Source organism: Macaca mulatta, chromosome 1 (assembly GCF_049350105.2).
Source record: "Macaca mulatta isolate MMU2019108-1 chromosome 1, T2T-MMU8v2.0, whole genome shotgun sequence".
Classification (NCBI taxonomy): Eukaryota; Metazoa; Chordata; class Mammalia; order Primates; family Cercopithecidae; genus Macaca; species Macaca mulatta.
In genome coordinates, this window is record NC_133406.1 from 113,389,467 (window position 1) to 113,456,854 (window position 67,388).

General features: G+C 48.5%; 5 protein-coding genes and 3 long non-coding RNA genes across 31 annotated transcripts in view; 5 read left to right on the plus strand and 3 right to left on the minus strand.

Annotated features, from left to right (window-relative positions):
* Window positions 1-342: 342 nt before the first annotated feature.
* Window positions 343-12,256, minus strand: CHTOP (chromatin target of PRMT1). Of its 11 annotated transcripts, none has more exons than XM_077994378.1 (7): window positions 11,979-12,256; window positions 9,656-9,737; window positions 7,858-8,011; window positions 7,169-7,252; window positions 4,194-4,380; window positions 3,251-3,388; window positions 343-1,579 (listed from the first exon to the last, which is right to left on the minus strand). In XM_077994378.1, the coding sequence occupies exons 2-7, from the start codon at window positions 9,718-9,720 to the stop codon at window positions 1,374-1,376; spliced, it is 834 nt and encodes a 277-aa protein (XP_077850504.1). In that variant the 5' UTR covers window positions 9,721-9,737; window positions 11,979-12,256; the 3' UTR covers window positions 343-1,373.
* A 902-nt stretch (window positions 12,257-13,158) lies between these two features.
* LOC144331144 (uncharacterized) lies at window positions 13,159-14,940 on the plus strand. Its single transcript, XR_013398085.1, has 2 exons — window positions 13,159-13,544; window positions 14,354-14,940. It is a non-coding gene; the product is annotated as an uncharacterized LOC144331144 (long non-coding RNA).
* Window positions 14,599-18,860, minus strand: S100A1 (S100 calcium binding protein A1). The gene is made up of 3 exons (XM_015109628.3): window positions 18,802-18,860; window positions 16,631-16,784; window positions 14,599-14,940 (listed from the first exon to the last, which is right to left on the minus strand). The coding sequence occupies exons 2-3, from the start codon at window positions 16,769-16,771 to the stop codon at window positions 14,797-14,799; spliced, it is 285 nt and encodes a 94-aa protein (XP_014965114.1). The 5' UTR covers window positions 16,772-16,784; window positions 18,802-18,860; the 3' UTR covers window positions 14,599-14,796.
* Window positions 18,861-19,762: 902 nt separating this feature from the next.
* S100A13 (S100 calcium binding protein A13) lies at window positions 19,763-28,820 on the plus strand. Of its 5 annotated transcripts, none has more exons than XM_015153069.3 (3): window positions 19,763-19,813; window positions 20,769-20,982; window positions 28,580-28,820. In XM_015153069.3, the coding sequence occupies exons 2-3, from the start codon at window positions 20,830-20,832 to the stop codon at window positions 28,721-28,723; spliced, it is 297 nt and encodes a 98-aa protein (XP_015008555.1). In that variant the 5' UTR covers window positions 19,763-19,813; window positions 20,769-20,829; the 3' UTR covers window positions 28,724-28,820. The 5 variants fall into 5 exon arrangements, with proteins under 5 accessions (XP_015008555.1, XP_077802645.1, XP_077802635.1 ...); XM_077946519.1 differs by having other exon boundaries at window positions 19,791-20,349; XM_077946509.1 differs by having other exon boundaries at window positions 19,791-20,016.
* On the minus strand, window positions 21,295-23,898 carry LOC144331134 (uncharacterized). The gene is made up of 2 exons (XR_013398074.1): window positions 23,834-23,898; window positions 21,295-22,218 (listed from the first exon to the last, which is right to left on the minus strand). It is a non-coding gene; the product is annotated as an uncharacterized LOC144331134 (long non-coding RNA).
* A 1,743-nt stretch (window positions 28,821-30,563) lies between the features above and the next one.
* S100A14 (S100 calcium binding protein A14) lies at window positions 30,564-32,799 on the plus strand. 6 transcript variants are annotated; one of them, XM_077946420.1, is made up of 5 exons: window positions 30,613-30,755; window positions 31,252-31,312; window positions 31,667-31,778; window positions 32,225-32,371; window positions 32,588-32,799. In XM_077946420.1, the coding sequence occupies exons 3-5, from the start codon at window positions 31,749-31,751 to the stop codon at window positions 32,723-32,725; spliced, it is 315 nt and encodes a 104-aa protein (XP_077802546.1). In that variant the 5' UTR covers window positions 30,613-30,755; window positions 31,252-31,312; window positions 31,667-31,748; the 3' UTR covers window positions 32,726-32,799. The 6 variants fall into 6 exon arrangements, with proteins under 6 accessions (XP_028684611.1, XP_015008533.1, XP_077802546.1 ...); XM_077946426.1 differs by having other exon boundaries at window positions 30,693-30,792; XM_028828778.2 differs by lacking the exon at window positions 31,252-31,312 and having other exon boundaries at window positions 30,564-30,792.
* Window positions 32,800-34,594: 1,795 nt separating this feature from the next.
* On the plus strand, window positions 34,595-40,644 carry S100A16 (S100 calcium binding protein A16). 5 transcript variants are annotated; one of them, XM_028828790.2, is made up of 3 exons: window positions 34,595-35,561; window positions 39,378-39,556; window positions 39,862-40,644. In XM_028828790.2, the coding sequence occupies exons 2-3, from the start codon at window positions 39,404-39,406 to the stop codon at window positions 40,018-40,020; spliced, it is 312 nt and encodes a 103-aa protein (XP_028684623.1). In that variant the 5' UTR covers window positions 34,595-35,561; window positions 39,378-39,403; the 3' UTR covers window positions 40,021-40,644. The 5 variants fall into 5 exon arrangements, with proteins under 5 accessions (XP_028684623.1, XP_015008504.1, XP_015008513.1 ...); XM_015153018.3 differs by having other exon boundaries at window positions 34,595-34,645; XM_015153027.3 differs by lacking the exon at window positions 34,595-35,561 and adding an exon at window positions 38,203-38,681.
* A 22,395-nt stretch (window positions 40,645-63,039) lies between these two features.
* Window positions 63,040-67,388, plus strand: part of LOC114670748 (uncharacterized) — an 8,606-nt gene continuing 4,257 nt past the window's right edge. The window contains exon 1 of the long non-coding RNA XR_013398081.1: window positions 63,040-63,383. This is a non-coding gene — a long non-coding RNA (uncharacterized LOC114670748). The remainder of the gene's footprint in view (window positions 63,384-67,388) is intronic.

Sequence of the window (67,388 nt, forward strand, 5' to 3'; positions counted from 1 at the left end):
CTTGTAATCCCTGCACTTTGGGAGGCTGAAGCGGGCGGATCACCAGGTCAAGAGATCAAGACCATCCTGGCCAACATGGTGAAACTCCGTCTCTATTAAAAATACAAAAATTAACTGGGTGTGGTGGCACGTCTGTAGTCACAGCCACTTGGGAGGCTGAGGCAGGAGAATCGCTTGAACCAGGGAGTTGGAGGTTGCGGTGAGCCAAGATCGCGCCACTGCACTCCAGCCTGGTGACAAGAGCGAGACTCTGTCACAAAAAAAGAAAAAGAAAAAGTAAAAAAAGACATCATTAAAGTAGCCATGGCATTCTGAGGCACCCCAAATAAAGAGAGTCCTGGGTGGATCTGAGCAAACGATTTGTTATAATGAACCAGAAATACAAGATTCCACTGCAACTGGAACAGTTGATAGAATATGGTTGAACTTAATTGAACCTTCAAGGGAAATAAAGGTGAAACAAAGCTAATGAGTGGGAAAGTCCAAAATTAGTTTGGGATAAACATGAGGATGTAATTGCATTTTAGCATGGGTATCTTCTGACCTCTTCCAGCAGTTCGTCTGCCATCATTCTTCCTTCTGACACACCTACCAAATCAAATGGCTTCTTCCTCTATATTGCAGTATAAACCAACCCTATAGTATCCCTCTGGCCATGATACACACCCTGGAGAAAAGTTTGTAAATCTCATACAAGGGTAGAAAGTGCGATTCAACCCAGCACGCTGGTTATGGTATATGTGGTGTCAATGTACATGACAGCAACTTCAATCAAATCAGAGCTGCTACCACAGGTAAGCAACCTCTTATGCTGCCCTGTAGTGATGTCAATGTTCTCAGTTTACTAAATTATCAATGTGGAAGAATGCATTTTTGAGCTCCAGACTTTCTAAATATTTTAAATAGGCTATCAAAGAGGATGTAACAGAACCCTATCTCAGAAACCTAAGCATCAGGGAGGAACACTGACCGGTTTTTCTGGCATCTTTCTGTGGTGGCAACAGAGATGAACAAAATAAATGTTAGCATGTCATAGCATATGACAAGTGAGGGGAGACAGAGGTAGGAAGAGGATGTTCTAGCCACAAGGCTAATGCATTTGTGTTCAAAGAGAAGTCTGGGCAAAGGAGGGGAACCCCCCCACCGCCAAAAAAAAAAACAAAAACAAAAAACCAAATCAAAGGACAAAAGGGTTTCATACAACACAGTATCAAAAAGTAACACACTAAATGCACAAGCTGGTGGCAAGTAAGTCCACAACCTATTGTGATAGGTCCATCCAGCATCAATCAGATTTCTTCTCATCTGTTATCTCAAGGTTATTTACAGATGTGTTGACTAACAAGAGTCTCTCATGGGAGGGTGGGCAGGCTTCAATCATTGGTTTCGGGATCTGTCTGCGCCATGTAGGCATCCAACTCAGCATCCAGGTGTCCTTTTGTTTTCGACATGTATGCATCCAATTGGTTGTCCAGTTGCTCCTTGGTCAATACAGGGCGAGTTAGGGCGCCTCTCCCTCGTCCACGGCCTCGGCCTCGGCCTCCAAAGCCCCCTCTTCCCCGACCTATCATACCCCGACCTAGCCCAAAGGGGGGGAAAAAAAAAAAAAAGACAGTTACAAGTAAGTTTAATAGGTGCTGTAGTAAATGCCCCTTAGAGCAGTGGGACCTAGCTGAGAAAAGCTGAAGGGCAGGGCAAAGAGGAGAAATCTGGAAAAACAGGAAACACACTGGGTAGAAAGCAACACATGGAAAGCACACATAATGAATCCTCTATCACATGATCATCTCTAAATGCTATTTTAACCATTTTTATTCTATCAATAAAGGAAATTAACTGATAACTATAATTTTAAAAAACCTTAATCGATCCTAAGATAAAATTACCTAATATTTGAGATTCACTAAGTTCGTAATTAAAATACGTGATAGATAACCCCATTTAGTAAGATAGAGAGGTGGTAACAAGGGCACAGAGAATGAGGGGTGTGAAGATAAGACAGTTTTCAAATTAAGTTTACTGGAGATCCTTCTGGAAAGTCATCTCATCTTTCCTTAAGCTTATCAAGTCTAATGAGCTAACTGACCTCATATGTCAGGAGACTGAGGAGTTTTTCTGACATAGGAACAATGTAGGGGAGATTTGAAAAAATATTTTGAGTTGTCCTAGCTATTTCTACCTCTAATTCTAGTTACCTTATGACAACTGACAATTGTGGTTATCTGAGTAGTCTGAATTCAGTTAACAAAACAAACTCAGCTTTTTGAAAAGTTATTTTAGTCTCTGCCACCCTCGTGATGTCTCTCTATCAGAATCCAAGTCAAGATAATTTGGAAACATGTTATTTCATCCTGAAACCCAAACTAGCTCGCACTTCACTCAGTAAGCCAAGTATCATATAATGGGAGAGAAGAAAACAAGCCCCTGGTTATCAAATTTTCTAAGTTATTCCTTGGCAACTTCAAGGTCAGAAGTTATGGAAGACCCAAGACACCTTTTAAGAGAACCAAAGCAAATATACACAGGGGCTACAATAGTGTTTTTTTCCTGAACAGGTGTTGTTGGAAGTTTTCCACTAAGCTCTGAACCAGAAGGCTCCCATGAGATTTAGTATTAACAGCAGCAACACCATTCAACTCTTTGCCAATCTGGGTCATGAGGTCACAAGACAGACTTCAATAAATTTCAAAGGCAAGATTATCAACAAGAGCCAGTTAGTTAACTGATGATAGTTCCATCTTGCTCTCTACCTTGAGCAAAAAAAGTCATCTCCACAGGCAAAAATGTGACACTGAATTTATCTGGTTTCAGAGCCAATGCCCAGCTCCAAGTCTCACCACCCTCTTAACTGCTTCATCTTTGTACCTCTCTCTCTTCTATATTCTCATGTGACTCAAACCAGGATCTGGAGCTACATGGTGGTGTGTGGTGGGGCAGGGGCAGAGAAAGGTAAAACCTAAACTGACCATTTTGAGGGGTATTTTCAACTGTACAATTTAAATTTGCAAGAGCCTGGAGGAAGATGGTGTATAATCTGGCTCTATAATATGCACTTGATTGATTCTTGGAAAAATCATGAGACTTTTGCACTACCAGCATGGCAATTTGAAAAATAAGCCAGTTTCAAATAACAAAACAAGACAAACAAAGAAGCCTGCCTATGACTTGAAGCTGTGCAGAAAGGTGGCTCTGAGTTTTTAAGGGAGGAAAGTAAAGGGGAGCTACTCTCTGAAGTTGGTAGCTGACTAACCTCTACCACCGATTCCGCCACGACCCATAGCTCCACGCCCTAGGCCCCCTCTCCCAGGACCTCCACGACCTCGAACACCACCTCTTCTTAAGCCCATTCGGGGAGCTACGGCTCGTCCACCTCGGAGCAGGTTTTGACCTTGGAGAGGAGGCATACAATGTATATGCAGGTAAATCCAAGAGACACAAAGTAGATTCTAACCAAAGGAAGGCGGTGAGGGTTAAATGAGGGTAATTGAGTTAGTTTTTCGGTTGGTTGGGGCAAGCTGCATACTGCAAATAGATTAAGCTACTCTTTATTCAATTAATTCAACAAGTCTGACCACAAATCCATTTTTGGAAGAAGTTGGGAGTTAATTCAATCAGTAAGTGCATACATTTAATAAATATCTACTGAATAATCAGATAGATGCCTAGTATTATGGTAAATTTAAAAATAAATGCTATGGTTCCTGATCTCAACAGATTATTCTAGGGAACAAGAACTATACAGGGAACAGAACAAGAGTGCCCCAAATGAACATACATAGGTAAGTGCTGTGGGTCAACTTGTCCTCTTTTTCCAGCTGTATCAGTGTTTTACTAGCACCAGGAACAAAGAGTTAAGATACAGGTCAAAAGACCTATAAATTTCTTACGTTTGACTTACTTCTAGAACTTGAATGTGCTTTGATTCAAGCAGCAGCAGGGTGTTTTAAAATGGAATGGAGATGACATGAATTACCTGTTGTTACGCAGGTCATAGCCTCTCACCATTGCACATTATCAGAAAAGGAATGGTATTGATAAAAGACATGCAACACTATTAAAAATATGTGATTTCACAAGTTATTATATTAATACAAATTCAGGCTTAAAGATGTTAAACGAACGTGTCCATAAGCAGCCCAAGAGAAAAGGGAAGGGAGTAGGGCCCGACAATTATCAGGGTACACAGCACTGACCTCGGAGCGACATCCCGCCCCTAAGTAGGGTTCTGGTAGCACGTCCCCCACGTAGTCCTCCTCTGGGCAAGCCTCTCTGGATTATGGGTAGGCCTCGTCCTCCGATGGCTCCCCTGGCCAGGGCCCCTATGGGTCGGCCTAACCGTGCCTGGATGTTACTCTTACCCAGGCGCTGCTTTAAGCTCTTCTGGAAGAAAAGGTGTTAGGGGATTGAGATCAAAAAAGCAATCCAACAGGATTTGGCAACTCAAAGTGCAGAGAAAAAGAAGCAAGTGAGATGCTGGTGTGAAGGGAGATAAACCTGCTGTGGGTGTCATAAGGATCCCAAACCAGAAGCAAGCCTTTGCCTCAGAACATGTTATACAAGCAGCAGAATTTTGATCCAGAGCAGAAACTCCAAGAAGCTCAAGGGTGGTCCCATGAAATGGGCATCTCCACAAATTACCTCACTAGTTTGGCTACGTATGTCATACACTGCCAGTTGAAATTTAAGTTTCAGTAAGAACATTCTATAGTTCAATCCTGGATTGTACTGCTTTTCAACTACAGGTTGACGATTATATGACTTGATTCATACCTGCCCATGGACTACCACTGTCTTCAAAGGCTTACTCAAACACCACAGGAAGTTCATCATACTCTGGGCAAAACTTAAATTACAAGTTCACTTGAGTTCTTGTCACTTAACAACAACATTGATTTCTCAAAGAGGCCCGTGTGCTCCATTTTTCCTCTGGGAATCTATTTCCAGACGGTCCACTTTTTACCTTAAGATGTAAATAAACACAAGAAAGTCAAATCTCCTTTCATTTCTTAAAAATCCCTAATTCCATGCCTGCACTTGCAAACAGCTCCTTTAAAACAATATGATGACCTTAAATTCAATAAACATGTAACTCCAATATATCTCCACAGCCAGCCAGCCAAACATATGTTAGAATTATTCGGGTGATTACAAAACTCAGGGCCATATACGAGGACAAGGACACACTACAGAGATAGAGTATTTTTAAGAATCTGTTCTCAGAAAACCATTAAGACTACATCTGAATTAAATTCCTTCAATGGAAAAAGGGACAGCAATAGCCCTGAACACAACCAAGGTCCTAGCAAGCCTAATCGTCCATAAAGTCATCAGTCAATATGAAAGAAAGTTCGTTCTATGGTCCCTTCAGGCTCCACCCAGAAGTGACTACCAATGTGTGTGTGTTTTCTAATCATACCTCTCAAAAAACATGCTGTGAAGCATTATTGTTAACTTTCTAGCACAAGATCATAAATCGCTTCTAATCAGTGGGAAAGGCTCCAAACATTATGCATCTAGCATAAGTAGGTGTAACCAACCATAACAGCCTGTCCTATTACTCCCCTGATTAACACACAATTATGAGGTCAGACTGCATTCCACAAGTCTCTTGCATTCAGTTATCCTGCATATAGTAATTTCCCAAGCTTTGTGCTTTAAAGGGAGAACTGTACAGTGCTCGGAAGTTCTTTATCCATTCCAATCCTTAACTGCCACCAATACTGGCCTTTAATATTAACAGGAAACTTAAGGATGTCAACTCTACCACTTAGTTTTCACTCTAGAGCTGTGCTGCGTAAGGCAGCCTCTAGCTACATGTGGCTATTTAAATTATTATTATTTTTATTTTGAGACAGAGTCTCGCTCTGTCGCCCAGGCTGGAGTGCAATGACACGATCTTGGCTCATTGCAACCTTCGTCTCCCAGGTTCAAGCAATTCTCCTGCCTCAGCCTCCTGAGTAACTGGGATTATAGGCGCTGTCACCACGCTGGGCTTATTTTTGGTAGAGATGGGGTTCTGTCATGTTGGCTAGGCTGGTCTTGATCTCCTGACCTCAGGTGATCCACCTGCCTAGGCCTCCCAAAGTGCTGGGATTACAGGTGTGAGACACCAGACCCAGCCTAAATTAAAAGTAAATTTTATTTATTTTCTTGAGACAGAGTCTCACTGTCGCCCAAGCTGGAATGCAGTGGTGCTATCTCCACTCACCGCAACCTCCACTTCCTGAGTTCAAGATATTCTCCAGCCTCAGCCTCTCGAGTAGCTGGGATTACAGGTGTGCGTCACCATGCCCGGCTAATTTTTTTTTTAGTAGAGATGGGGTTTTGCTGTGTTGGCCAGGCTGGTCTCGAACTCCCGACCTCAAGTGATCCGCCTGCCTTGGCCTCCCAGAGTGCTGGGATTACAGGCCTGGCCTAAAATTAAATTAAAAAAAAATTAAGCTCCTTAATTGCACCAGTCACATTTAAAGTTTTCAATAGCTACTGTACCAGATAGCAAACACAGAACATTTCCATCGTTATAGAAAGTTCTGGCTGGGCACGGTGGCTCATGCCTGTAATCCAAATACTTTGGGAGGCTGAGGCAGGCAGATCACTTAAGGTCAGGAGTTCAAGACCATTCTGGCCTTGAACCAACATGGCAAAACCCCGTCTCTACTAAAAATACAAAAATTAGTCAGGCATGGTGGCGGGTGCCTGTAATTCCAGCTACTTGGGAGGCTGAGACAGGAGAATTGCCTGAACCCAGGAGGTGGAGGCTGCAGGTGAGCTGAGATTGCGCCACTGCACTACAGCCTGGGTGACAGAGTGAGACTCCATCTCAAAAAAACAAAACCACATAAAAAAATTCTAGTGAATATTACTACTCTGGATCGGGACTACTTCCTGCAGAGCCTATACTTAAAGCTTCCTGTTGAAAGGTCTTTTGGAATGATCTGTCAGAGACTCATCTTCAGCAATTTCCATTTACTCTTGGAAAATGGTGGTGCCTTTTGCTGCTTTCCTGAGTCAGGGAGGAATCCAGTCACTCCAAGGCTTAAGACAGCCGAAGCAGAAAGTCTTGTTTATTTTTGGTCAGTGAGCCCAGTGGTTCAGGGTGGGGGTGTAAGGGTGTTATATTTAACTGCTGAATTTATGCACAGCCATGCAATGCTACCAAAGCCCTTACAGTTGCATGGCACCGCCCTCCAGACGCCCAGCCACAGCTTGGACATATCCTTCCACAGCCACTGTCCGGACTTGCATATAAATTCTATGAATAATAAAGAGTAGGTTTTATTCAGGTCTGAATAGGATTATCTCTCACTGTAAGTTTGAAAGAGAACCCCTAACTCAAATTACTCAGTACTCTTGCTCCACTTTACTGGTAAAACTTTAGGTGCTGTGGAAATGAAGGTCACTCTACTCTGTATATTTTAGCATTGAAAATCTTTGACTAAGGCCATGCAAACTCCCTGCACTAGGGGAACAAGAATAAAATTATTTCCCTGGTGGGTAAATCATTTAACAGAGAGTAAAGGATGCTGTGAGATTATCTAAAGCTGAAATAAAGTTTCTTTGTGGAATAAGCCATTAATTTATGTTAAGGGTTAAAGATCTGAAAACAAAAGATTAATACTCATTGGTAACAGAAACAGGCCACATAGATGGCAAACTCCCTAAAAGAGAAAGACAATAAAAAGTTACTTATTGGTACCTGCCAAAATTGGAATTCTCTGAACTTCTCTTTCTTCCAGAGAAGTTTCAGTTTTTTGCCCTGAGCCACTTTGCAATCATCCATCACGTTCTGACAGCCTCAGTGGACTCCCTGACAGAGATCACCAGCTGCTTCTGGAGCATTAAGACCCATTCTCTCACCTGCTTAAGTTTTAATGCTGCCTGGACAGAGGGTCTATTCTCCATCTGCTGGGCCAGTCTTCTGTTTCTGGCACTGGCTAGCTGCTGTTGTTGCTGCATCGAAGCCCGAATATTCACTGGCGTCGGCTGTTTGTTCTTCAGCATATTAGTAAAGCTTCAAGGTCGAACAAAATGGATGTTTAAATAAAAGCTTTATTACAAACATTTATTGGCATTTTCATGGCTTGCTAGACCAGGAGCTCCAGATCCCACGAACTTTTAAGTAAAGTGGTACACTTAGATCAAGGCTGATGTGGGTTAAAGACTCCTCTGTTTCCACAAACTTGCAAGAATCAGAAACTCAGAAATGCAGCTAAGTGCAGCACATTCAACCAAAAGTGATAACAAGGGCTCAGGTGACAGCTTTTACAGAGGTGGAAGGTATGAAAAACACGCAATAAGCAGATATGACAAGAGACAGAAGATATAGTTTCAAAGACAAACAAAGAAAGCCTAAACTTGGGGGATCCAAGGTGCATTCTAAGGCCAAATATGAGGAAGGACTAGAGCACCTTCAAAGCTCACAGCAATTAACATACTCTCATAAATTACAGGAGTGTATCACATTTTAAAATATGTCACTTAGTAACATGCAAACATAAATATTATTATGTAAACATAAATAATTAGCCTATAGCCAAAGAGATAAGGAGAGAAGCACACATGCCTCAGAAGAGGCAAAAATAGACATTAAGTAAATTCCAGTGGTCTAAAGTCAACTTAATGAAATCACTGATCAAAGGCAATCTTTTTTTTTTTTTGAAACAGAGTCTCACTCTGTTCTCTGTTGCCCCGGCTGGAGTGCAGTGGCACGATCTTGGCTCACTGCAACCTCCGCCTCATGGGTTCAAGTGATTCTCCTGTCTCAGCCTCCCGAGCAGCTGGGATTACAGGCATGCGCCACCACGCCCAGCTAATTTTTCTATTTTTAGTAGAGACAGGGTTTCACTATGTTGGCCAGGCTGGTCTTGAACTACTGACCTTGTGATCCACCCTTGGCCTCCCAAAGTGCTGGGATTACAGGTATGAGCCACTGCGCCCAGCCAAAGGGACTCTTAATGAACAAAGTTGTCAAAAATAGAAACTGCCTTTAAATACTTTTACTTTTCTTAGTCTCAAATCATCACTTTTTCTGACTCCAAGTAGTTACTTTTGAAAGTTAGATTAGTTCGATCATTTATGAGCCCGTGAAGAGACTCATTATTTCTGTCAAGGAAGTGTAATGGAATGGAAGAGAAGAACACTTAACTGTAAAAGAATCCAAAACAAAACCAAACTAAAAGCAGAATGGAAAGAAAGTGAAATGGAGCAAAGCAAGTGCCTCTTACAAGGCCCAAGAACGACATTCAAGGACCTTTGGACATATTCATGGCTTGCTACCTGCCTCTTACAGGCCAGACACAACACTGCTGGCCTTGGACTGGGCAGCAAGCCTACTGTAGCCAGGGTACCATGCTACCGTGCTGCACGACCCCTGTATCAATGTAAAAAAATGTGAAAAGGGAGGGTGTTAGGAGTCTTTTAAAATACATCCCACCAAATAAATATTTCAGACAGCTTAACATAAAAGTCTACTGATAAGGGGTTTTGAAACAACCGCCCAATTTGTTTTGTGTACCACATGAGATGCAACTAAGAACAGAGGTCTGTAGCCTTCTGTTGGTATTTAGCTTAAAACTGGCTTTGTGCACTGGACCCCAGGGCCAAGTTAAGTAATGTTTTCTTAGGAAGGAGCTGAAGTTGCTGTTGGCTGCCTCACCGCTCATTTAGAGACATCTTGGTGGTGCTTTTTAGCACAACTTTCGGCGCTGACTGTGCAGCCATCTTCAAATCCCGAGAATCTACAAAGGACAATACGTAAAATGAGCAAATCACAATAGTGACCACATCATTTCTATAAGTGGCAAGGCCCAAGTCAACAATAAATAAAAAGGCCTTATCACTGATGACTTAAGAGCACATGAGGGCACATTTCAAGTGCTTAAATTTCTTTTTCTTTTTTTTTTTTTTTTTTGAGAGAGGGTCTTACTCTGTCACTCAGGCTGGAATGCAGTGGCATGATCTTGGCTGCAGTGGCTCACGGCAGCTGTAATCTCCTGGCCTCAAAGGATGTTCCCACCTTGGCCTCCCAGTGCTGGGATCACAGACATGAGGTGTCATGCCCAGCAAAAGTGCAAAAGTGCTTAAATTTCTATGGCAGTTACCTCACATTACTGTAACTTCAAGGTGGCTGGGCGTGGTGGTTCACCACCTGTAATCCTAACACTTTGGGAGGGTGAGGGCACAGGATGGTTTGAAGCCAGGAGTTAGAGATCAGCTTGGGTAACAAAGTGAGACCGAGTCTCTACTAAGAAAATAAATAAATAAATAAATAGCAGTGCATGGTGGCCAGCACCTGTGGTCCTAGCTACTCAGGGGGAGCTGATGTGGGAGAAGTGCTACAGCCCAGGGGTTGGAGGCTGCAAAGAGCTGTGATGACGCCACTGCACTCCAGCCTGAGAGAGACCCCATCTCTTTAAAACAACCAACCAACCCCAAACAAACTCCAAGGCCCAGAAAATACCCAGGAAATTCTCAAAAACGGCAGAACCCAATTTAGCAATCAAAGTATGGAGTCTGGCCTTTTTTTTTTTTTTTTTTTTTTTTTGAGACGGAATCTCACTCTCTCGCCCAAGCTGGAGTGCAGTGGTGCGATCTCGGTTCACTGCAACCTCTGCCTCCTGGTGCAACCGATTCTCCTGCTTCAGCCTCCTGAGTAGCTGGGACTACAGGCATGTGCCACCACGCCAGGCGAATTGTTTTTGTATTTTTAGTAGAGACGGGGTTTCTCCACGTAGGCTAGGGTGGTCTTGAGCTCCTGACCTCACCCGATCCACCCACCTGGGCCTCCCAAAGTGCTGGGATTACAGGCGTGAGCCACCGCGCCCGGTCGAGTTTGGCTTTTTCTCTAGAGCAGTCATTTTCAACCTTGACTACATATGACTTATCCAAGGAGCTTTCAAAGGGCGCGGTGGCTCACGCCTGTAATCTCAGCACCTTGGGAGGCCAAGGTGGGCGGAATGCTTGAGCCCTAGAGCTCAAGACCAGCCTGGGCGACATGGCAAGACCCCGTTTCCATAAAAATATAAATTAATTAAAAAAATAAAAAATACAGGTATCTGGGCCTAGATCAATTAAACCACAATCTCTAGTAACGAGGTTTGGAAATGAACAATTGTGGGGTGGAGGGAAAGCTACCTAGGTGCTTCTAGCGTGCAGTTAAAGTTGAAAACTACTGATCTAGAGTGAAAATATAGGCAGGGCCGGGCGCGGTGGCTCACGCCTGTTTTCCCAGCACTCTGGGAGGCCGAGACGGGCGGATCACCTGAGGTTGGGAGTTCGAGACCAGCCTGACCATCATGGAGAAACCCCGTCTTTACTAAATATACAAAATTAGCTGGGCGTAGTGGCGCATGGCTGTAATCCCAGCTACTCGGGAGTCTGAGGCAGGAGAATCGCTTGAACTCGGGAGGCGGAAGCTGTGGTGAGCTGAGATCGTGCCACTGCACTCCAGCCTGGGCAAAAAGAGCGACACTCCGTCTCAAAAAAAAAAAAAAAAAAAAAAAAAAGCCTAGTTTAAAAATTGGCTTTCAACTCCAGAATCAAGTAGAGACTTTTGTAACAATAAACTAATGATCTCGGGGAGTGCGTAGGAAAGGTTTTCTAAATTCACCTGGGGAATGAGCTCGCAAAGAGCCCTCCACAAAACTTAACCCTAAAGCCGCCATTAATTTCCAACATTCCTCAAAGTCTTGTATTTCTTAATCTCCCTACCATCCTCAAAGCCCTATCAAGACTTCCACTTTTGCTCAACCCAAGTTTCCTTTTAATCCCTATCAAACCCCAACCTCCATCAGTCCCGCCACCAGGTTCCAGTTCAGCCCCTCCCCCGCCCCTTCGCAGGGGCTCCGCCTCCTCCCCCGGGCCTCCACGCTCCAACACCGTAGCTGTGTCCACATGCCACCACCCCCTTTCCGCGTCCGCCAGCCCCTTCCGCTCCCCAAGACCCCGCCACCCCGCTCCTTCTCCCTACAGAAACTCACCGAAGGAAACAGACGCCAGTGCTCCTCCCGGGGCTGCCACCACGGCTCCGGCAGGCGGGCCGGGGACCGGCCGAACCTGAGTTGACGGTGGAGGGGCTCGGGTTAGCTAGATGGGCGGTTGGTCAGATGCGTAAGCGGTAGTATGCGAGCTCAGTTCGTTGTTGCTGGTTGGCTGTCTAGCCGGCCGATCCGTCTGCTCACCCGGCCTGCCCTTTCTTGCCTTTCGTCTGCAGCGGCCGCCAGCTCCGGCTCGGTGTCCAAAACAAAATGGCCGCCACATGCAGTGCTTGTGGGACCGGCTAAAATGGCGTCTACGCCATTACGTCAGGCGTCAGATCCGCTCACGACTAGAGGGCGTGAAAGATTTGAGCTACGCCTGCGCAGGGATCAGAGGCGGAGCCTTAGGGTGAACTTCAGCAAACTTTACCTTAGCGGTATAAGCAGTGCCCCGCCCCCTGGGGGCGTGACAATGGCCCTATCGGGGCGTGCCGGGACTTCAAGTTCCCGTAGTGGTTAAGCTGCAACCTCCTGGGTTACTAGTTAGTAATCAGGGTCTTAGAGGGGATTTGGGTTCCGAATTCCCTTGCCCCTCTGTTCCTTAGGCAAGGTGCATCGTCTAAAAATCTTTACGCGGACTTGCCTCGTCTTCTTCCGGACAACTGGGCCTGGGGAATTTGCACTGGTTTTCCCCTCATGGCCAGTCGCCCAGTCTGAGAGTTGTAAAGTGCCGTAAATGCTCCCGCCAAGGCCCAGGAGGCCAGTATTGGGAGCACATTCCTCTCCCATCCTGCGCTGGCCAACACCACCGCCCGTCCATGTTTTCCTCTTCACTTCCTCCCCTTCCCAACTTGGCCTAAATACTGTTTAATCCTTCTTGCGGGGGGTGCACCTTTGCGTCCTCGATTGCGCTTCCATGTCCTCCCTCCACACCTGCCATCCGTGTTTATTTTGTGGCAGACCTACATAGGGATTTCTCTTTTCTCGCTTTTTGATTTGTTGTTGTTGTTGTTTTGAGACGGGGTCTGGCTCTGTTGTCCAAGCTGGAGTCAGTGGCGCAATCAATCACGGATCACTGCAGCCTTGACCTCCTGGGCTCAGGTGATCCTCTCACCTCAGCCTCCCGAGTCCTAGGATTATAGGCATGAGCTATGTGTCCTGCTCAATTAAGGGATTTTTCTTTCTTTCTTTCTTTCTTTTTTTTCTTTTTGCAGATGGAGTCTCGCTCTATCACCCAGGCTGGAGTGTAGTGGTACCATCTCGGCTCACTGCAACCTCCGCCTCCCAGGTTCAAGCGATTCTCCTGCCTCAGCCTCCTGAGTAGCTGGAATTACAGGCGCGTGCCACCACGCCCTGCTAATTTTTGTATTTTTAGTAGAGATGGGATTTCACCAGGCTGGTCGCTAACTCCTGACCTCGAGTGATCTGCCCACCTCTGTGTCCCAAAGTGCTGGGACTACAGTCGTGAGCCACCATGCCCGGCCTCAATAAGGGATTTTTCTTTTTTTTTTTTTTTCTTTCTTTTTTTTTTGAGACGGAGTCTCGCGCTGTCGCCCAGGCTGGAGTGCAGTGGCCGGATCTCAGCTCACTGCAAGCTCCGCCTCCCGGGTTTACGCCATTCTCCTGCCTCAGCCTCCGGAGTAGCTGGGACTACAGGCACCCACCACCTCGCCTGGCTATTTTTTTGTATTTTTTAGTAGAGACGGGGTTTCACTGTGTTAGCCAGTATGGTCTCGATCTCCTGACCTAGTGATCCGCCCATCTCGGCCTCCCAAAGTGCTGGGATTACAGGCTTGAGCCACCGCGCCCGGCCAATAAGGGATTTTTCTAATGGCTATGTGCACAATACAGTGTGCATATGTTTGAGTAATGAGAGAATGACACATCTGTCCCTGCCCACCCTTTCTCCGCCCCATAGGCACGTGAAGACCCTTTCATTTTCCTTCCTGGCACTGGCACGTGTGTGTATGTGTGTGTGTGTGTGTAAGGCCCATGTGAGGGTAAGGATCGTGGTTATTTTGCTTAATGCTGGAGCCTCAGTTCCTACACAGTGTTTACACACAGTACCACTTAGGTAAATGTTCGTTGATTGAAAGAAGATTATTTTGGCCAAGCGCGGTGGCTCGCACCTGTAATCCCAGCACTTTGGGAGGCCGAGGCAGGCAGATCACAAGGTCAGGAAATCGAGACCATCCTGGTCAACGTGGTGAAACCCCGTCTCTACTAAAAATACAAAAAATTAGCTGGGCATGGTGGCAGGCATCTGTAGTCCCAGCTACTCGGGAGGCTGAGGCAGGAGAATTGCTTGAACCCGGGAGTTGGAGGTTGCAGTGACCCGAGATCGTGCCACTGCACTCCAGCCTGGGTAACAGAGCCAGACTGCGTCTCCAAAAAAAAAAAAAAAGAAAGAAAGGAGATTCTTTCTTCCCCTGGTTTTATAGCTGAGAAGGTGATGTCTCCTCGACTTCCAACTGGAACCTTGAACCCCCACATTCCTGGACCTTGAGCTTTCCTCAAGTAGGAAGATGTAATGCACCTTGACCTCTTTCTAAATAAGACACTTCCCCAAATAAGGGAAGTGGGATCCACCCACTTCCAGATCCCAGAGGAGACAGACATCGGATGGCTGGCGAGAGAGAAGCCTTTAATGAAAGATGAGTTGCAGGCTTGGACCGCTACTCTTGCGCCCTTGGTGTGTGTGTGGGTGGGGTGGGCAGGGGTGGGGTTATGGAGAGGGATAAGTGGGATGAGGTGGAAGCAGGGGCAAGAGGCAGATCTGGGAGGATGGAGAGGAAGGGCGCTGCCCAATGTGGCTGTCTGCTCAACTGTTCTCCCAGAAGAAGTTGTTACAGGCCACTGTGAGAGCAGCCACAAGCACCACATACTCCTGGAAGTCCACCTCCCCGTCTCCATTCTCGTCTAGCTCCTTCATCACCTTGTCCACAGCATCCACATCCTTCTGGGCCTGTGGTGGGAGGAGAGGAAGAGGGAGGTGTATAGGGAGGGGTACAGCACTGAGTCAGAGGCAAGGGGGTGGTTGAGGAGAAGGAGGCAGAGATGAGCGAGAGGAACTGCACTGAATTATGGGACTATTTTGGGCCTCAAAACTCTTGAGGGCTCCTGTTGCCTACAGCATAAGCTCTTTCACCTGGCAGAATGAATAATAATAACACCAGTTACCGTATGTTGAGTGCCTACAATACAGCAAGCACTACACTAGGAGCTTTACAAGCACTGTCTAATTTAATTCTAATACAAATAACGTGAGGTATGTTTCATTATTTCCATTCTAGAGAAGAAACAAATTGGTAATTGGTGGTTAAATAAATATGCCCAAAGTCCCACAGCTAGAAAGTAGCAGGGCTGGAATTTGAACCCAGTCCAATAAAACCTCAAAACCGGTGCACTTTCTTTGTTTTTTTTTTTTTTTTTTTTTTTTTTTTGAGATGGAGTCTCGCTCTGTCGCCCAGGCTGGAGTGCAGTGGCGCGATCTTGGCTCACTGCAAGCTCCGCCCCCCGGGTTTATGCCATTCTCCTGCCTCAGCCTCCCGAGTAGCTGGGACTACAGGCGCCCGCCACCTCGCCCAGCTAGTTTTTTGTATTTTTTAGTAGAGACGGAGTTTCACCGGATTAGCCAGGATGGTCTTGATCTCCTGACCTCGTGATCCGCCCGCCTCGGCCTCCCAAAGTGCTGGGATTATAGGCTTGAGCCACTGCGCCCGGCGTTTTTTTTTTTTTTTTTTTTTTTTTTTTGACACGGAGTTTTGCTCTTGTTGCCCAGGCTGGAGTACAATGGTGTGATCTCAGCTCACTGCAACCACCGCTTCCCGGGTTCAAGCAATCTCCTACCTTAGCCTCCCGAATAGCTGGGATTACAGGCATGCGCCACCACGCCTGGCCAATTTTGTATTTTTAGTAGAGACGGGTTTTCTCCGTGTTGGTCAGTCTGGTCTCGAACTCCCAACCTCATGTGATCCACCTGCCTCGGCCTCCCAAAGTGCTGGGATTACAGGCATGAGCCACCATGCCCGGCCTAAACTGATGCACTTTCTACTATATCCTGAGGCTTCTTTACTTTGTGGCCCTGGTTAGCCTTTGCAGCCTACTTTTCTATATCCTTCATGCCAGTCGAATAAAACTACTGGCATGCACCACATTCTTCTTTCTCTTGTGCTTTTGTTCATTCAGTTACTTCCTCCTAAAATGTCTGCATTTACCTAGATAATCTTCCAATGGAAATCCATGGCTCAAGTGCTACCTCTTCAGGAAAGCCATCTTACTTCAATCAGGTTAATAATCTCTCATAACCCTTTCTGGCACATCTATTAAGGCTCTGTGTACTTCCTGGAGTTCATGGTTTACTTTTAATTATCAATCTTTCCCTTCTAGTCTGTGAGTCTTATTACTGATGAATCTACACAGGGCCTAACACTTGTTATAGTGATCAATAACATATTGGTGATCAATAAACCGGGGCATTTTGACTTGACCCAGCTGGAGTAGGGGAGCCTGGAAAAATCCAGGAGAGAAGCCTGGGAAAGGAAAGAAGGAGGCTGGGCTGAGCTGGAGGTGGGGTGGGGAGACAGCAAGGGGGTGCCCACCCCATTCCCCCAACCTTCACCCACTCCACTCCCACTCCACCACTCTGTACTTACATCCAGGAAGCCAGAGAGCTCTGTCTGCAGCAGCTCTTTCAGCTCCTTCTTGCTCAGCTTGTACTTGTCTCCCTCTTTGCCCGAGTGGGCGTGGAACACGTTGATGAGGGTCTCCATCGCCGTCTCCAGCTCAGAGCCCATTGCAGCAGTGCACCTACCCACCCCCAACATGGAAGTGAGCCTTGAGGACCAGGCCCAGAGTACCAGGGTCTAGGTGAGGGGAGCCCTCAGGCCTGGCCCTGGCTGACAGCTCAAATAACTGTGGGATTAAAGCCCAACTGCAATTGATCTTTCCCTGAGATTTTACAATGTGAGGGAAACCCCAGCAGACCTAAATGCAGACCTGTTCTCCATGTCCCTCAGTCTGTACCCCAGCCAAAGGGAATCAGGGTTAGGGCATGGAGAGAGAGCAGTTGGAGCTGGGCTGGCTCCAGAGGCCTGTGGTAGATGTCTGCAGTGGCTGCCCAGGCAGGGATTGAGGAGGGTGGGGCAGGCAGGGGTGGTCACAGGACGAGGCCATGCTTCCTCTGGCTCTATTTTTACCCTGGACCTTGCCTGCCTAGTATAGCCAAGCTCTGCTGTTGAGGGTGGTGGGCTGGGGTGTCCACTACAGCCTTCCCTCTGCTGCCCACCCCTAGCAAGAAGTCAGTCTGGTACCCTCGGTCAGCCTGGTAGAGGGGGTGGCAGCCCCAGTGGGCGGGTGGCCTAAGGCTTCTAGGGGAGGGAGGTCTCACTGACTCTGAGTTTCCTGTCAGCAGCTGGGGGCCCCTTTTGGTCCTTCAACTCTGTTCTCTCCTGAACATGTCATTTTGGCTTCTCTGGGGTATGCTCCCATTGCTTCTGCAAAATTATCCCTTTCATCTAGTGGGTGGCAGAAGGGGAGAGAGGAATGTTTGAGCCTTTTCCTTGGAGCCAGGGTTCCCAGGGAAGGGGAGAGGAGACTTGCAGGCATTGTCCCTGCGACTGCTCACTCCTGGTTGATTTGGGGATAGTGGGAGCAAGGGGAATGGGGCTGGTATGTGTTGGGGGAGATAAAGGGCTGAGAGCATGCAGTCCTTTGAGTTCAAGGGGCTGGGAGAGAGTAGGAGAAGAAAGGAGAAAGGAGGGGTCTGTTGAGAGAGAAGACTGCCAAGGGGGGCCTCTTTCCTTTGGCCCTGGGACAGTCTGGCCTTCCGCAACCCCAGGGGGGGCAGCTCAGGTGTCTCGGATCAGATGTCCCCATCCTTCCCCAGGCCTAGGGGGCTGGACAATGGCCCCGATCGAATGACATCCCAGTTCTTCAATGGGGCCCTTGTGAGTGTCATCTGAACTCCGGACCTGAGAAGCGGTTGTCACAGAGACATGGGGGAGATGGAACCCAAGCTGTGGCTGATGAGGGGATAAGGGGTGCTTGAGGGAGGGATGCTGGTGGCTTGATTACCTGCTCCATGCCAGAGGGGCAGCTGGAGGTCGCCTGGAGCCCTAGAGCAGCCTGGGATTTTATGTGGTGGCAGTTCTGAGAGGACTTGGGGGCAGGGCAGATGGGAAAACAAAGAGGAAAGAATTGGGGGAAAGAGGAGTCAAGAGGTCTGGGCCAAAAAGGGGAGGAGGAGAAAGGGGAGGTCCTGTGGAGGTAGCGTTGGGAAGGGGTACAGCACCCTCCATCCCCCACTTCCCCATATCTTGGGAGCTTCGCCTTGCCACCCCCAGACTCCCCAGAGACCTGAGCTCTTGGCAAGGCAGGGTGGGGGTGGCAGAGACTAAGGCTGGCAAGAGAGGTGGGGGCAGAAACAGCTGTTGTATCTGCTCTCTTCTTCTTACCCCACAGGAGGCGAGGCAGGGGAGGGCTGGGGCCCTTCCCAACACCTGGGAGACAGAGGGGGCCTTGGCAGGGACTTGAGGGCTCCCTGTGGGAGGGCCAGGTGGCCAGGAAGTTCTTGGTGGGTTCCCCACTGACTTCCTCCTTTGCTGAGCTGCCAGCTCTCTCTCCGACCTTCAGTTCATTTGTCTCTCATCACCACCTTCCAAACCCTGTCTCCCCCAAATCCCAAACTGCCCTCACTCTGACTGACTCCTCCCAGATCCTTAGTGCCCCACAGTGCTATGGGCCCCAGCCTCTTGGAGCCCTTCTGAAGACCCCTCTCCCCGAAGCTGGCAGGCCAGGGACTAGCCCGGTGGGGCAGGGTACTCACCGTCGGCCTGGGCCTGAGGTGGGAGCAGGTTCTGGACAGATAGCCGAGGCTGCAAATGTGGCTGCTGGAGCTGTGTGTGGAGACCTGTCTTCAACAGTCCCTCCCCCGCTGACCCCCCCACCGACTCCACCCCTTCACAGACGAACACCCTGTGGGGCAAGGGGCCAGGAGCAGACAGAGGCGCCCTCTGTCTCCTGGGCTGGAACAGGCGGCCCTTGTCTCTTTCCCAGCCTTGCTTGCCCCGTTCCCTTCTCTTTAGGCAGCAGTGGATGGTGCAGGGGAAAGAGGTGGGAAGGAGGTCCTGGGAGGGATACTGGTTGTCTCACCCCAAGCCGGGCCTTGCAGTACCTGCAGCTGACTGTGCTGGTTGACCCGGGTAAGGGGGGAATTCTGCTGAGGGGGTCTTAGTCTGTGGCTCCTCCATGGGGCCTCACTGAGAGGACCCTCAGTGAGTAACTTAGTCTTGGGAGTCTGAGAACCCACAGAGGGATTTCAATCCAGGACTCTTCTATGGGGTTCTCAACCTGGATCCCCCTGTGTGTGTGGGGCCTCAGCCTGGGGTTCTTTGAGGGATCTTGGGCTGTAGCATCCTTTGTGGGGTTTCATTCTAAGGGGCCTCCGTGTATGTCTCAGATTGGGCCTCTCAGTGTTGAGCTCCCTCAATTGGTTTCCTCCCTCTTCCCCCCTCAGCATACACACTCCTGATTAGACGTGGGGTGTGGTGGCAGCAGCCCCCAGTATTGAAAGGACTAGGACCCTGGGACCCCTGCTGAATGAAATCTGTCCAGACAGCTCCTCTCCCTGACCAAGTGGGGGCGCTCGTGTGGCTGGCAGGGAGCCCGGGTCCAGGCCTGAGGGTTCAGGGCAAGAGGCCTGATTGGGCTGTCTCTGGTCTTCAGAATCCACCACGGAAATTTGACACCTCCGGGCTTGTAAGCAGCTCTCTCCTTCCCTGCTGCTTATAAACCTCAGCCTTGAGACTCCAGCTCACTCCACCCCATCTCCTTGCCCGGTAAGTCTCATTGCCGACCCTGGAGGGAGCCTGGAGATCATTTTTTCTTCCTGGGCTCCCAGGTCCCTCCCCCAGAGCCGGCTCAGACAGGAATTCAGGAAGCAGCTTTGGACGATCGAGCAACAGTGCATGCCGGAGTGCGTGACGGGGGGACGGAAAAGAGAATGCCTCTTCCAGCCCCACCCACCGCACCCCAGGGGGCTGTGAGTGCCTGTACTAAACCCGTCGTGGGGCAGGGAGTCAGAGACACCCCGTTCCAGGACCCTTATCTCCCGATGGGGAGACAGGAGCGGGGAGGATCTGTGGGGTCCTGGGTTCAGCACTCTGCCCTGGTGCCCTGAGGAGAGAGGTAAGGGTGGATCCCGGCAGAGAAAATGGGTCTGTTCAGACGGAGCCAGCTCTGACCACAGGGGACATTTGCCAGACCCTGTGCTTCTCTGCTGGGAGAAGCGTCAGAGTGTGTGTGGGCGGATGCGGGTGGCTGAAGACCAGGTCCCAACATAAACAAGCTTTGGAGACAAACAACCTTGTGACCTGTGAGGCTGGGTGAGACAAGAAGGGACTCTTGAGACAGACAGGCCACAGAGGGGCCACCAGACTCGAAGGACTCCAGGAAGGACCCTTAACTGAAAACCTCCTCTCAAGTAGAGAGGTCTCTAGATCGAGGCATCACCACAGAGGGGTCCCTAAGCCACAGACATTTAAAAAGGAGCCCAGATTGTGAGACCTACAGAAGAGGGGGTTTCTGGAGCCGAATCTTCTGCCCCCACCTAAACTGAGATGCTGTTGTCTGGTCTGCTGCCCCAAGCTCAACCCCTGTCCTCTCCCTCTTTCTCTATAATGCCCTCTCCAGGCCAAGACCTGATGCGGTAACACCAAGGCAGGGGCCTTCTGAACCATTCCTGCATCTTGGGGCTCCATGACTCTCCCTCTCTGCTCCTCCTCTGTTCCACAGGTCAGCCCTGACAAAGGTCAGCTAGCCCCTTGAGGACATCAGCTTTGGCCTCAGGGTCCTAATGGCAGCAGAACCACTGACAGAGCTAGAGGAGTCCATTGAGACCGTGGTCACCACCTTCTTCACCTTTGCTAGGCAGGAGGGCCGGAAGGATAGCCTCAGCATCAACGAGTTCAAGGAGCTGGTTACCCAGCAGTTGCCCCATCTGCTCGAGGTAGGCAGAGGTCTGGTACTGAGATTTTGTGAGACGGTGATTATGGGACACTGTGTTTAGGACGTGATGGTGCCGAGTATGATAATGTGACCACAAGAAAGGATGTGGGTAGCTGCATGTATAAATGGTTGCAGGTTTTATTTATTATTTTTTTTGAGACAGAGTCTCACTCTGTTGCCCAGGCTGGAGTGCAGTGTTGCGATCTTGGCTCACTGCAACCTCCATCTCCAGGGTTCAAGTGATTATCCTGCCTCAGCCTCCTGAGTAGCTGGGCTTACAGGTGTGTGCCACCACACCCAGCCAATTTCTGTATTTTTAGTAGAGACAGGGTTTCACCAGGTTGGCCAGGCTGGTCTCGAACTCCTGACCTCAGGTGATCCACCTGCCTTGGCCTCCCAAAGTGCTGGGATTGGTTTTCTTGCCTGGTGTGTATGTGTGTGTGTTTGTGTGTGTATGCATATAATTAGATAAGCAAAGATACTATGTGCCAGTGGAAGTATGGGTTTGTATTAGAAGATGCTGTTGGGTTCTTGTGTATGTTCTGTGCCTTTCTGGTCTAATTTCCCCAAGACAGAACTGGACCCAGAGCTGGCTTCCACGAGATTCACAGACTGTCACAGCTGGAAGGAGGCCAAGAGAAAACACAGTCCGTGTTCCTCACTTCACATATATAGAAACTGAGGCCTAGCAGTGGAAAGAGGCTTATCAAAAAAGAAAACACAGCCAAATTCATGGAGTCATAGATGTCAGTGTAGGGGGTCTGTGGGATGCATCTGTGAAGACTCCCCACTCGCTATGGGCATCCCCTTACTAGGGTGTAAGACAGAGTCATTCCTTCTCTCCCACTCACAGGCTGGAGTCAGGTCTTAAATTTCATTGACTCTGGGCTCGAAGAGGCCTGGTCATTCCAGGCTGTTGACAGTTTGTTTTACGTCTTTTCTGAAAATCCACAGGCACATTGAAGTGTGTGAATATGGACTCCTTGAACACAGTGAGTCTCTGAAACTCATGGTCTTTCATCTGCAAAATCCCCTACAACTTCCAACTTCTCAGATTTTATTTTTTTTGAGACAGTGTCTCACTCTGTTGCCCAAGCCACTGTGCGATCACAGCTCACTGCATCCTTGACCTTCCAGGCTCAGGCAATCCTCCTGCCCCAGCCTCACAAGTAGGTGGGACCACAGGCACATGCCACATTGCCTGGCTAATGTTTTCTTTTTTTGAGACAGTCTCACTCTGTCATCGAGGCTGGAGTGCAGTGGTGCGATCTCGGCTCACTGCAACCTCTGCCTCCTGGGTTCAAGTGGTTCTGTTGCCTCAGCCTTATGAGTAGCTGGGATTACAGGCAACCGCCACCATGCCCAGATAATTTTTATATTTTTAGTAGAGACGGGGTTTCACTATGTTGGCCAGGCTGGTTTCGAACTCCTGACCTCAGGTGATCCGCCCACCTCAGCCTCTCAAAGTGCTGGGATTACAGGTGTGAGCCACCGTGCCTGGCCTAATTTTTAAGTTACTTGTAGGGATGGGGTCTCTCTATGTTTCCCAAGCTGGTCTCAAACTCCAGGCCTCAACTGATCCTCCTGCCTTGGCCTTCCAAAGTGTTGGGATTACAGGTGTGAGCCACTGTGCCCAGTCAGACATTTCCTTTCATCTTTTTACTAGAAACTTCAGTTTCTCTCCTGAAGGGACAGCATTCCTTATATCCTTGTCAAGCAGTGACTTTTTTTTTTTTTTCCTAAATTCAACTTCCTCTGGGCCTGGAAATGTAGGAAGTGACCTCTTTGCTTTGCATTACCTCTAGATTTTAGTTTCTTCTTCTTTCTAAGAGTTCCCAGCTCCTTGGAAGCTCATCTGCAACCTGCCATTCTTTTTATTGCACTCCTTACAGCTCTTCAGCTCCTGGCTCACTGTTTTCTTTTCATCACTGCTTCTGTTGTTATTCTCAGTGGCTTCAGCATCCACACAGACAATTCATCCAACACCTGGGCCTTTCAATTTTCTCAACTACTCATTTCCAAAAAGATTTGTCTTCTTCCATCTCAGCATCCCACTCCTCTGTTCATGCTTTAGACTGTGTCATTAACAAAATGACGCACCACTCCCAAAATCTTGATTTCAAGTCTCTCTTTATCTGCTGACCTCCTCCTGTCATTCTGGTTCTGTTCCCCTCTCTAGCTTCTCCACTCCAGCACTTCCCTGACTCCTCAGGTACCTTCAGTCTCTTGACCCTCTCACTTTTGCATCTTCCATCAATATCCCTCGTGTCCTCATTGCCCTTCTTCCTCACCTCAGGTTCTAAGGCTTCTCATTGTAATCACTGCCTTAACTCCATTGATTCTGTCTCTCTCTGTTCTCAACCCAGTTAATCCACCATTTCACCTGTAGTAACTTGCTGGTTAAATCCACTGTTCTGCACCTGCACTTGGATAGCTGAATCTGGCTGGAGAAAAATGCACAGCTTTGTTGACTTGTCTCACTTTAAATCTATAACCACAGACCCCAAAAGGGACCCTTGGCAATGCCTGGCGGTTCCACTAGGTTTCCCTGGTTGATTCATTTACCAGTTCTTTCAGATGATTATTTCACAATTTGTCTTCTCTCTTCAAAGCTCAGTACATCTTTCCACATTCTCCCTTTTCCTGAGAAGTTTACTCATTGAGAAGGTCAGGAGTTCGAGACCAGCCTGGCCAACATAGTGAAACCCCATCTCTACTAAAAACATATTTAAAAAATTAGCTGGGCATGGTGGTGTGCGCCTGTAATCCCAGCTACTTGGGAGGCTGAAGCAGGAAAATTGCTTGAACCTGGGAGGCAGAGGTTGCAGGGAGCCAAGATCATACCACTGCACTCCAGCCTGGGCAACAGAGGGAGACTGTCTCAAAGAAAAGAAAAAGGAAAAGAAAAAAGAAAATAGGAGCAATCAGGAAACTTGTACATGCTCCCTCCCTGAAATCAGCAGTCTTTCCTGTTATGCAAATGATCCGTCACTGCCCCTAACGCCAACCCTTCACCGGTGCCCTGGATCCCATCCCCTCTCACCTACTTAGAGACTTTCCTCTTGAAATTACTCCTCTCTTTCTTGCGTCGTCAAATTTTCCTTCTCCACTGTATCATTCTTATAAGCTTACAACTGATACCTCTTTTTTTTTTTTGAGACAGGATCTCACTTTGTTGCCCAGGCTAGAGTGCAGTGACATGATCACAGTTCACTGCAACCTCCACCTCCCAGGCTCAAGTGATCCTTCCACCTCAGCCTTCTGAGTAGCTGGGACTACAGGCATGTGCCACCATGTCCGGCTAATTTTTAAAATTTTTTGTAGAGACAGGGCCTCTGTATGTGTGCGTGCATGTAATTAGGTAAGTAAAGATACTGTGTGTCAGTGGGAGCATGGGCTTGTATCAGATGATGCTGTTGGGTTCTTGTGTATGTTCTGTGCCTTTCTGGTCTAATTTCCCCAAGACAGGACTGGACCCAGAGCTGGCTTCCAGGAGATTCACAGACCATCACAGCTAGAAGGAGGCCAAGAGAAACCACAGTCCGCATTCCTCATTTCACATATATGGAAACTGAGGCCTAATTAAAAAATTTTTTTTGTAGAGACAGGGCCTCATTATATTGCCCTTGCTGGTCTTGAACTCATAGGCTTACGTGATCCTTCTGCCCTGGCCTCCCACAGGGTTGGGATTACAGGCATGAGCCACTATGCCCAGCCCAATCCTTTACTGATGGAAATTTTTCTTATGTCCATTTCTTCCTTCTTGCACATATCTGTGTTTGTATACCTACGTACTGGTGGGAAAATAACAACATAAGGTAAATGTTTGGCAGTAGAAATATTAGGTTAAGTGGCATGTTCATTTTCAATTTTTTTTTTTTTTTTTTTTTTTTAAACAGACTCTTGCTCTTTCACCCAGGCTGGAGTGTAGTGGTGCAATCTCGGGTCACTGCAACCTCTGCCTCCCAGGTTCAAGCGATTTTCCTGGCTCAACTTCTCTGAGTAGCTGGGACTACAGGCTCATGCCACCACGCCTGGCTAATTTTTGTATTTTTAGTAGAGACGAGGTTTTACCATGTTGGCCAGGCTGGTCTCGAACTCCTGACCTCAGATGATCTGCCTGTCTCGGCCTCCCAAAGTGCTGGGATTACAGGGCTGAGCCACCAAGATCGGCCTTCATTTTTAATTTTTGTGACTATTACCAATTTGCCTCCTAAAAAAGTTGTACCAGTTTATATGGCCACCCACACTTCATGCGATGCCTGTGTACTTGTCCAAACTGGGTATTATTGAGCTTTTAATTTTTGCTAATCTACAATATGAAAATGGTATCTTTTTCTGATTTACGCTTATATAATTTGGAGTGAAATGGAACTTCTTCTTCTTATTATTATTTTTTTTTCTTTTTTTTTTTGAGACGGAGTCTCGCTCTGTCGCCCAGGCTGGAGTGCAGTGGCTGGATCTCGGATCACTGCAAGCTCCGCCTCCTGGGTTCACGCCATTCTCCTGCCTCAGCCTCCCGAGTAGCTGGGACTACAGGCGCCCGCCACCTCGCCCGGCTAGTTTTTTGTATTTTTTAGTAGAGATGGGGTTTCACCGTGTTAGCCAGGATGGTCTCGATCTACTGACCTCGTGATCCACCCGTCTCGGCCTCCCAAAGTGCTGGGATTACAGGCTTGAGCCACCACGCCCGGCCTCTTATTATTATTATTATTATTTTTTGAGATAAGGTCTCACTCTGTCACCCAGGCTGGGCTGGAGTGCAGTGGTGTGATCTCGGCTCACTACAACCTCTGCCTCTCGGGTTCAAGCGATTCTCCTGCCTTAGCCTCCCAAGTAGCTGGGACTATGGGCATGCGTCACCATGCCTGGCTAATTTTTGCATTTTTAGTAGAGATGGGGTTTCATCATGTTGGCCAGGCTGGTCTTGAATGCCTGACCTTGAGTTATCCACCTGCCTTGGCCTCCCAAAGTTCTAGGATTAAAGGTGTGAGCCACCATGCCTGGCCAGTAACATTTTATAATGTTAAAAAGAATCCTGTAAGCCGGGTGTGGTGGCTCATGCCTGTAATCCCAGCTCTTTGGGAGGCTGAGGTGGGTGGATCACCTGAGGTCAGGAGTTTGAGACCAGCCTAGCAAACATGGTGAAACCCCATCCCTGCTAAAAATACAAAAATTAGCCAGGTGTGGTGATGGGTGCCTGTAATCCTAGTGACTCGGGAGGCTGAGGCAGGAGAATTGCTTGAACCCAGGAGGCAGGGGTTGCAGTGAACTGAGATCATACCACTGCACTTCAGCCTGGGCAACAGAGACTCCATCTCAAAAAAAAAAAAAAAGAAAAAAAAATCCTGTAAATAGTTTAATTGGGATCATATAAAAGATATATTTTAGGGAAAATTGACATTTTTACCCAGTTGAGCCTTTCTCTTTAAGAAAAATATATATTTATCTAATTTTCTATTTATTCAAGTTTTTTTTAAATATCCCTGTGGTATAATATGAAATATATAGTTGTCATTTTGTATCCATGGGAATTATTCCCAGGACCCCCTTGGATGCCAAAATCCTTGGATGCTCCAGTACCTTTTCTTGTCCTTTTCTTGTAGAGATGGGGGTCTCACTATGTTGCCCTGGCTGGTCTTGAACTCCTGGGCTCAAGCGATCCTCTCACCTTGGCCTCCCCAAGTGCTGAGATTACAGGTGTGAGCCACCATGCCTCGCCTCAAATCCCTTATATGAAATCAGATAGTACTTGCATATAACCTATGCACATCCTCCTGTATACTTTAAATTACAAGTAACTCTAGGTTACTTGTAATACATAATGCAATGCCTACTCATCACTTCATTCACATGGATTCAACGTAGTACTTAGCATGGGGCAAAATTTAAGTTTTGCTTTTTGGAATTTTGTGGATTTTTTCCTTCAAATATTTTTGGTCTTAGGTTGGTTGAATCCAGGGCTGTGGAACCCACTGATACCGATATGGTATTTGGTATTTGGCCTTTGTTTTGTTTCTGTCTTCAGCTCTTTTTTTTTTTTTTTTTTTTTTGAGAGAGTCTCGCTCTGTCACCCAGGCTGGAAGGCACTGGCTTGATCTCGGCTCACTACAGCCTCTGCCTCCCATACTCAAGGGATTCTTCTGATTCAGCCTCCCAAGTAGTTGGGACTACAGGTGTGCACTACCACACCCAGCTAATTTTTGTATTTTTTTTTTCTTTTTTTGAGACAGAGTCCCACTTTGTAGCCCAGGCTGGAGTGCAATGGCGTGATCTCTGCTCACCACAACCTCCGCCTCCCAGGTTCAAGCAATTCTCTTGTCTCAGCCTCCCAAGTAGCTGGGATTACAGGCTCCCACCACCATGCCTGGCTAATTTTTGTATTTTTAGTAGAGACAGGGTTTCCCCATGTTGGGCAGACTGGTCTTGAACTCCTGACCTCAGGTGATCTGCCCGCCCTGGCCTCTCAAAGTGCTGGGATTACAGGCGTGAGCCACCACACCTGGCCTGCTTAATTTTTGTATTTTTAGTAGAGGTAGGGTTTCGCTTTGTTGGCCAGACTGGTCTTAAACTCTTGACCTCAAGTGGTCCACCCACCTCAGCCTCCCAAAGTGTTGGGATTACAGGCGTAAGGCACCACACCCTTCCTGCTTCTTCCTTCTTAATACTTACTTATTTATCTTTACTAATTGAATGCACCCCCAATATAATGTTACAGTAGTCATCCTTGCCTTCCACTGGCAGTGCTTGTAGTATATTATAATTAAATGTGGTTGTAACTTAAAAAAAAAAGTCTTTTTAGCTCTTCTGTGAATCAGCTTTGTTCCCTTTAGAGATTTGGTGAGTCTTCTCTGTCTGCGTCCAAATGTTGGTTCAAACCTTGAGCATCACACCCTGCCTGAGGCACCCTTCTCTTGTTTGATGTTGAACTATTGTTCAACAGTCAACGTTTTGGTTGTGCTTGTTTATCTGGCAACAGGTCCTTCGATCAGGACATCTGGTTTACTGTTGCCATTGATTTCACAGGCCTATGAGAGAGGCTGTGTCAAGGGCCCCCTAAAAACCCAGATACTCCATGTCTTTCCCCTGATCTAGTGACCCAGCTAGATAAATGAAAAGACACAGGGGTCGTGCGAATGAGCAGCTAAGTACTGGGAACTTCTTCAGCTTTCTGATAAAGAGGAGGGTGGCCCCAGAAAGCTCAGACTGGGTCCAACCCTGCAGCATCTCCCCGAGATGCTGGCAAATCCTTGGGCCGATCCCACAGCAGCTGCAGCAGTGTGCTGGTGAGAGCAGATTGTGTGCATTTCTTTCCAGCTTTATATTAAGCGACAACCTGTTTGTGCCATGGTGGAAGTATTTACACAATGGCAAGCACTAGGACTCAGGACCCCTACCTCTCTCTGTTGGTGCTCCTTGGAGAGGCACCCCATGGCAGTGTAGTTTTGGGGCTGCAGCCTCATTCTTTAGAGAAGAGGCAGGTGCCACTGCTCTCTGAGGGAAGGGCCTTGAGAGAATGGCAGCTGGCAATTCTTCCCTCCCTGTTTTCTCAAGAACCCCAGTTTCTAACTCTACCCTTTCCTTTGGTGTCTTCTCAGGATGTGGGCTGTCTTGATGAGAAGATGAAGAGTTTGGATGTGAATCAGGACTCGGAGCTCAAGTTCAATGAGTACTGGAGACTGATTGGGGAGCTGGCCAAGGAAATCAGGAAGAAGAAGGACCTGAAGATCAGGAAGAAGTAAAGCCGCCTGGCTGGGATGGGGGTGGGCAGGGCAGGGCTGGTCAGGGCCGAGCAGAACTGCACTCTTCTCAAATAAAGCTTCATCCTTGAAACACAAATGTTTCTTACTCACACTCCATCCTGATTTCTTTTCTTGAGACCAGAGGGTGGGAAAGCTCTCCCTTGACCTGAGGATGGATCTGAAAATTATGAGCCCCTTGAGGACAGGGAATGTTATTCATCTTTGAACATTCCGCATCATCTAGCACCAGGTCTTGTACAGAGCAGATGCCCAGTAAATGGTTAAATGAATATATGAAAAGTAGAGGCAGAGGACTGGGCACAGTGGCTTACGCCTGTAATCCTAGCACTTTGGGAGGCTGAGGCGGGTGGATCACTTGAGGTCAGGAGTTCAAGACCAGCCTGGCCAACATGGCGAAACCTCATCTCTACTAAAAATACAAAAATTAGCTAGGCTGGGGCCGGAAAATCACTTGAACCCAGGAGGAGGGTCTGTAGTGAGCCGAGATCGCACCATTGCACTCCAGCCTGGGAGACAGGAGCAAAACTCCATCTCAAAAATGAAAACAAAACAAAACAAAAAAAATGAAAAATGAAAAAGAAAAAAGAAAAGTAGAGGCAGAGATGTGGGGCAGGAGAGGTGACTCAGGGGCTCAGCTGCATGGTCCTGCTGTGTTTCCTTTTTCTTGGAGCTTGTCCGTTGGATGACAGTGATAGTGGTGAACATGTATGGAGGGCTTACTAAGTACCAGGTGCAGTGCTAAACATTCTGCCTGTATTGCCTTAGTTAATTTTCACAGTCCTTTGAGGAAGGCGCTATTTTTAACTCCTATATTAAAGATCAGGACTCGGATCTTAGGTAAAGTCATAAAGACAAGAATAGGTGGATTTCAGAGCTCTGATTAACCAGGATCCTCTCTGGCTGGGTGCTCAGGAACACTAGGCCCTCCTCCCCTTACCCTCTGGAGCAGTGGGGAAGCCAGAAGGAGGGGCCCGATGTTCTGCTCAAGGACTGTGGGGTGAGGGTGTGGTGGTGCCACCGGAGGCAGAACTTGCCTTGCCTTCCTGGCTTGAGGGGCATATGGTGTACACGACCACCACCAGAGGGTGCAGGGGCAGGCAGCTCGGTGGCCGGCCTCCCAGGACTGTCTCTGCCTCACTGGCAGGCATCCATGTGGGGCAGCTGTGAGTCCAGAGGAAACTTTAGGCTGAGGAAGCCCCCCGCTACACACCATGAGAGGATCCCAGATAGACCTCAGAGGGACCTCCAGACTGGGAATCCAAAGGGCCATTGGTGGAGACATTCTAGAGGGGTTCCTGTACTGAAGGGCTCCCTCACTGTGAGAAGCCCTGTGAGGAACCCCCAGCCTGAGCCTCTTCCTGAGGAACCCAGGCTAAGTCACTCTCAGAGGGACCCACAGGCTGAGAGACCCTCAGAGGGACCTGCAGGTTGAAGCCCTTCAGAGGAACTCTCAGAATGAGACACTGTTGGAAGGTCCTCTCCACTGAGACACAGAAGGCCCTGGGTTGAGAAGGTGACATGGGGAGGAACGTAGTGGGGTGTGCTCTGATCTCAGTGTTTAGGAAAAGATCCTGGGAACTTTGGCTCTGGGCCGCACCCCATCCTTGCCCTGACTCATGCCTACTGCTCTGCCCTTCTTCCTACCCCCTCCCCGTGACTTCAGGTTGTGGGTGTCTGGGCCTGGGCAGGTGAGGAGGGCCACTGGGGTTGGGCTTTCTGGGATGTCATTCTGGGTTCTGGATCAGGGGGTGTTGCTCTGCAGCTGAGTTAGGGAAAGCATGGGGCTCTGAGGGAGGGAGAGAGAAACACGTGGCCCGACCAGTTTGGAGTGGGTGTTAGCTGCCAAGCAGCGCAAGTGGCCTTGCATTTGTGCACTCTGGGCCGCTGAGGGGAGCTGAAGGGAGGTCAGGTGAACACTCACTCAATCTGCCTCCCTCCACCAGGCTACCCTTCTCTGGCTTCTTCCTCCTGATCGAAGTTCTCTACATTCATCTCTCTGCCTCCAGGACTGGTAAAGGCTGGGCTCCGGGATCCAGGCAGGCTTGAGTGTCAGTATCCAAACTGGGCCTGGCTGGGAGAAGCGTATGTGTGTGTGTGTGAGAGAGAGAGAGAGAGACAGAGAGAGAGACAGACAGACACACACACACATGGAGGGTACAGAGGCTCCTGCTTCTCCTTTCCTGGTCACAGATTCAGACCCCCCCTGCCTCCCTGCCCTATAGTTCCCCAGGGCCTTCCACTTCCTAGGGTGACCCCATGAGGTCTCCAAGTCCTCCCTGTCTCCTCAGCCTTCTCGCCTCTCTTTCTCTGTGACTCTGCATGCTGATCTGAGGCCAGGGTTTTCCCAGCCCCAGCGCTCTGTGGCTCTCTCCTCGTGGCAGGGTCAGGGTAGGCTCTGGAACTCTGGCTAGTGCAGGGTGGGGCTCATAAAGCTGGCTCACAGCCCAGACTGCTGCAATAGCAGGGGTGGCTTAGGCCCAGCCCCTGCCTCCACTCCCTTCCCCCAGGTATAAGAGCTGAGCTCAGGTGAGCTGGCTCCTCCTGTCTTGTCTCTGCGGCTGCCAGCAGGTAAGGAAACCCAGGGCTTTTCACCCAAATATACAGCCTGCTGACCAGAGGGCACACTTAGGGTAAGGTCTGGGGGATCAGATCCTGGAGGTTGGTGTGTGTGTTTCAAGCAGAGGTGGGTGGTTGGAGGAGGTGGAAAGAATGAGGCTAAGGTGAGGCCCAAAGGATTCCCCCTAGATGCTTTGGCCTGGGGGATATGACCTCGGCTCCTGAAGCCTAGGCAGGGCCTGGGCCTGTGTGGTGTTGGTTTTGACCCCCTGGTGAGGCACAGAATATCTGAGGTGGAGCCAAAGTGGGCAGTTGAGAAAGAAATGCTAGACTCTCCCCTCACCTCAGGCCTGCCCCCTCCTCTAGGCAGATCATGAGCCATCAGCTCCTCTGGGGCCAGCTATAGGACAACAGAACTCTCACCAAAGGACCAGACGCAGCCGGTACCATGGGACAGTGTCGGTCAGCCAACGCAGAGGTGGGCTCATTCACTCCTGGCCTTTCTGCTCCAACACTCCTCTCCTTCACCCTGAGAGTCTATGTCCCCCCACTGACTTTTGCCCTTCACATTGGCCTTGCCCTGCACCCCAGACCCTGTGAGTGCGATGTGACCCTCCTCTGAGGCCCACACAGGGTGATGCAGATGGAGTCCTCCTGGGAAGAGGATGCCTGGGTGCATGCTGGGACCTGCACTGCCTGCAGCTGGGGGGTGTGGGGAGAGAAGCCTTCCCCAACCTGTGGCCGCTGTGGCCTGAAGGCCGAGCTGGGGTAGGGGAGAGGGGCTAGATTCTGGGCTCTGGAGTGGGTGGGAGCTGTGTGCCTTCCAGCAGTCTTCTGCCCCGAGGGCTTTGCCAGACTCCTGGAGAAGCAGGGTGTTGGGGTGCGTGGAGCTTCACTGATGTGGGTGATGTCCCCTGCCCTCAGGATGCTCAGGAATTCAGTGACGTGGAGAGGGCCATTAAGACCCTCATCAAGAACTTCCACCAGTACTCCGTGGAGGGTGGGAAGGAGACGCTGACCCCCTCTGAGCTACGGGACCTGGTCACCCAGCAGCTGCCCCACCTCATGCCGGTATGGAGGGAGCACACCCCACCCCAGCCAGTCAGTACCCTGACTTCCCAAGCAAGTGTCCCAGGACCCCACCCACACTGGCACTTGCAACCCCCAGCTCTTCTCCCTTCCCAGAGCCAGGCAGGCTCTGCTCCTGCTGTCTGCCCCTGGGCAGGGTGGGGTGGGAAGATCAGAAGCTGCTGCCTCCCTGAGCCATGGTGTCTTCACTCCCCTTAGAGCAACTGTGGCCTGGAAGAGAAAATTGCCAACCTGGGCAGCTGCAATGACTCTAAACTGGAGTTCGGGAGTTTCTGGGAGCTGATTAGAGAAGCGGCTAAGAGTGTGAAGCCAGAGAGGCCTGTCCGGGGGCGCTGAGAACTCCCCCTGGAATTCTTGGGGGTGTTGGGGAGAGACTGTGGGCCTGGAAATAAAACTGTCCTCTACCACCACCCTGTTCCCTAGCCTGCAGCCCTCCTCATCTCTGCAAAGTTCAGCCTCCTAACGGCCTTCCCAAGGGTCTCTGTGCACTTCTGTCTTGGATGCTCTGTGGAGCTCATGAGTGCAGGAGTCCCCACCAGAGGGAGGCTCAGGGGACTGTTTGGGCCAGGGATGAATATTTGAGGGATAAAAATTGTGTAAGAGCCAAAGAATTGGTAGTGGGGGAGAACAGAGAGGAGCTGGGCTATGGGAAACGATTTGAAGAACGGAGCTGGGAATATGGCTGGATATCTGGTACTAAAAATGGGTCTTTAAGAACCTACTTCCCAACCTCTTCCCCAACCCAAACCATAGCTGTCTGTCCAGGGCTCTCTTCCTGCCTCCAGCTGTGCCCCAGGTTCCTCCTAGACTCTGTCCCTGGGCTGGGGCCGGAGAGGAGGGAGAGTAGGGTTGGGGGAGAGGCTGAGGAGGGTGTGACACGCGGGGAGAGGACCAGCTGGGTGCTTGGGCATTGACAGAATGATGGTTGTTTTGTATCATTTGATTAATAAAAAAAATGAAAAAAGTGAAGCATGTTGTCTTGACTGAACACCCCCTTCCCCAGGGTCCACGGGTGAGAGGAGCTTGGGGGTGAATGGCAAAGTCATTGGTAGGGTGGGGCATGTGGGGCTGGAATGGTTGGCAGTGGAAGTGAATGGGAACTCACTTTTCCCTATGGGTTTGGGTTGAGGGTGGTACCAGGCCCAAAAGGGCAACATGGTCCTCTCTGAGGGGCAGGTTCCTCTTTGCCAACGGGCAGACCCTCTTATAGGAGAGGAGAGTGTGTGTGCACACTTGGGGAAAAGGATATTAGTCCAGGTGTTCTGAGCCCCGGCTGACATAACAAGGGAAATGCGGTGGGTGGGGGTGGAGGGTTAGAAACAGGCTGACTGGCCTGAGTTTGGATCTCAGATCTGCCACTTATCATTGGAAATTTGGGCATGCTCTTAGTATCAGTTTCCTCATCTATAAAATGGGGATTATGAATATTACTTCCACAGGATTGCCAGGAGGACAATGCCACATGTCATGTAAAGCACATGTCAGAGAGCCTGGCACATGGCGAGTGCCCAATGAGCCAATGTCATTACTGCTGGAGTGGGCGAGTGGGCCCCTCTTTGGTTTCAGCTGCTGCCCTAGTGTAGGGAGGTCGAGTTGGCCAGTTTCCTCGGGTATCTTAGGGCAACAGTGGGGTGTGGGGAGTTTCCAGAGGAGTTCTCCTCTTAGGGCTGGGTCTCAGAAGAGCTGATGGGCCCGACTGGAGACAGAAGACCAGGGAGCCAGACAGGTCCCTGGCATCTGCCTTCTGATTTGAGCACAGAAGTCGGGAGTTACTTCTGAAACCCCAATGGCAAGGAGGTTTCTGTGGCCAGTTAGGCTGGCCTGGAATGTTAACTGAACTTGTCTGTTGGGAGCCCCCGAAACTGGGATCCCAGTGACCCAGGTGAGAAAGGCAGGTGACAGTCCTTCCCTTCCTTTGTCTGCCCTGTCAGGTTCTGCTCAGCCCCTGCGGGGCTGGGAGGGTGTGGTTGGGGGAGTGCCAGCTTTCACCACTCCCTCTGGGATGGGGGTAGAGGAGTGTGAAAAAAGGTGTGTATCCCTTTAACAAGGGCCCAACCCCAGGGCCAAGTCAAGAGGCAGCTCAGCCACTATCTCCCCACTGAGCCAGCTCAGCGGGCAGGGCTGGGAGGGAGTGGGACAGATTCTGGGAGTGCAGTGGGGAGGAGTCCCGGCTGGGCTGAGTGCAGGGAGCTGCTTGGTAGTGCCAGAGCCCAAGCCCCAGAGCCCTGCTGGAGCGGAGGCAGACCGAGGCAGCAGGTGAGCACCCCAGGCCCGGCCTGGGAGGTCTGTGGCTGCCGGAGGGCCCCACAGTATTGGGAGGCCAGGAGAAGGGGCAGTGAAGGGGGCCTGGGAAGAGGGGCCTGCTAGAGAATGGGCAGGAAGATTTTGGTAATTATTAACTTTCCCCCACAGGCCAGTTTGGGAATGCGGAGTCCTGGGGGGTTGGGGACTGGGTGAGGCCTTCAGAGGGGATGCATGGGGTGGTGAGACCCCTCCCTGCCGCAGCAGCTGACGGAGCTCCTCTCCAGGGGCAGAACGTTTGGAAGCTTTGCCCACAGCTACTCGATCCTTCCCAATAGGAGAGGACAAATGCGTGTTGGTCTGGGTTGGGGGTGGTCAGAGCTTGGACACAGGCCTTGCTGGGCTCTGGGAGCTGTGTCCTGGGAGAGGCGATGGGGTCCAGAAGGAACCAGGCAAGTCCCAGGGAGCCTGAGATTCCGGGAAGAGGAGGCAGGGGCTGAGGTGGCGTCTCCTCTACCTCATGACCCAAGCAGGCCCCACTGTGTTCCAGGAGCTGTTCCTTGAGGGGGATGATGAGATCTGGGAGGAACCTGAGTGAGGCTGTGGGGAGCCTGCGAGCTCTCTGGAAGAGGGTCTGAACTCAGCAGCTTCCCCACCTCAGGACCCAGGCAGGCCACGGCTTGAGTTGCTTTTCTTGGCAGAGCCACCTGCACTATGGGAGCCTTCCCCTGCCCAGCCCAGTCGGGATGGAGGTGAGGGCAAGGGTTCTGGGGAGCTAGCTCTGCCTTTCCCCACATTCTAGTAAGTGTTGGTGAGGCTGAGACAGTTGTGTGTGTGTTGGGGGAGGCGGCGGCAAGATCCACACCGAACTCCTCCAACTTCACTTGTCTGGAAAAATATCAGAGGCTGGCTTCTTGCTCCAAGAGCTGAAGTGAGTGGAAGGGCGATGGGTTACCCAAGCAGAGGGGATCAGGAATGGCAGAGGTCCTTGCTCCGTGTGTGTGTGTGTGTGTGTGTGTGTGTGTGAGTTAGACGCAGAGAGTCCTGTGAGGATGGTGAGGGGTGAGGCAGAGTGGCTACCTCTCGACCAAAGCAGGCCCCTCTGTGCTCCAGGAGCTGTTCCTGGAGAGGGCCTTGTGGAACTAGAGAAAGAACACAGGAAGGAGCAGAGAATGGAACAGCTGAGGCTGGAGAAATTTCATTTGAAACAGCCTTACTGATAGAGGTGACATTGTCAGCCCAGTTCGGATGGCACCTTCCCTATATATTGAAGGCAGAGAGGACAAATGAGTAAATGAAAAAGGGAATGAATTAATGAATGTGCAAGAGAGTGAATGCATTATTGAATGAGCAAGTGAATGAGTGAGAGTGAGTAAATGAGCCACTGAATGAATGAGTAAGCAAACTCATGGTGCCTAAGTGAGCAAATGAATTCCAGGTAGATGGAAGGGACACAGAGAATCCATACTTAGGCTTGGCAGTGGGCTAGGCTCTGGAGAGAACAGTGACCAGGAGGGACAGGAGTCTAGGGACACATCCCAACACCTGGATAAACCTTAAGACTCTAGAGGTGTGTGTGGGGTGAGAAGAGAAGGTGGACTTAGGAGGGTGTGGCGGATGTTCGGAGCTCCAGATGGAAGGAGCCTGGGGATGTTGGGGGTGGTTAGGAGGCATCTGGAGGGCGTGGGGCCCAGAACCTGGGGGTGGGAGGGTGGGGCTGGAGTGGCTGGGATCCATGGGCATGGTGTCAGGGCAATTTGGGCTTTCGGAGAAGTCAGCAAGTTGGGCTGAGGTGGGCGGGGTGGGGGTGGGAGACTGCCGGTTGCTCAATGATGAATCAGCCAAGGGGAAGACAATGAGAACATTGGGGTAGGGCTGGAGGCCTGAGGTGAGAGGGCCCATTGGAAGACTCGTGGTCCTCCCATTCCCACATTTCTGGAAGGCTCCAGGGTGCACTGTCCACTCAGGCCAGGATCTACCTGTGGCAGGGCCAATGCAGGAACGACCTCCTGCTTGACCTTTCTAGGAAGGGGCTGATGGGATAGAACATATGCCCCACCCCTGAACCAGGAGACCCAGGGCCTGGCTAGTGGGGGAATGGGGCAGGCGGGAGGAGTAGGTGGTTTGTGGGATGGTGGGGTGGCAGATCCTGTCTCCTGGCCTCCAGGGTAGGGAGGCAGAGGAGGGTAATGATCCCTGCCTGCCTACTACCCTATCCTTCCTTCAGAAAAAGCTCCAGAAAAGCACTTTTGTCAGATGGTTATCTCCAGCACTGTCCATTTTACCGAAGGTGGGGAATGGGTGGATTCCTGGGAGGATGGGCTGGGAGCTGAAGCCCTGAGGTGCTGGAGTTCCCGCTGTGGGTCTCCCAGTACTCCTGGGAGCAGGTGGCACAGTCATCTCTGGGGCTCATCTGTGTCTTGTCCACTTGGCTGCTGCCAGAGGCCAAGCAGGGGTTGAGTCATGATATTGAGGAGGGCCCGGAGGAGACAGCTCAGAGAAATGACTCCAGGAAGGCAGGTGGTGGGAGAGGTAGGCTGGCCTGTGGGGAGAGTGGCAGAGGGAGGTGTACCACCCATTTCCTTCCCTCTTCCTCTCCCTGACCGTTTCCCACAAGATCCCTCATTTAGGGAAAGAGGATGGGGGTGGCTAAGTGTGAAGAGCTTCTCTGAATTATCTTCCCACTCCCAAGGCTTGGTTGGGAGTGAACTTGGCACAGTCTTTCCAGAAATGGGCACGGTTTTCAGAATCACCTGAAACACTGGTTATGAACCTGAGCCACCTCCAACCCAAGGGCAGCATAGCGGACAGACCACAGGTTGAACAATGGTCTTCCTTTTCATCTGTAAATGTTAAAGCGTTTGTATGAAAGTCTTACAGTGGAATAGACGTGGAACCATGCAGTTACACACTTAAATAAAAGAATATGGAAAAGTGTGCGGCTTCCTGCCATTGCGGTACTGTGCTCCATCCTCCCAGCTGGGACTAGAGGGTTCGGGCAGGTGGAGGAGGGGAGACAAGGGCAGGATTTCCCTTCAGAGAAGCCGCAGCCTGACTCTTCCTCTCAACTCTCCTTCCTTCTTGCTTCCTGGCCTGTTCCCTCCTGGTCCCACCCTTCCTGCAGAAGAAGCTTCATGAAAGAAAAAGCTTAAAAGGTGGTCAGGGACCTGCGATACCTGTTATCAGGACTGGAAGGAGGTGGAATATTTATAGAACATCTACCTTGAGCAAGGCACTGGACCAGGCAATGTGGCCAGGAGAGATGCAGAGATTAAAAGCAGGGAGTGGTGTATACCCAGGATTAAAAAAACTGTCCTAAAGTCTGAGTCCCGCCGTTTGGTTCAGAAAATACATTGGCCGTGCGTAAGAAAAACAATGCTTGTCTCAAGGAACAAGACAGGACCCAGGAAGACACTGTGGCCTCACCAGTTAGTGGGCCCCAGCTAGTGCTAGCTGAGTGGTGATGACAGACACGTCTGTGGGAGTCAGGGAGGATGGCGCCCAGGGCAGGGGTCAAGGCGGGCTTACTTCGGAGGCGTGGTTTGGGCAGGGCCCGAGTGATTGGCAGGCTTCAGTTGGCTGGAGAGGGCAGGGCAGCCGGCATGGGAGTAGGAATGGCCACCAGGGGCCAGCAGAAAGCAGGTGGCAGGACAGGAGGCTGTGGTGGGGCCTGACCGAGCAGCCTTTCCTTCCAAATCTGACTGTGGCTCGCTCAGGCCCTTATGGTGGCTGTGTCCCTGTTTTGTCCATCTCCTTTCGCCAGGACCCGCCGGGTGAGGGTGGCTGGAGCACATTCCTGGGCTTGGGAGTGGGAAGGGAGTCTGATTTGCCCGGGGTTGATGTGGGGGGGCTCTGGGCACGGGCCGTGACTCACAGAGTAGATCCAGATCCGCCTGTTCCCCTCATATCCTGTTGTTCAGAAGGCTGTATCCGCTTGGAAAGTGTCTTTTGTCCAGGGGTAAGCGGGTGACGCATGTGCCCTCTGGCAGTCTGCTGCTGTGTCCAGGGTCCGACTCCAGCTGGGCTGTAACTGGGCTTGGCCCTGCCTTAGGTAATGAAGTATGGGTGGGGGTGTTCTTGAATCCTGCTGTGTATTTAGGGATGGGCATAAGGGAGGAGAGGCTAGCAGGGTGTGGAGCGGTGTGTTGGGAGAGCTGCACAAAATCTGATCCAACAGATCTGGACCTTGTCCTTTCCCAAAAGGGGCAGCCGGGGCCTGAGACCCTGGACTCACGGCCCTGGAGCCCGGCAAGGGATTGGGAAAGGCCTACTCCTTCCTTTCTGCTTTATTTCCTGGGAGTGGGAGGCAGTAGCCTCTGCCCCTAACCTCCATGGCTCATCTCAGCTGTCCCAGCCATGCTCGGGCCCAGGGAGGTAGGCCAGCTGTGGAGCAGGGTGGGAGAGCAGGCGGACTCTTCTCCTCTTCCCCTGAGAGCCTCTTGCCCCTTAGGTCTCTGACACTAGGGATCTTGCTCCCTAGGGCTGGAACCTGGTGCCTGGGGCTAGGGCAGGGCCTGGAGAACCTGTTGAGGTGGTTCAGCTGGGGAGCACCTGGATTGGAGGAGCCGCATAGTTCTCATTCCAGGGCTTACTCTCCCCCACCCACTCTGTTCCCCTTTTCCTGCCACCTTCTTCTCCAGGGACCAGAAGCAAGGGAGGAGGAGGGACCCAGGGCCTAGGGTGGGCGTGGAGGAGGAGGTGTGGCCTGTGGGGGTCTCTTCTCAATTCCCCTCCTCCTGGTGTCCAGGCCCCACCAGCAGGCGAAGCAGGGAGATGTCAGACTGCTACACGGAGCTGGAGAAGGCGGTCATTGTCCTGGTGGAAAACTTCTACAAATATGTGTCTAAGTACAGCCTGGTCAAGAACAAGATCAGCAAGAGCAGCTTCCGCGAGATGCTCCAGAAAGAGCTGAACCACATGCTGTCGGTAAGGCCTCTCACCCAAGGCCTCGCCTCCCTCTCCCCTTCCCTCCCCTGCAAGCCTCTGGCCTCTCAGGGTGTCTTTCCCTGTTGAGGCCTCTATCCTTCCAGTGCCCCCTAACTCCAGGGTCTCCTCCACCCCCAGACTTCTGTCTTCTCAGGATGCTCAGGCCTAGCCAGTGGGGCTGTGTTTGCATTTCCCAAGGGAAGCAGCTGCCCAGGCCAGATCCTAGGTCTCTGCCTAGGGTCCTGCCTGGAGTCTCTCTCTGGGGTTTCCACGCTCAGCATTGCTGACCCCTGCTTCCTCCCCAGGACACAGGGAACCGGAAGGCTGCGGATAAGCTCATCCAGAACCTGGATGCCAATCACGATGGGCGCATCAGCTTCGACGAGTACTGGACCTTGATAGGCGGCATCACCGGCCCCATTGCCAAACTCATCCGCGAGCAGGAGCAGCAGAGCAGCAGCTAGAGACCCCTTTGGCCACACCTTCCAGGCACCGGCCTGACACCCCGCCCTGGTGCTCTCCCCAGGCTCCCTCCTCAGCCTCCTGCCCACCCAGGGCCCTTTACTCTCTTCTCTCTCCAGACCTTCCTCTGACCCTTGCTGAACTGGGGTCCTTTTGTGAGTGTCTCAGTCTAGGGGTACCTCCCTCCCTGGGGTGTCTCAGCCCCTGGAGTCAGTGGGCTCTTGGGGCCCCTCTGTGAGATCTCAGTGCTGTCTGGGGGCCCTAAGAGTTTTCTCACCTGTTCAGTCTCATCTAACTTTCCAATGTCTGATGTTCCTGCCCAATTCCTGCCAGATTCTGGGTCTGTCCTAACCTCCAGAGGTCAGCCTGGTGCTTGAGGTCTCCCTGCTTTTGGTGGCAGTGGCGGCGGCAGCAGCAGAGACCTCTCCACTTTCCTTCCGTAGCCCCTCTGTTGGGTAGAGAGGCACTTTCAGGGACTTCCCTCCAGTTGCCTCTTCATCTGGGAGTGAGCTAAGCAAGGCTGAGCCTCCTCCCGTTGCTTGAAATAATGGTGATATAAAGGCCGGATTTGGAGTTTGTATCCCCTGGTCCCTTTGGGATGCTCATTAAAACCTTCCCACCCCTTGGAGACGTTTTATGCTTTGGTGGTCTTAGGCCTTGGGCCCTGTGACGAGAGAGAATCTCACAGAAGAACCTCAAAGGCAGAGCAAGAAAGGAGCCAGAACTCCTGAATTCCAACAGGCACTGTCAGCTGTGGACCAGCAGCTCCCTCCATCCTCCTCCATGAAGGGCCAAAGGCCTTAGGTCACCAATCTCTGGGCCCTTTTAGCCCAGACTCAGACTCAAATTCAACTTCCAGGCACACAATAAGTCCCATTTAGTCCTCACTGCAATTCCATGAGAGAGGGGCCATGACCCTTAGTCTTTTTTTTGTTTTATTTGGAGAGTTTAATAGGCCAGAAGGGGCAAGAAGGAAGGGAGAAGGAAGAAGCTCCCCTGTACAGAGACAGAGGGAGGGGGGCCCCAAAGCTGAGAGAAGGAACCCCAGCTGCCACAGATACCATCTAGGTATACACACAGAGGCTGGAGGAGGAGGTGTCTGATTTGCATAGGGCTCAGGGGATTGGTTTGACTATGCATGGCATTCACGTAGCCCTCAGAAAAAGTTGGCCCTCCCACTCTAGCTTTTTTTTTTTTTTTTTTTTTTGAGACAGAGTTTCACTCTTGTTGCCTAGGCTGGAGTGCAGTGGTGTGCAATCTCGGCTCACCACATGCTCCGCCTCCCGGGTTCAAGCGATTCTCCTGCTTCAGCCTCCTGAGTAGCTGGGAATAGAGTCATGTGCCGTGACACTCGGCTAATTTTTTTTGTATTTTTAGTAGAGATGGGGTTTCTCCACGTTGGTCAGGCTGGTCTCGAACTCCTGACCTCAGGTGATCCACCTGCCTCATCCTCCCAAAGTGTTGGGATTACAGGCGTGAGCCACTGCACACGGCCCCACCCTAGCCTTTTAATATGCAAGTGCAGGGTACCATGATGTTCTACACACCTGGGGATACGTGAGGGCGGCCACATTGCCAGGAACATGTGGGGAAAGGGCCAGAAGGCCGTGGGAATCACCATGTTTGGGTGGACCCAGTTTCTACGGGCTTGCATTTGCATATCAAAGGTTGCCAACCTGGCTCTAAGGGCTGGGGCTTTACAAGAAACTTTTCTGGAGATGCTTTAACAGAATGAAAACATGGAGAGGCCGGGCGCGGTGGCTCAAGCCTGTAATCCCAGCACTTTGGGAGGCCGAGGCGGGTGGATCACGAGGTCAGGAGATCGAGACCATCCTGGCTAACATGATGAAACCCCGTCTCTACTAAAAATACAAAAAACTAGCCGGGCGTGGTGGCGGGCGCCTGTAGTCCCAGCTACTCGGAGGCTGAGGCGGGAGAATGGCGTGAACCCGGGAGGTGGAGCTTGCAGTGAGCCGATATCGCACCACTGCACTCCAGCCTGGGCAACAGAGCGAGACTCCGTCCAAAAAAAAAAAAAAAAAAAAAAGAAAACATGGAGAACCCCCGTTTCTACTAAAAATACAAAATTAGCTGGGCGTGGTGGCACATGTCTGTAATCCCAGCTACTTGGGAGGCTGAGGCAGGAGAATCGCTTGAACCTGGGAGGTGGAGGTTGTGGTGAGCGATCACGCCATTACACTCCACCCTGGGCAACAAGAGCGAAACTCCGTCTCAAAAAAAAAAAAAAAAAAAAAAAAAGAAAACTTCCCAAGGACCCAAGGACCCATTTTCCTCTCTATCTGCCTAAAATAATTTCTTAATAACTCCTACAACATTCCCCCCTGTGGAGATGCTACACTAACTGCTGTTAGGGGGTTTTGGGCGACGACTCCTTCTGGCTACTTCTTGTTGAAAAGGGGCATCGAATGGGGAACAGCAGCTAGGGCTACTCCTGGGGTCAATCTAAGGGTCCTCAAAAGAATGGCGTGTCCATGTATGGCTCTGTTTACAGCACCATTTGGAGTTTGATTGTTTCTAGATGAGAAGAAACAATTTGAGTTATAGTATTGTGTATACAGGGTCCAAATATCAATACAAGACACACAAGCAAGAGAGGGCTTAATAAAGGGGTTAACTAATTCCATAAAGAAGACTGCAATTTATTAAAGAGGGATTGTAGCCACTCGGGGATGAAGCTGGCATTTTCCCTGAGCCTGTCAATAATTTTGATTTGTTTTTTAAGTATTCGTAGATTTTCCTTTACTTTACTAGAAGTGCTAATCCAAAAGCAGCATGTTTCATTTAAAACTGCATCACTAAACCCAATAAAAAGTCCTAGCAGATTCAGTGATAGTAAAACTTTCATGCTTCCTTTTCATTAGTAACTACTATCCCTGCTATAAGGATAATGATTAAGCAAAATATGACAGCGATGGAAACTCTCTGTTTAATATTTCAGTTAGAAGGTGCTACCATGTATAATCCGATTGCAAATAATAGAGTGAGTAGGGCAGTTTCCATAAGTGTGGTGTGGTAGATAATTTCCATCTAAACTTTTACCTGTCAAGATATAGAATTCCCCTTTGGGGGTCTATGAAGTTCCTTGGTTTTATTTTCCTAAACAAAGAAACCTCTGGGTTATGGGCACCCTACTCACTTTTATTACCTGGCAGAATTTGCAGAATAATTGCCCAGAACTAGTATATTGATGCAGATTTTCTGTTACCCATCCCTTATTTTTTCTTCCAAGCTGCAGGAGATCACTGCTTGATTCACAGGAATAAGTAGGGTTAGTCTAAAATGTAGGTGAAAAGCTTGAAAACAATTAATGAGACTAGGACTTAATGATAAATGTATGATAAGCTTTGGAGCACCATTTTTCTCTCTAGTCCTCATTTTTGGAAAAAACAAATCACGAATAAACTATAGTCTTATGCTTGGCCTGATTATTTGCATAAAGTGCAGCAAGAATGGTTATTTCCGCACAGGCCTTTTGGATTGGCTTTGATGAAACTCTGTTTCACAAGGAATTTCAGATAAGACTATTAAAGCCTAGCCCAGTCATGGGTTTGTATCCTCAAATACCTGTTAGTTGAGTGATCCTCTCCTCTTGAGGTCCCAAGATAAACTCGGAGCTCCCAGACCTGTTAGAAAGTGACATTCTTTACTGACCACAGGTTAGGAACCCTGTGCAGAGATTGTGTAGACAAGGCATGAGGCCAGTTCTCCCCAAGGGGCTTTTATTGACTCTGCATGTCAAGCTTGATTCAGATAGTTTCCAAAATCTAGAGGAACCAGGCAGAGAAATAAACATGCTCCAAATTTTGTTCATAGGAGCACACCTTACTCAACGTTTAAAGGCCATAAATAGTTTAAAATAAGTTTCCTTGACTCAATCAGATGAATGAATTTCCTTTCCTGGCCAACGCACTAAAATGATATGTCTCTGATGAGTGGAGGAACACCAAGGTTCTTGGTCCTCATGCTGGTTTAGATAAAACAACACGGACACACGTGGAGTGGTTTTAAGGAGCAGAGAGTTTAACAGGCAAGAGGGACAAGAAGGAAGGCAGAAGGAAGAAGCTCGCCTATACAGAGACAGAGGGAGAGGGGCTCCAAAGCCAAGAGAGGGAACTCCCTTGACCCTTAGTCTTGAACCATGAGTGGCACTGAGGCTCTGAATTCTCATTAGTAGACTATCCTGATACAGAGAGAAGTTGTGGGATGGAGAAGTAGAGGTGCAAGGAAGAAGGAGTGTGGGAGGCCAGGGGAAATGGAAGCTATGACTTGCAGCTGCTGGAGGGGACATTGCCAGTTCCTTGGTTTCTCCCCTGCTCTTGCACTGAGGGAGATCCCAGTAGGAAACTCACCGTGCAGAACTGGGAATCAGTGGTTTTTAGGTGGGAACAGCTTAAGGCTTTCCAAAAGATGCACAGGCACAATAGTTTTATTGGCATCCGCTTACAGATCCTCAGCCTTCTAAAACTGATCTGCCCTGGAACAGGGCAGCGCTCAAGGTTTGGCACTGTTCCTCCTTTCCCACCCCCAGTAGCTGGGATTACAGGCTGGCACCACCACACCCAGCTAATTTTTGTATTTTTAGTAGAGAAGGGGTTTCACTATGTTGGCCAGGCTGGTCTTGAACTGCTGGTCTCAAGAGATCCACCTGCCTCAGCCTCCCAGAGTGCTGGAATTACAGGCGTGAGCTACCATGCCCAGCCTACTATGCTATCTTGACTGAATGATAAAGAATGAGTTAACATGTTTTGTTGGGGGGGGGGTTTCTCTCTCTCTCTTTCTCTCTCTCTCTCTCTCTCTCTCCATCCATCCATCTATCTTTATATCTATCAATCTATCATCTATTTATTTACCTACCTATCTACCTATCTGCTATCTATCTATCTACCTATCACTATCTGTTAACTGGTTAAAAAAAGACATAAATTTACTCTTTTTTTAGTGTGCATTACAGTATTGTTAACTGTATATACGTTGTACAACAGATCTCTAGAACTTTTTCATCTTGCACGATTGTAACCCTATACCCTTTGAACAACAACTGTTTCTCCCTCCCCACAGTGAATACAATTTTACTTTCTGTTTCTTTTTTTTTTCTTTTTTTTGAGACAGAATCTTGCTCTGTCACCCAGGCTGGAGTGCAGTGGCACAATCTTGGCTCACTGTAATCTCGACCTCCCGGGTTCAGGCGATTCTCCTGCCTCAGCCTCCCTAGTAGGTGGGACTATAGGTGTATGTCACCACGCCCAGCTAATTTTTGTATTTTTAGTAGGGATAGGGTTTTACCATATTGGCCAGGCTGGTCTCGAACTCCTGACCTCAAGTGATCCATCTGTCTTGCCCTCCCAAAGTGTTGGGATTACAGGTGTGAGCCACTGTGCCTAGCTATTCTCTTACTTATTTCTGCTCTAAACTTTATTATTTCCTTTCTTCTGCTAATTTTGAGATTAGTTTATTCTTCTTTTTGTAGTTCCTTAAAGTGTAAAGTTAGGTTGTCAATTTGAGATCTTTCTTCTTTTTCTTTTTCTTTGTTTTTGTTTTGTTTTTTGAGATGCAGTCTTGCTCTGTCACATAGGCTGGACAAAAGTGGCGCGATCTCAGCTTGCTGCAACCTCTGCCTCCCAGGTTCAAGCAATTCTTGTGCCTCAGCCTCCCGAGTAGCCAGGATTACAGGCATGTGCCACAAGGCCCAGCTGAGTTTTTGTATTTTCAGTAGAGACAGGGTTTTACCATGTTACCAGTCTGGTCTCAAACTCCTGACCTCAGGTTACCTGCCCACTCAGCCTCCCAGAGTGCTGGGATTACAGGTGTGAGCCACCGGGCCTGGTCATCTTTCTTCTATTTAAATTTAGCATTTACCACTATAAACTTCCCTCTTTATACTACTTTTGCGGCATCTCATAAGTGTTGGTATGTTGTGTTTTTGCCATTATTTTATTTTTTTTGGAGATGGAGTCTCGCTCTGTCGCTCAGGCTGGAGTGGAGTGGCGTGATCTCAGCTCACTGCAAGCTCTGCCTCCTGGGTTCACGCCATTTTCCTGCCTCAGCCTCCCGAGTAGCTGGGACTACAGGCACCCGCCACCACACTCGGCTAATTTTTTTTGTATTTTTTTAGTAGAGACGGGGTTTAACCATGTTAGCCAGGATGGTCTCGATCTCCTGACCTCGTGATCCACCTGCCTTGGCCTCCTAAAGTACTGGGATTACAGGTGTGAGGCAGCCTTTCTCGAGATGTTTTATAATTTCCCTTGTGATTTCTTCTTTGCACCACTGGTTGTTCAAGAGTATGTTGTGCAATTTCCACATATTTGTGAGTTTTCCAGTTTTCCTACTGCTATTGATTTCTAGTTTGATTTCGTTGTGATCATAAAAAATATTTGGCATGATTTCAATCTTCTTAAATTTGTTAAGGTTTACTGTGTGACCTGACATGTGCTCTGTCCTGGAAAATATTCTGTGTGTGATTAGGAAGAATGTGTATTCGGATGTTATCAAGTGGAGAATTCTATGTATATTCTTAGGGACAATTGGTCTACACTGTTGTTTAGGTTCTCTGTTTCCTTACTGATCTCCTGTCTGGTTGTTCTATCATACATATATATTTTAAATGGATGATGGAGGCCGGGTTCAGTGGCTCATGCCTGTAATCCCAGCACTTTGGGAAGCTGAGGTGGACAGATGACCTGAGGTCAAGAGCTCGAGACCAGACTGGCCAGCATGGTGAAACTCAGTCTCTGCTAAAAAATACAAATAATAGCTGGGCATGGTGGTGCATGCCTGTAATTCCAGCTATTCAGGAGGCTGAGACATGAGAATCACTTGAAACTGGAAGGCAGAGGTTGTAGTGAGCTGAGATCATGCCACTGCACTCCAGCCTGGGCAAAAGAGTGAGACTGTGTCTCAAAAAATAAATTAATGAATAAATAAATAAATGGATGGTGGAGGGTATCAAGTCATTATAATATTTAGATTTAATTGAACATACATTTAGAACAGAATCTTAGCAGTTTTATTTTAAAACGTTGCAATATGTAAAACACTTCAGAAACTGCACACTTGGCAATGATTTAAACATAATGAAAAATCTTAACTGTCAACCTGAAAAATGTGCAAGCCAGTACATAGTTTTAAGAAATTCCTTTAGGGCTCAAGAAAAGAACAATTCCTTCAGGGAGCACAGAAACAAACCTTGTGAAGACAGACTACTGCTTTAGGGAACAGCAGGGTCACCAGCAATGCAGAGTAGGTGCTACCTAGGAAGGCTTCCTTGAGGAGGCATGAGCTGGGCTGGAACAGAAGGCAGGAGCAGGGCAGGCCTGGAGGGGGTGAGGAGGAAAAAGGCAAAGAGCCTTCTGTGGAAGACAGAGCAAGGATGATGGTGCCAAGGCCTTGGGGTGGTGAAGGAGGTGGATCCTCGAAGCCCAGGGGATGGGGGATCTCCTGGAAAATCCTGGAGGCAATTCAGGATAGAGCTGCCCTTCCTGCCTCCTCCCTCATTTTCCAGTTCTTAATACTGTGCCTGCTCCCTCTCACCCCACTCAGCATTCCCGTCTTTCCTTCTAAAAGGAGAAGGGGCTGGATACGGTTGCTCACGTCTGTAATCCCAGCACTTTGGGAGGCTGAGGCAGGCAGATTGTAGGCAGATTGTCAGGAGTTCAAGATCAGTCCGGTCAAGATGGTGAAACCCCGTCTCTACTAAAAATACAAAAAATTAGCTGGGCGTGGTGGTGCACGCCTGTAGTCCTAGCTACTCAGGAGGCCAAGACAGGAGAATCTCTTGAACCTGAGAGTTGAAGGTTGCAGTGAACCGAGATCGCACCGCTGCATTCCAGCCTGGGCGACAGAGCGAGACTCTGTCTCAAAATAAATAAATAAATAAATAAATAAATAAATAAATAAATAAATAAAAAATAAAAGGAGATGGAAACTGGGGAGAGAGGGCAATGTTATCTCTGTATCAGAGACAAGGCAGAGACTCTCTTAGAAGGGGTGAGGGAGCAGCTGCAGACCAGCCCCATCTCTGTCCCCAGCACCACTTCTGCCTCCTTGAGAGAAGATGGGTTTTGCTCCCCTCACTGCCTGCAGTACTTGGAGGAAACCAGCCCTTCCACCCCACAGAGACTGTAGGACAGCTGGCAGGAAATGAGTGTGTGTGTGATGCTTATTAGAAGCCTGTTGCTAGGGGGTTTAAGGGCTCTGGGGAGGAAGCTGAACTTCAGAGGAGGTCAGAGGACTGTAACAGTAGCCAAAGCTTTGGCTTCAGAGCCTGGAGCCAGAGAGGTCCCAAAGGAGAAAAAGCAGCCACTAGAGGGTCAGTGGGCTCAGCCTGCGGCCTCCCTCCGGACTGCTGGGGCAAGAGAAGGGCATGCCTCCCTTACACAGGAGCTGTGAACCAGATGCCTGCCTGAGCATATCAACAGAGAGAAGGGCCAGAAGCAGGTCTCTGTGGGGCCTCACAGTGGAGCTGAGAAGGCCTTTCCTCTGTCTGGGGTCCAGCGCTGGCCTGGCCCAGTGTCTAACCCTCTTGGGACTGAGGTGGTGGGTGCCCCGTAAGTTGTGCCCGTCAAACCCATCTGTAGCACACCTGCCATTGTTTTTTATTTTTGAGACAGGGTCTTGCTCTGTTGCCCAGGCTGGAGTAGGGGTGTGATTACAGCTCACTGCAGCCTTGACCTCCCCAGTTCAAGCAATCCTCCTACCTCAGCCTCCTGAATGGCTAGGACTACAGGTGCAGGGTCACCATGCCTGGCTAATTTTCAAAAGTTTTCTGTAGAGATGATGTCTCCTTATGTTGGCCAGGCTGGTCTTGAACTCATGGGCTCAAGTGATCGTCCCACCTTGGCCTCCCTAAGTGCTGGGATTATAGGTGTGAGCTACCGCACCTGGCCTCAGATCTATCATTCTTTAGGGTGAGAGCCTGGCTAATTTTGTCACATAGGGTGAGAAACCTGAAATTATCTGTAATGTCAACTTTTGTATTTTCTGTAAATTTGGTTTTATTTTACATTTAGATTCCTAGTAAAGTCCCTTTTGAAAAACTAAACAATACTATCTTTGTCCAGTGTTAAAAGTGTTGTTTTTGGTTTGGCATGGTGGCTCACACTTGTAAGCTCCCGGCACTTTGGGAGTCTGAAGAGGGAGGATTGTTTGAGCTCAGGGGTTCCAGACCAGCCTGAAAAACATAGTGAGACTATATATACACACACACACACACACACACACACACACACACACACACACACACAGACACACGCACACACACACAGACACACAAAAGTGGATTTCTTTCTTTCTTTTTTTGAGACAAGGTCTCACTCTGTCATCTAGGCTGGAGTGTAATGGCATGATCCTAGCTCACCACAGCCTCAAACTCCCTGGTTCAAACGATCCTCCTGTTTCAGCCTCCCAAAGTGCTGGGATTACAAGTGTGAGCCACTGCACCTGGTAAAAGTTTTTTTTTTTGAGACAGAGTCTCGCTCTATCGCTCAGGCTGGAGTGCAGTGGTGCAATCTTGGCTCATTGCAACCTATGCCTCCTGGGTTCAAGCAATCCTCCTGCCTCAGCCTCCGGAGTAGCTGGGATTATAGGCACCCGTCTCCACACCTGGCTGATTTTTTGTATTTTAGTAGAGACAGGGCTTCACCATTATTGGCCAGGCTGGTCTCAAACTCCTGGCCTTGTGATCTGTCTGCCTCGGCCTTCCAAAGTGCTGGGATTACAGACGTGAGCCACCACGCCCAGCCTGGCAAAAGTTTTAATGAGCACTTTCACATCCAAGGTTTTTGTGGTCCTCTTGACAACTGCAGTGAGACAAGAATCATGACCCACATTTTACACATGAAGATGTCAAGGTTCAGAGAGGTGATGTGACTCAGCCAAGGACTCACTGCTGGTGACCAGGAGACTTGTGACTCAGACCCCATCTTTTACTAACTCTGTGTGGACGGCCCAAAGGGCAGAGGTTCTTGTCCGGTTTTGGCACCAATAATTATGGAGGAGTAAGAGTGTTCCCCAGAGGCCCTGTATAGTGGCTGTGTGGTTTCTGCTTCAGACTCATTTATTCATTCAATAAGAATAAAATACCTTGAGGCTGGGCGTGGTGGCTCACGCCTGTAATCCCAGCACTTTGGGAGGTAGAGGCAGGCAAATCACGAGGTCAGGAGTTTGAGACCAGCCTGGCCAACATAGAGAAATGCCGTCTCTACTAAAAAAAAAAAAAAAAAAAAAACACAAAAATTAGCTGGGCATGGTGGCATGTACCTGTAGTCCCAGCTACTTGGGAGACTGAGGTAGGAGAATCATTTGAACCCAGGAGGCGGAGGCTGCAGTGAGCCAAGATTGCCCCACCACACTCCAGCCTGGGTGACAGAACAAGACTCCATCTCAAAAAAACAAACAAACAAAAAAACGAAACAAAAAGAATAAAGTACCTTGTACATTCCGGACACAGTAGATGCTGTAGCAAAAAGAGTAGAAACAGACATGCTTCCTGATTTTATGGGGCTTACAGTTTAGAGGAAAAGTCAGCAGATAGCCACAGGGTCACACAAACAAGTGGATAATTACAAATTGAGATAACTTCTGAAGGATCACATTTGTAGGAGTTTTTAACAAAGAAACTTGACTTAGTGTCAGTGTGGGAAGATCCTTGTGGAAGGGACGCTTGAGCTGAGATCTGAAAGATGAGCATAAGTTATCCATGCAAGGGGAGCAGGTGAGAGTGGAGTTGAGGAGGAAAATGACTTTCCAGATAGAGGGACCATCATGGGCAAAGGCCCTATGGCATGATGAGTTTGTAACTGAGAGAGAGAGCAGGCATGGCTGAAGCTCAAGAGCAAGAAGGAGGGAGGTACCAGGTAAGGCTGGAGAAGCAGGCAGGGCCTTGGGGGACACAAAAACCACAGAATGGTTTTTCTAGTGATGTGTGTGTGTGTGTGTGTGTGTGTGTGCTTGTGCATGTGACATGGATTTGCATTTTGGAAAATTTCACTCAGTCTTCAGTATGGAAAAGATCAAGAGGGGCAGAATAGATGCAGGAGGACCAGCTAAGAGGCAAAAAATAACATCTAATATTTATTGAGTACTTACTTTATACCAAGTGCTATTCTGAGTATTTTGCATGTATTAACTCCCTAATCCTTATGACCTTATGAAGTAAAGACTTCCATTATTTTCATTTTACAGATGAGGAAACCAAGGTGCAGAAAAGTTACATAAGTTGTTGGAGATCATAGAAATGATAAATGGTTGAACCCAGACGCTCTGATTTCAGAGCTTCTGCCCTTCACTGCAATTGTCTCCTGAGCACTCGGGTGGTGATAATGAGGACTCATGCGTCATGCATTCAATCAACATGTACTTATGCTGTGGTCACTATGTGCCAGGCACTGTTCTATTTTTCATTTTTTGTTTTTTGACACAGAGTCTCACTCTGTTGCCCAGGCTGGAGTGCAGTGGCATGATCTTTGCTCACTACAACCTCTGCCTCCTGGGTTCAAGCGATTCTCCTGCCTCAGCCTCCTGAGTAGCTGGGATTGATTACAGGCACCCACCACCATGCCCGGTTAATTTTTATATTTTTAGTAGAGATGGTGTTTCATCATGTTGACCAGGCACCTGATCTCAGATGATCCACCCACCTTGGCTTCACAAAGAGATGGGATTAGCCACCCAGTCCAGTTGTGAGCCACCGTGCCCAGCTTTTTTTTTTTTTTTTTCTGAGACAGAGTCTTTCTTTGTAACCCAGGCTGGAGTGTAGTGGCACAATTACAGCTCACTGAAGTCTCAACTTCTCAGATTAGGTGATCCTCAACTTCTCAGATTCAGGTGATCCTCCCACCTCAGCCTCTTGAGTAGCTGGGACTATAGGCGTGCCGCTACCACACCTGGCTAATTTTTAATTTTTATTTTTTTGTAGAGACAGGGTTTTGCCATGTTTCCCAGGCTGGTCTTGAACTCCTGGGCTCAAGTGATCTGCCCATCTCGGCCTCCCAAAGTGCTGGGACTACAGGCATGGGACACCACTCCCAGCCTCAGGCACTGTTCTGTCTCTGCCATCACAGAACTCATAGTCCACTCAGGTGGAGATATACAATCAGTAAGCAGACAAGGAAATCGTATGGCATATGGAGAAAAACAAAGCAGGAAAGAGAACAGTGAGTCCTGAGGAATGGGGCTGGTGGAGAGATGTAACAATGGGATGGATTTGGGAGAAATGTAAGGGGTAAAAAAGTCATGCCTTGATTATGAACTGAATCTAATGGACCAGAGAGAGGAAGGTGTCCAGGCAACTCCCACATATCTGGTTTGTGCAGCCAGAATGGTAGTGTCATTCATTGATATGGGCAATACTGGAAGAGGCCCAGAACCCTTTTTCAGAGTGGGTGGGGAAGGAGGACATGTGGACACTGCAAGTTTAGTTTCAGACATCCCTTTGGGGTAGTGATGTGGTGATGACAAAATGGTAGTTGAGGGGTGCACAGCAGGCGCGGTGGCTCTTGCCTGTAATCCCAGCACTTTGAGAGGCTGAGGCAGGTGAATCACTTGAGGCTACGAGTTCGAAACCAGCCTGGGCAACATGGTGAAACCACATCTCTACTAAGCATGCACCAGTAATCCCAGCTACTTGGGAGGTTGAGGTGGGAAAATTGCTTGAACCCAGGAGGCAGAGGTTGCAGTGAGCCGAGATCACGCCACTGCACTCCAGCCTGGACGACAGAGTGAGACTCCATCTCAAAAAAAAAAAAAAAAGGATAGTTGGACATCCACATCTAGAGTTCATAGGGGAGGGCTGGATTGGCAATTTGGGAGCCAGAAACATTTAGATGGTAACTTAAGTGTTGGGCATGGATGAGCTTGCCCATGGCAAGCATGGAGTGAGAAGAGGGTCTGTCGAAAAGGCACATCCAAATGCAAACTCCATATGCCCCCTTTGTCCTCAACCTGCTCTTCCCGCTCTGGTTCACTGGCAGCTCTGTTCTCAGCATGGAGCCGTTCATTGTTTCTTTCTATATTTCGCATCCCACATCTTGTCTGTTTTGAAATCCTGCTAGTTCCATCTTCAAAACACATCCAGAATTAATCCCTCTCTCCACTTCTACTGCTACCATATTGATCAGAATCACGCTTGTCTCTTACTTAGACATTCCAAGCATCTCCCCTTGTTCCTTTATAGGAACATACTAACCTTATATACTTATATAGCAGCCAGAATCGTTCTTTAAAAATGTGCTTCAGGCTGGGTGCAGTGGCTTGTGACTGTAATCCCAGCACTTTGGGAGGCCGAGGCAGATGGATCACTTGAGGTCAGGAGTTCAAGACCAGCTTGGCCAACATGGTGAAATCCCATCTCTACTAAAACAAAAAGTAGCCGGGTGTGGTGGCACATGCCTGTAATCCCAGCTACTTGGGAGGCTGAGGCAGGAGAATCGCTTGAACCTGGGAGGCGGAGGTTGTAATGAGCCGAGATCGTGCCACTGCACTCTAGCCTGGGCCACAGAGCAAGACTCCGTCTTGCAAAAAGAAAGTTATGAAAGTAGACCATAATAAATGTTATTTATCAAAAAAGTACAATTTGAATTATCTTACTTGTAGTTAACCAAAGGGAAAATGAACAAAATATTGAACTCAGGTAATTTTTTTTTTTTTTGAGATGGAGTGTGTTGCTTAGGCTGGAGTGCAGTGGCCCGATCTTGGCTCACTACAATCTCTGCCTTCCGGGTTCAAGCAATCCTCTTGCCTTAGCCTCCTCAGTAGCTGGGATTATAGGTGTCTGCCACCATGCCCAGCTAATTTTTTTTTTTTTTTTTTTTTTTGAGACGGAGTCTCGCTCTGTCACCCAGGCTGGAGTGCAGTGGCCGGATCTCAGCTCACTGCAAGCTCCGCCTCCCGGGTTCACGCCATTCTCCTGCCTCAGCCTCCCGAGTAGCTGGGACTACAGGCGCCCGCCACCTCGCCCGGCTAGTTTTTTGTATTTTTTAGTAGAGACGGGGTTTCACCGTGTTAACCAGGATGGTCTCGATCTCCTGACCTCGTGATCCGCCCGTCTCGGCCTCCCAAAGTGCTGGGATTACAGGCTTGAGCCACCGCGCCCAGCCCAAATTTTTAAAAATACTTTTAGTAGAGACAGGATTTCACCATGTTGGCCAGGCTGGTCTCAAACTCCTGAGCTCAGGTGATCTGCTCACCTCGGCCTCCCAAAGTGCTGGGATTACAGGCGTGAGCCACTGTGCCCGGCCCTCGCCACAGGTTTTCATTTTAGACAGTGACTTATGAATTCTTCCAGGGGGATGAGGAAAATAATACATCTACACTTCCATTTCCCGTACCCCAGTGTAGCATTATCTGAGAGTTATATTATGTATACAGTATTTACATTTTGCCTTGTAACCGTGATTTCCATGTGAGTTTAGCCTCAGTTCTCTGAATGCGATGCTCACAGACAGAGCGCTTAGCTTGGCTTCTTAATTCCTGCATCCTTAATGTGATTTATTATTTGGTTGGTTGGATTTCAAAGGGACCTTGTTTTATGTATTCTCTGAGTTCTTTCAACTTGAGTCTTTTGCTGCTTGGCAGGGAATACAATTCTTGGGTCTCTCTTTCTCTCTGAGCCCTGTGACCATTGCTCTACTGTTTGCTGACATTGTGTGTTTCATGGGAAAATCGCAGGGGAACTGGTCTCTCCTCCCTGATCCACAGCTTGCTTTCTGTTCATGGATGCTCTTCCTTTTTAAAGATTCTTTTTATTTTCCTATTGTTCTAACGATGAAGTATTTCAAAGGTACAGAAAAGTACAGAATATAACACAATATCTAATCATAAGCTTTGTTGAATTTGGACATTTTTCTATATTTGCATTAGATTGCTTTAAATAAATAACTAAAACTTACAGATCCAGTTAAAGACCTCTGTGTACACTTCCATATTGTACTTGCGCTTTCCACAGCTGTAGTCACTATCCTGAATTGTGTATTTATGATCCCCTTGATTGAAACATTTTTTGATCACATGTTACAAATTTCTAAACAGTATATTATTATTATTATTATTATTTTTGAGATGGAGTCTTGTTCTGTTGCCCAGGCTGGAGTGCAGTGGCACAATCTCGGCTCACTTCAACCTCCGCCTCCCAAGTTCAAGTGATTCTCATGCCTCAGTCTCCCAAGTAGCTGGGATTACAGGCGTGTGCCACCACGCCCAGCTAATTTTTAAACAATATATTATTTAGTATTGCACGTTTTTGTACTTTACATAAATGGTATCGTAACGTATAAATTCTTCTGCAACTTCCTCTCTTGTTTAAAATAAGATATTTTATTTATTTATTTATTTGAGACGGCGTTTCACTCTTGTTGCCTAGGCTGGAGTGCAATGGCATGATCTTGGCTCACTGCAACCTCTGCCTCCAGGGTTCAAGCGATTCTCCTGCCTCAGCCTCCCGAGTAGCTGGGATTACAGGCATGCACCACCATGCCCGGCTAATTTTGTATTTTTAGTAGAGACTGGGTTTCTCCATGTTGGTTAGGCTGGTCTTGAACTCCCGACCTCAGGTGATCCACCCACCTTGGCCTCCCAAAGTTCTGGGATTACAGGTGTGAGCCACCGCACCTGGCTAAAATAAGAGATTTATTTTAAGATTTATATTGATGGAGTTCATTCATTTTCACTACTCTATCATATTTCATTGTATGAAAGTACCTTATTTATCTATAGTCCTATTGATGGACATTGGGCTGTTTTTAGTTTTTTGAGGTGATTTATTTTAAAACTCTTTTATTATCTATTTTTATTTGTTTGTTTGAGACGCACTCTCACCCTGTTGCCCAGGCTGGAGTGCAATGGCTTGATCTCGGCTCACTGCCACCTCCGCCTCCCGGGTTCAAGAGATTCTCCTGTCTCAGCCTCCTGAGTTACTGGGATTACTGGCGTGTAGAGACTGGGTTTCTCCATGTTAGCCAGGCTGGTCTCAAACTTCTGACCTCAGGTAATCTGCCAGCCTCGGCCTCCCAAAGTGCTGGGATTACAGGTGTGAGACACCGTGCCTGGCCTTTTTTTTTTTTTTCTTTAAAGACAGCATCTTGCTCTGTTGCCCAGGCTGGAGTGCAATGGCACAATCATAGCTCACTGAAGCCTCAAACTCCTGGGCTCAAGCGATCCTCCTGCTTCAGCTTCCCAAAGTGCTGGGATTATAGGTGTGAGCCAACACATCTGGCCTTAATCTGATAATAGTGAGTCTCTGAAATTTTTCATGGCTTTTTTTTGTAGCATCCAACATATTCAATATTACCTGATACATACATGCTAGAAAAGAATATGTATTTTCTCTTTGTTGGGTGTGAAATTCTGTATACACCAATAGCTTATATATTTTTTTGTTGTTGTTGAGGTGGAGTCTTGCCCTGTCGCCCAGGCTGGAGTGCAGTGTCATGATCTCAGCTCACTGCAACCTCTGCCTCCCGGGTTCAAGTGATCCTCCTGCCTCAGCCTCCCTAGTAGCTGGGACTATAGGTGCCTGCCACCACCCCCAACTGATTTTTGTATTTTTAGTTGAGATGGGGTTTTGCCATGTTGGCCAGGCTGGTCTCGAACTCCTGACCTCAGGTGATCCATCCATCTTGGACTTCCAAAGTTCTGGGATTACAGGATTGAGCCACCACGCCCAGCCCAATAGCTTGAATTTGCCAATGATATTATACAGCTATTTTATATCTTTGCTTATTTTTGTCTCCTTGATCAACCAGTTTCAGAGAAGGGTGTGTAAAAAATCTCTAACCATAATTAATCTATTTCTTCCAAAAAACATTTTTTCTTTTTAATTTTTAATTTATTATTATTATTTTTTAACAGAGATGAGGTCCCACTATTCTGCCCAGGCTGGTCTTGGAACTCCTGGGCTCAAGCAATTCTCCCACCTCAGCCTCTCTAAATGGTGGGATTATAGGCATGAGTCACCACACCCAGCCTCAGAAATTTTATCAGTTGTTGTTTTATATATTTTGAGGCTATATGAGTGGCTTTTATGTTCCCGGTGTTTGTATTTTCTTGTATTACATCCTTCTTTGTCTTTTACATTTTTCCTCTTATATCCTCTTTTGTCAAATATTAAAATTACTTCCCTGATTTTTTCTGGTTCATATTTGCTTCATGTATTTTCTTCCTTTTGTTTACTTCTTCTATTCTCTTGTTTAAATATTTGAAAAAATTGTTTTAAATTTCTATTTATTTATTTATTTTTTTTAGACAGAGTTTCACTCTTGTTGCCCAGGCTGGAGTGCAATGGCGCGATCTCGGCTCACTGCAACCTCTGCCTCCCGGGTTCAAGCAATTCTGCTGCCTCAGCCTCCTGAGTAGCTGGGATTACAGGCATATGCTACCACGCCCGGCTAATTTTTCTGTATTTTTAGTAGAGATGGGGTTTCTCCATGTTGGTCAGGCTGGTCTCGAACTCCAGATCTCAGGTGATCTGCCCGCCTTGGCATCCCAAAGTGCTGCGATTATAGGCATTAGCCACTGTGACCAGCCCTTGATAAAGTTTTTTATTTTCAGTGTTTCTCTTGTATGCAACATATTGCTGAACCTTAAAAAAGAAACTCAATCCAGGAACCTTTGCCTTTTAAGAAGTGTGTTTACTTTATCCACCTTTATTACAATTACTATATTAGGACTTATTCTGTCATTTAATTTTATATTTTTTCATGTACCGTGCCTTCTTTGTTGTTTCTTTCCCCACCTTTATTACTTTCCATCAGATAGAGCCAACATTCTTCTCATGTTTTGAAAACTATACATTCTATTTTCTTGTTAAGGTAGTTGCTTTGACTTTATGTTACTTCATTGGGTAATTTTTAATTATTTATATTCTCCCTAATAATAAAGTACCTTTCACACCCTCCTATCCCGTTAGTCTTGTCTTTCCTTCTTCTTTTCTTTCTTTCTCATTTTCTTTCTTTCTTTCTCTCTTTCTCTGTCTCTTTCTTTTTCTTTTTTTTTTTTTGAGATGGAAACTTACACTGTCTCCCAGGCTGAAGTGCAGTGGTGCAATCTTGGCTCACTGCAACCTCCACCTCCTGGGTTCAAGCAATTCTGCCTCAGCCTCCTGAGTAGCTGGGATTACAGGTGTGTGCCACCATGCTTGACTAATTTTTGCATTTTTAGTAGAGATGGGGTTTCACCATGCTGGCCATGGTTGGCCAGGCTGGTCTTGAACTCCTGACCTCAGGTGATCCGTCTGCCTCGGCCTTCCTAAGTGCTGGGATTACAGGCATGAGCCACCGCACCAGTCCCTTCTGCTTATTTTCATCGTATTCATAGTATCTAGAATTCAGGTTATTTTTCTTTGGTGTAAGTTCCCAACCAATGGCCTTGTCCTTTGATTGCTTTTCCTCAGGCTGATGATAAAAGTTCTCTGTGAAGGTCCTTTTGCTTCGGCTCATCTATGGGACAGAATCCAGCTGCAAATACCTGCCACAGTAACTAGAGACTCTACTCTCCAACCAATCATTCCATTCTGATTATCTCTTTCTGTCTCCTCCACCTCTTTTTTCTCTCTCTTCCCCCTTTAGCTTTTGTTGATATTTGATTTTATGATGTCATTTAACCACATTTAGTTCCTATATTGCAGGCGTCATCCTGTCCTTTTGAACTTATTTCTCTTATTTGAATAATTTAAGAATTTTAAATGTAGGTCTTTGTGTGACAAACATTCTGAGGCTTTTGTAATGTGAGAATTTTTTTTTTTTTTTTTTTTTTTGAGATAGAGTCTCGCTTTGTTGCCCAGGCTGGAGTGCAGTGGTGCGACCTTGGCTCACTGCAGCCTCTGCCTCCTGGGTTCAAGCAATTCTCTTGCCTCAGTCTCCTGAGTAGCTGGGACTACAGGCACACACCACCATGCCCAACTAACTTTTGTATTTTTAGTAGAGACAGGGTTTCATCATGTTGGCCAGGCTGGTCTGTAACTCCTGACCTCAGGTGATCCGCCCGCCTCGGCCTCTCAAAGTGCTGAGATTAGAGGCATGAACCGCCATACTTGGCCGATAATATTTTTATTATATTTCCAAATTTGAATGACTATTTGCCTACACAGAAATTTTCTCTTTCTTTCTCTCTCTCTCTCTCTTTCTTTCTGAGACAGAGTCTTGCTCTATCTCCCAGGCTGGAGTGCAATGGTGCAATTTGGCTCACTGCAACCTTTGCCTCCCAGGCTCAAGCAATTCTTGTGCCTCAGTCTCCTGAGTAGTTAGGATTACAGGAGCATGTCACCACGCCTGGCTAAGTTTTGTATTTTTAGTACAGATGGGGTTTCAATGTGTTGGCTAGGCTGGTCTGGACCTCGGGTGATCCTCCCACCTCAGCCTTCCAAAGTCCTGGGATTACCGGGGTGAGCCACTACACCCAGCCTAAAATTTCTTTCAATGCTTACAAACCTTACCACTTTCTTGTATTCAGTGTTTCTATTGAGAAGTCTGATGTTAATTTGATTCATGTTCCTGTGGGACAGTTCTCCAGGTGGCCTTGGCCTTATCCAGTTATCTCCTCTTTATCACTTGAAGCGCTCAGGAATAACTGTAGGATGTGCTGAGATACAACATCCCGAGATAAAGAGGGACTGGTGAACAGCCTGGGCCCCGTTCCAGTAACCCCTAGAAACAGGATGTCCTTCAACTCTTTAGCCAAGCATGTCACATTGCCCCAGGGGTGTAAATCCAGGGCAGGCTGCTTTTTTTGTTTTGTTTTTTGAGACAGGGTCTTGCTGTGTTGTCCAGGCTGGAGTGCAGTGGCATGATCATGGCTCATGCAGCCTTGAACTCCTGGGCTCAAGAAATCTGATCACTTAACCCCCCCCAAGGAGCTGGGGTTACAGGTGTGTTCCACCATGCCCAGCTGATTTCTTTTCTTTTCTCTTTTTGTTTGTTTTTTTTTTTTTTTTGAGACAGAGTCTCACTCTGTTGCCCAGGCTGGAGTGCAGTGGCCTGATCTGTGCTCACTGCAACTTCTGTCTCTCATGTTCAAGCGATTCTTGTGCCTCAGCCTCCCAAGTAGCTGGGATTACTGGTGCCCACTACCACATTGAGCTACTTTTTTTGTATTTTCAGTAGAGATAGGGGTATCACCATGTTGGCCAGGCTGGTCTGAAACTCCTGACCTCGGGGTGATCCACCTGCCTTGGCCTGCCAAAGTGTTGGATTACAGGCATGAGCCACCGTGCCTGGCCTGTTTTTTATTTTCTAGAGATGGAGTCTCATTATATTCCCCAGGCTGGTCTCAAACTGCTGGCCTCAAGCAATCCTCCTGCCTCAGCTTCTTAAAGTGCTGGGATTACAGGTGTGAGCCACCGTGCCCAGCCTTAGGCTGCTTTTTGGGGTCCCTCAGCTGAGATGCAAGTGGGGCACCTGTAACTGAGACTCCATCTGCCCTGGGCAGCTTTTCTTTTTCCTTTTTTAATTCTTTATCTAATCCAGTATGACTGGTAGTTCCTGGGCAGCTTTTCTGAGCCTTGGGGTACCAGCCTTCCGTGAATCTGAGGCTTCTGTTGTCCCCTGCTTTCAATCTGTAAGTAATAAACCTGCTTCATGTAACGTGTGTGTGTGTGTGTGTGTGTGTATTCTGTTTAACTTGACTCAGACAGGTTGAAACCAGTGCACAGTGGACCTACTTCTCAATTCCTTTGTAGGCAATCTATTGCTTTTGGAAATGTTTAGAGTTTTAATTGAATTTCATCTTCTTCCACTTCAATATAATGAGTCTAAATGTGTTTTTTCCTCAGTTACCCTATTTAGCATTCTATGAGCCCTTTCTATCTGAGACCTTTTTCTCTAATTCTCAGAAGCGTTTCCACGTTATTACTTCAATTATTTCCTCCTCTCTGTTTTTCTTTTTTTAATCCCCTCTCTGGGGAACCCTGTTATCCTGATATGAACACTCTACTTCTATTCTCCATAGCATTTAGCTCTTTTAAAACTATTTTCTTTATTCTCTACTTCTGCCTTCTGGAAGAGTTTCTCAGTCTGATCATTTAGCTCATCCATTTATTCTCCAGTTGTAGCCATCTTTTATTTTTCCCAATTATTATGCTCTTTATTTTATTTTATTATTATTTTTTTGAGATGAATTCTCACTCTGTCACCCAGGCTGGAGTGCAGTGGCACGATCTTGGCCCACTGCAACCTCTCCTGGGTTCAAGCATTTCTCCTGCCTCAGCCTCCTGAGTAGCTGGGACTACAAGTGCACACCACCACACCCAGCTAATTTTTGTATTCTTTGTAGAGGCGGGGTTTCACAATGTTGGCCAGGATTGTCTCGATCTCCTGACCTCGTGATCTGCCCGCCTGGGCCTCCCACAGTGCTGGGATTACAGGCGAGAGCCACCCCGCCTGGCCAGTTCTCTTTTTTATGACTTCTTGTTTTTATTTCTACCACTAATCTCTCCTTTGTCTTTTTGAGGATATTTATTACCTTAATTTAACTTTTTGGTCCACCAATTTCAATAACTTTGCTTCAAATGGTTCGTGTTGGTCTTTCTGGGGGGTATTTTGTTACAGTTTCTGTACATCTCAGGTTCTGGTGATTTTGGCTTGTGAGCCTGTGTTTCCTGGGCTGGAGTGGGGGTTGTTCTCAGCTACTGCATGGGAGGTATTGGGGAGAATCCTCAGTGTGGACAGCCAAAGGCACCGCAGAACTAGTGTCACCATTTTGTTTGCTGTCATTCCACCGGGCAACATCCTGGATGGGAATTTGCCTTTAAGCTTTAATTTAAAAAGCAGCTCTGGGAAAAGGCAGTCTCCCTGGATTTAAACCTCCAGCTCTGTGGACTTGCAGTGAGAGGAAGCTTGTTGCCTCAGGTCAGCCCCTGACTTACTTGCATCAGCTTTTTATCCTGATAGGCCTTGTGCATTGCCCTGCTTGTTTCTTCTATGGAGGCAATTGTATCATATCTTTGTTTTTTCCAATCCTTAGACCTTAAAAAAATGTTTTCCTTAGTGTAATGGTCAGAACCTTCAAATTAATGTTGAATAAAGTGATAATAGCAAGAATCCTTTCTTTGTGTTTGACTTTAACAGGAACACTTTCAAAGCATTTACTGTTCATTCATTTACTGTTAAGAATAAGATTGCAGGCTGGGTGTGGTGGCTCACGGCTATCATTCCAGCACTTTGGGAAGCCAGGTAGGTGGATCCTTTGAGCTCAGGAGTTCAAGACCAGTGAGGGCAACATGGTGAAACCCAATTAAAAAAAAAAAAAAGAGTAAGATTGCAGTAGGTTTTTGCTAGATGTCTTTTTTTTTTTTTTTTTTTTTGCTAGATGGTCAAGATGTTCCTTTCTATTCCTAGATTATTAAGCATTATTATTATAAATGGGTATTAAATTTATTCTAGCATCATATGGTTTTAATTTTTAATCTCTTAATGTGGTGACTTACATTAATGTATTTTCTAATGTTAAAGTCATCCCTGCAATCATGGCATAAACCCAACTTAGTCATAATTTTTCTTAAGTATAATACTTGATTCCATTTATTAGCAGTTTATTTAGGATTTTGCATCTATAATCATAACTGAGATTGGCTCTCAATTTTCCTTTCTCATGCGATACATTTCTGGTGCTGCTATGTAGGATGATCTACTTGGTACATGGATTTGGCTGTATGTAATGGATACCAAAAACAGTGGTGATGTGAATGAGAGGCAAGTTTTTTTTTCTGTCCTGTATTATCTGGAGGTTGGTGGTCCAGGGCTGGTTTGGTGGTTCTGCTTAACCACCCCTAGTTCATACGGTCCAAATAGCTCATCTACTTTATAAGTGGCAGGGTGAGGAAAGGGCATGCCTCTTGAGAGGAGCCGGGCACATTCCTCAGCCCTGGGCTCAAAACAAACAAGCCCAGTACAAACACACCCCATCCTCCCATCTCACCACATATCGCCACATATCTCTCAAACTTCCTGAGCCCAGTACAAACACATCCCATCCTCCCATCTCACCACATATTGCCACATATCTCTCAAACTTCCTGGGCCCAGTACAAACACCACCTAGAAAGTCTCCGATAAGGAGACAGCCGTTCAAAGTTTTACTGAAAGCGCGGGAACCAAAAGAATTCCTTTGTTCCCCTGTAACTTTCGGGCTATAAAAAGCAAACACTCGCATTGTTTGGGGCCCTCTTGTATGCTGAGTAATGGAGGGACCAAGTTTGAATTTGTCATAAAGATCCTTGCCGCTTGGCTTTGACTCTGGACTCTGGTGGTCTTCTTTGGGGAACAGAGGGTCTGGGCATTACATCTGGGGGCTCGTCCGGGATTCCCCCAGCCCACCAGACCCCTCGTCAACGGATCTGCTAGGATCGATCTACTGATAGGTGAGCTGGCTCATCTCCGTTTGTCTGTCTGTGTCTGTTCTGAATCTGAATTTGTCTGTCTGTGTCTGTTCTGAATCTGAATTTGTCTGTCTGTGTCTGTTCTGAATCTGAATCTGTGACTCGCGAGGTCTGAAACTGGAGCTGGCACAGTCCTGGCGGATGCGCTATAGAACGGCCAGCGGAGACCGGTGGGAGACGTCCCCTGGCTCTCGTCTGATCTGCACTGCCCCGAGCGCTGGTTTGGGGCTTGGGCAGTAGCTGTCTCTGATCTGAACTGCCCCGAGTGCGTTTGCAGTTTGGGCAGTAGCTGTCTCTGATCTGAACTGCCCCGAGCGCGTTTGCGGTTTGGGCAGTAGCTGTCTCTGATCTGAACTGCCCTGAGCGCGTTTGCGGTTTGGGCAGTAGCTGTCTCTGATCTGAACTGCCCCAAGTGCGTTTGCGGTTTGGGCAGTAGCTGTCTCTGATCTGCACTGCCCCGAGCGCCGGTTTGGGGCTTGGGCAGTAGCTGTCTCTGATCTGAACTGCCCCTAGTGCGTTTGCGGTTTGGGCAGTAGCTGTCTCTGATCTGAACTTCCCCGAGCACGTTTGCAGTTTGGGCAGTAGCTGTCTCTGATCTGCACTGCCCCGAGCGCCGGTTTGGGGCTTGGGCAGTAGCTGCCTCTGATCTGCACTGCCCCGAGCGTGTTTGCAGTTTGGGCAGTAGCTGTCTCTGATCTGCACTGCCCCGAGCGCTGGTTTGGGGTTTGGGCAGTAGCTGTCTCTGATCTGAACTGCCCCGAGCGCGTTTGCGGTTTGGGCAGTAGCTGTCTCTGATCTGAACTGCCCCGAGCGCGTTTGGGGTTTGGGCAGTAGCTGTCTCTGACCTGAACTGCCCTGAGCGCCGGTCTGCGGTACTAAATATCATTAATAAGTCAGATCAGATTTCCTTTGCAGGGATTCAAACACACATTCCTTTACAGGAAGAGACTACAAATTATTACAGGATGGGTAATACCCAGAGCACTCCCCTATCTCTCTTTACAAATAATTTCAAAGAAGTAAGAGCAAGGGGCCATGATCTTGGTATGGAAATCAGGAAAGGAAAGCTAATTACTCTGTGTCGCTCCGAATGGCCCGCCTTTGATGTAGGGTGGCCACCCGAAGGGACCTTCCAACCTGCGGTCATCACTAGGGTAAAGTCCAAGATTTTCCTACCTGGGCGTGCGGGCCACTTAGATCAAATCCCATATATTCTCATATGGCAGGACCTTGTTGAGAACCCGCCTCCTTGGCTGTCCCCTTTCCAATTAGCCTCTGAACCCTGTAAGGCACTGGTTGCTCGACCACTAAAATCCAAGCAACCAACTGCCCCCCCCATCCTGTTCTACCTGATAGCGGGGACCCATTGTTCACAGAACCCCCTCTGTACCCCTCCGGGCTCCAGGCCCCGACCCCCCGGGCTGAGTCACGGGAGGGAGCAGGCGGAGGGGAGGCGGCCGGCACACACGGGCCCGCTGACAGGGAAGGTAACTTTGAAGGGCCAGCGGGGCGGACGCGAGGGTGCACTTCACAGGCTAGCCCCCCCCAGCCGCCTGACTCCACGGTGGCTTTACCCCTTCGGGAAATAGGACCCCCAGATGACACAGGAATCCCCAGGCTCCAGTACTGGCCATTCTCCACCAGTGATCTGTATAACTGGAAGACTCAGAGTGCTCGGTTTTCAGACAACCCCAAAGATTTACTGGCTTTACTGGATAGTGTCATGTTCACCCACCAGCCCACTTGGGATGATTGCCAGCAGCTCCTCCGAATCTTGTTTACCATGGAAGAGTGAGAGAGAATACAGGTAGAAGCTAGAAAGCTGGTCCCAGGGGACGACGGTCAACCGACTGCCAACCCCGACCTCATAAACGCGACCTTTCCTCTGACCAGGCCAGCGTGGAACTACAACACGGCAGAAGGTAGGGGACGGCTACACCTTTATCGCCAGACTCTAATGGCAGGTCTCCGGGCAGCTGCTCACAAGCCCACTAATTTGGCTAAAGTATACTCTATTCTGCAGGGAAAGACAGAGAGCCCAGCCACCTACTTAGAAAGATTAATGGAAGCTTTTAGACAGTACACCCCCATAGATCCAGAGGCTCCAGGAAGTCAGGCAGCTGTTGTAATGTCTTTCGTAAATCAGGCAGCCCCAGATATTAAACGAAAACTCCAAAAATTAGAAGACTTGGAAGGAAAGCGGATTCAAGACCTCCTTCAGATAGCCCAGCGGGTTTACAATAACAGAGATACTCCAGAGGAAAGTCAATTTAAGGTCACTGAAAAAATGACCAAAATCCTGGCAGCAGTGGTACAGAAAGAGCATCTACAGCCAGAGTACACCCAACCTAGGCGGCCCCCCAGGCATGATAATCTGAGAAAAGACCAATGTGCCTACTGCAAGGAGGCTGGCCACTGGGTAAGAGACTGCCCCAAAAAGAAACAACGAGGACAGGGACCCCCTAGGTCTACACCCGTACTAGTCACTCAAGATGAAGGCTAGGGAAGACGGGGTTCGGATCCCCTCCCTGAACCTAGGGTAACTTTGCAAGTGGAGGGGTCCCCAGTCCAGTTCTTGGTCGATACAGGAGCACAGCACTCAGTCTTAGTTAAAACCAATGGGAAATTATCCTCCAAGTCCTCGTGGGTACAAGGGGCCACAGGAGTTAAGAAATACCCATGGACAACACAAAGGACAGTAAACCTCGGAGCCAAGAATGTAACCCATTCTTTCCTGGTCATCCCTGAGAGCCCCTGTCCCTTATTAGGGAGAGACCTGCTAACTAAAATGGGAGCACAGATCCATTTCCTCCCTGAAGGGCCGGTCGTGACCATCTCCCACAATCGGCCCGTGTCTGTCCTGACTATAACCCTAGAAGATGAGTACCAGCTCCACCAGGAGCGAGCGGCCCCTGACCAGGACATAGCAGCCTGGCTCCAGCAATATCCAGAAGCTTGGGCGGAAACGGGGGGCTTAGGACTAGCAAAACACCGTCCTGCCTTGTTTGTTGAACTTAAGCCTGGGACAGACCCCGTGCGGGTACGCCAATACCCGATGCCCCTAGAGGCCAAGAAAGGAATTGCCCCGCATATCCACCGGCTCCTTGACCAAGGGGTCCTTCGCCCATGTCACTCGCCCTGGAATACTCCATTGTTGCCGGTACGAAAACCTAATAGTGGAGAATACAGACCTGTACAAGACTTAAGAGAAATCAATAAGAGGGTTGTGGACATACATCCAACTGTGCCTAACCCGTATACCCTCCTGAGTACCTTAAACCCTAAACATCAATGGTACACTGTTTTAGATTTGAAAGATGCTTTCTTCAGTTTGCCTTTAGCCCCTCGGAGCCAAAAGCTCTTCGCCTTCTAGTGGAATGACCCTGATAGAGGCATAAGTGGCCAATTGACATGGACCAGGCTGCCGCAGGGATTTAAAAACTCTCCTACCCTGTTCGATGAGGCCCTCCATGAAGACCTGGGTGAGTACCGACGCAAACACCCTGAAATAACTTTACTGCAGTATGTTGATGTCCTCCTAATCGCTGCTGAGACCCAAGAAGCTTGCATCCAAGGGACCAAGGGTCTCTTACAAGCTCTGGAGAATCTGGGCTACCGAGCCTCGGCAAAGAAAGCCCAAATCTGTAAGCCAGAGGTAACATATCTAGGGTACCTGCTTAAAGAAGGGCAGCGCTGGTTAACAGACGCCCGGAAACAAACTGTTCTGCAGATCCCTAGGCCACAATCCACCCGACAAGTGAGGGAATTCCTGGGGTCGGCGGGATTTTGCAGACTATGGATACCTGGGTTCTCAGAACTGGCTAAACCCTTGTATCAGGCAACCCGGGGGCAGCAGCCATTTAATTGGACAGACAAAGCCGAGTCGGCTTTCCAACAGATTAAAACCGCCTTACTCTCTGCGCCTGCACTGGGGCTACCTGATGTTACCAAGCCCTTCCACCTATATGTGGACGAGAATACGGGTGT

What these genes read in the sequence shown, in the direction of transcription:
- S100A1 (XM_015109628.3), bottom strand. Translation starts at nt 16,771, where the DNA reads ATGGGCTCTGAGCTGGAGACGGCGATGGAGACCCTCATCAACGTGTTC. An exon ending in AGCTCTCTGGCTTCCTGGAT is followed by an intron (nt 14,941 to 16,630) that starts GTAAGTACAGAG and finishes CTCCCACCACAG; the next exon opens with GCCCAGAAGGATGTGGATGC.
- S100A14 (XM_028828778.2), top strand. Translation starts at nt 31,749, where the DNA reads ATGGGACAGTGTCGGTCAGCCAACGCAGAG. An exon ending in GTCGGTCAGCCAACGCAGAG is followed by an intron (nt 31,779 to 32,224) that starts GTGGGCTCATTC and finishes CCCTGCCCTCAG; the next exon opens with GATGCTCAGGAATTCAGTGA. An exon ending in AGCTGCCCCACCTCATGCCG is followed by an intron (nt 32,372 to 32,587) that starts GTATGGAGGGAG and finishes CACTCCCCTTAG; the next exon opens with AGCAACTGTGGCCTGGAAGA.
- S100A13 (XM_015153069.3), top strand. Translation starts at nt 20,830, where the DNA reads ATGGCAGCAGAACCACTGACAGAGCTAGAGGAGTCCATTGAGACCGTG. An exon ending in AGTTGCCCCATCTGCTCGAG is followed by an intron (nt 20,983 to 28,579) that starts GTAGGCAGAGGT and finishes GTGTCTTCTCAG; the next exon opens with GATGTGGGCTGTCTTGATGA.
- CHTOP (XM_077994378.1), bottom strand. Translation starts at nt 9,720, where the DNA reads ATGGCTGCACAGTCAGCGCCGAAAGTTGTGCTAAAAAGCACCACCAAG. An exon ending in CAGCATTAAAACTTAAGCAG is followed by an intron (nt 7,253 to 7,857) that starts GTGAGAGAATGG and finishes TATTATTCATAG; the next exon opens with AATTTATATGCAAGTCCGGA. An exon ending in GAGGGCGGTGCCATGCAACT is followed by an intron (nt 4,381 to 7,168) that starts GTAAGGGCTTTG and finishes CTTTTCTTCCAG; the next exon opens with AAGAGCTTAAAGCAGCGCCT.
- S100A16 (XM_028828790.2), top strand. Translation starts at nt 39,404, where the DNA reads ATGTCAGACTGCTACACGGAGCTGGAGAAGGCGGTCATTGTCCTGGTG. An exon ending in AGCTGAACCACATGCTGTCG is followed by an intron (nt 39,557 to 39,861) that starts GTAAGGCCTCTC and finishes CTTCCTCCCCAG; the next exon opens with GACACAGGGAACCGGAAGGC.